Here is a 57,657-nt window from a genome sequence, read left to right on the forward strand (position 1 = left end):
TTATATATTTTTGGGGGATATTTATTATAACAAAACGTAAAAAATAATGTGTTTTTTTCAAAATTGTCGCTCTATTTTTGTTTATAGCGCAAAAAATAAAAACCACAGAGGTGATCAAATACCACCAAAAGAAAGTTCCATTTGTGGGAAAAAAAAGGACGTCAGTTTTGTTTGGGAGCCATGTCGCACGACCGCGCAATTGTCAGTTAAAGCAACGCAGTGCCGAATCGCAAAAAGTGGTCTGGTCTTTGACCAGCAAAATGGTCCGATCTGTAAGTGGTTAAGGATGCCCCACAGATGCTCAATAGGGTTTAGGTCTGGAGACATGCTTGGCCAGGCCATTACCATAACCCTCAGCTTTTTTTTTTAGCAGTGGTCAGCTTGGAGGCGTGTTTTGGGTCGTTATGTTGAAATACTGCCCTGTGGCCCATCCTCTGCCGTAATGCTGGCAGCACTCATATGTCTATTTCCTAAAGACAATCTCTGGATATGACGCTGAGCACGTGCGCTCAACTTCTTTGGTCAGCCATGGCGAGGCCTGTTCTGAGTGGAACCTGTCCTGTTAAATCATTGTATGGTCTTGGCCACCGCGCTGCAGCTCAGTTTCAGGGTCTAGCCAATCTTTTTATAGCCTAGGCCAGTGATGGCGAACCTTGGGACCAGGGCCGCTGATAGGCCAGTACAACTGGCTCTGTTGTACCGGGCCCAGACAGCAGGGGGGCCCGGGCAAGCTGAGCAGAAAATTAATTAATATAATAAGCCACAGCCGATCAGAGCCCGTCCGACTCAACTACCAACTTATTAGCGCCCACCACCACCCACCCCGCCCCCCGTTATTTTTTAAGTTTTTTTTTTTGCAGATAGCTATCTGCAGACTAGGTTGGCGGAAGGGGAGGGACTATTTCCTCTATTTCGGGCGCGGAAGAATGCCTCTTCCGCACCCGCTCCTCATGCTGGCTGTGGCTCAAGTTGCAGCCAGTGCGTCCTCTATCGTGCCCTCCACCTGGCGCCGCGGAGTGATTCCTCCCCCTCCTCATGAGATAAGTGTCAGTGAGGAGAGCGGCGGTGGCAGAAGACAAAAAAAGAAGTAGCTGCAGTCTGAATGGAATCGTTTGTGGACACTCCAGTCCAGGCAGCAGCAAGATCAGGGAAGAAGTGGCTCGTGGGGCTCGGCTAGAAGTTACACAGGTGTGTGCTTGCTTGAGGGGGGGGGGGTCATACTACTACTACTGATGCAGCAGCATATATACATTATGGTATTGGCAACATGGATGGTATTGTCTGCAGCAGAATATGGCATTGGCGGCATGGGTGGCACTGTCTACAGGTAGCACATGCGTTATGGCCCATTACCCATGTGCTGCCTGCAGACAGTGCCACCCATGCCACCAGTGCCATATTCTGCTGCAGACAGTGCCACCCATGCCGCCAATGCCATATTCTGCTGCAGACTGTGCCACCCATGCCACCAATGCCATATTCTACTGCAGACAGTGCCACCCATGCCATATTCTGCTGCAGACAGTGCCACCCATGCCATATTCTGCTGCAGACTGTGCCACCCATGCCACCAATGCCATATTCTGCTGCAGACAGTGCCACCCATGCCGCCAATGCCATATTCTGCTGCAGACAGTGCCACCCATGCCACCAATGCCATATTCTGCTGCAGACAGTGCCACCCATGCCATATTCTGCTGCAGACAGTGCCACCCATGCCACCAATGCCATATTCTGCTGCAGACTGTGCCACCCATGCCATATTCTGCTGCAGACAGTGCCACCCATGCCGCCAATGCCATATTCTGCTGCAGACAGTGCCACCCATGCCACCAATGCCATATTCTGCTGCAGACAGTGCCACCCATGCCGCCAATGCCATATTCTGCTGCAGACAGTGCCGCCCATGACACTAATGTCATAACGCATGTGCTGCCTGCAGAGACAGTGCCACAATGCTGCCAATGACATTATGCCATTGGCGGCATGGGTGGAAATATCTGCAGCACAATATGGCATTGGCGGCATGGGTGGCGCTGTCAGCAAGTAGCACATGTTATGCCATAAGTGTCACGGCTGGCACTGTCTGCAGCACATTACGGCATTGGCGGCATGGGTGGCACTGTCTGTCGGTAGCACATGCATTATGGCCCACAATGCATGTGCTGCCTGCAGAGACAGTACCACCCGTGCCGCCAATGCCGTAATGTGCTACAGACAGTGTCACCCATGCCTTAATGTGCTGCAGACAGTGCCACCAGTGCTGCCAATGCCTTGTTTCAAGGTGGGGTCTGGGGAGGGGCCAGGGGTGGGGCTGAAGGAGGGACCAGGGGTGGAGCTGAAGGGGGCCCCCGTCAGGTAGGCTGTACGGGGCCCCATGATTTCTATCAGCAGCCATGCTTGGGACCCCTGATGTTTTGGAACTACATTTCCCATGATGCTCAAGCACTCTGCAGTGCAGTTGAGCATCATGGGAAATGTAGTTCCAAAACATCTGGAGTGCCAAGGTTCGCCATCACTGGCCTAGGCCATTTTTATGTAGAGCAGTGGTTCTCAACTCCTGTCCTCGGGACCCACTAACAGGCCGGGTTTGCAAGATAACAGAAATACATCACAGGTGAGATCAGTTGCTGCTCAATGATTGCAGTATTCCAGTCTGCATCTCTCTCAGAGAGTTCTTTGCCATGGGGTGCCATGTTGAACTTCCAGTGACCAGTATGAGAGAGTGAGAGTGATAACACCAAATTTAACACACCTGCTCCCCATTTCTGACCGAGACCTTGTAACACAAACAAGTCACATGACACCGGGGAGGGAAAATGGCTAATTGGGTCCAATTTGGACATTTTCACTTAGGGATGTACTCACTTTTGTTGCCAGCAGTTTAGACATTAATGGCTGTGTGTTGAGTTATTTTGAGGGGACAGCAAATTTACACTGTTATACAAGCTGTACACTCACTACTTTACATTGTAGCAAAGTGTCATTTCTTCAGTGTTGTCACATGTAAAAATAATAAAATGTTTACAAAAATCACTTGCGAGATACTGTATATACGCAAGCTTCCACCCAGCCCTTTATGTACAATGGCTGGATAGGAACCGGTTAAAGCTTTTAAAAAAAAATCTGAAACCCCCCCCAAAAAACACAGACAAATCTATTATCCCTAAAGTTTTATTTTTTGTTTCCAGAGTAATTAACAGAAAACTCTTGCCCTCCCCATCCCCCTTTTTGTACAAAACAAAAATAATGAGAACGCACTTCATTATCTTTAAACTGTCTACACTAAACCAATGAATCTGTTACAAAACACATTTTTTTTTTTGTTTTCAAATTTAACCTACAAAAAACATTTTTTTCCGTGTTTTTAAATATCGTCAATATAGGAAAAAAAAAAAAAAAAAAAAAGATTTTTTTATTTTTTTTATTTATTGTAACGTAGCTCACATCCTATTTTTTTTTCCATAGTGCTAAAAATGCACTAAAAGTGTCGCATCTCACCGTGCCTACATCGGACACAGAAAGAATCTAAATTTCCCTCAAAAAGAGAAAAACTATTTTAAAGGAAAAAAAATACAAAGTAACTCAGGGCTTTTTTTTTCGGTTTCTTAAAACGGACGCAAGAAAAAAAAAAACTTGATGTACATACTAAAACGAGTGGCTAAAATACAACTTTGATACATGTAACAAACAGAAAAAAAAAAAAAAACTCTCCTTTTCAACCACTGGGCCAACTGAGAATAACCGGAGCTGCTTCCCCACGCAACCACAGTTTAGAAACATGGAGGTTAGTTGCTATGGGCAACAACTGTTTTTCTCGCCAATGTTTTTGGAGATCAAAGACGTTGTTTTTTTTGTTTGTTATCTGCGATCTGATGTGCAACTGTTGTTCACTACCCCCCAGTCCTATTGCAGCAGAAGGGAGGGGCCTGTGTTGCCCATAGCAACAAGATTCCAGTTTCAAATTTGCAAACAGTATGTAAAATAAAAGGAAAATGTCGCTGAGTTGCTATGGCAACACACTGATTTTTACACTTAAAGCCCAATTGAAGTCCTACGCTCCGGTTTTCTTCATCGACCTGCACTGCCAGTTGTTATGATTTAGAATGCCTTAAAGCGTATTTCCGATTTTGCAGACAAATTAGGAATAGAATAAAATAAAATTGCTATTTACCTTTTTACTTGCTCTTTTCTGAAAAAAAAAAAACTTCAATATTTCTTCAGCTATAGAATATTAAAGAGGGGGGGGGGGGGTCGGGGTGTTAATGTTTACCATAATGAACCGTCTGTACTGTGCTGGCAGATCTAATTTTCAGTTGTAAACTAAATTTTACCACTGTTCTACTAAAGGGTTAAAAGGCCTGAATTCTGCATTGCATGGCAATGAGTCTGCCCCTATGTTGTTGCTCCACTTTGACTCCAAAGGTGTTCAGAGTAGCTTGTGCTCTGCCCAAAAGGCTTTAAAGAAACAACTAGAAAGGGAAGAATACATTTTTTTTTTTTAAATAATAGTTTTAGGTATACTGTGTGAATGATAAACATATAGTGGAGTTTTCTGAAATTTGTCTGCAAAAGTGGAACTACACTTGAAATAATTTTTGCTGCTTTTTTGCCCTCCTGGTCCAATGAGTTATGCTGAAATAGAGCAGCACTATGCAGTAAAAAAAAGCTGCTTCCTGCGTTCACGCTGCAGTGCTTTATGCAAGCAGAGCTGAGTAGCAGCCACACCCCTCAGGATAAGTATCCTCCGAGGAAGAGAGGGGGGCGTGTCTGACCAGGTCTGTTAGATTAGAGATTGCACTGGGCAAGGATGTCAAACCCTTGCACCAACTGAACTATATAGTGATATTTAGACAATGCATAACTGATGTCAAAGGGTAGTGGAGGAAAGACAATATGAACTGAGGTTGCTAGGACGAGGACGAGCTGGCTGAATGTCTTTTTTAGCGATTTCAATTAGGCTTTAAGACCCAAAGTGCTTCTGTTATCTGTACAGTAAAGGAACTGGAAGCCATTTTGTGACATGGCCCAATATCGAAAAAGGCGAAGTTCATCTTTTCCAGAAAAAAAAAAAAAAAAAACCTAGGCAGTAAATGGACTCCAGTAGATATTAAAAAACTGCAGCTTTGTAAAATGTCCAATTTCATTTGGAGCCCCCTGGAAAGCCTGACTGAAAAACTCCCAGCTAGCGATTGCCACGTCCTGCCTGGTTGCTAGGACGTCAAAACATTGGACGCTCACTCCCAGCATTACAGGAGCGAAATCCAAAAAAGCAGGACATGGGGATTGCCAACTGGGAGTTTTTTTTGGCCAGGCACCAGGGGGCCCAACTTGCCTACTGGTACGACAAATCAAAGCTGCACAGACTGGGGCCCCTTCACTGCATTGGTTATTTTCTGAAAAAGGTGAACTTAGCTTTAAAATGAAGCTGAGAGAGCCCACAATGTGCCTAGGCTAACATTACTCAAGTGTAGATACCTTTCCTGCAAGTGTTAAGCTGGCCATACGCATGACAATTTTCATTTAATTTCAACCACTTTTGATCGACTGGGATCTGCTTTAAGCGATCAAAAGTAAATAAAAAAACGACAGAAAATAAGAAATCTACTTTGACTGACCACCAGAAATTGGTCCATTGTCATGTCAAAAGTAAGCAAAGAAGCAAACCAACTATTAGGTCTTCCAATCCTTTTGCAATTTTGACCAAAAAAAATGAAATCCAAAGTTCTATCGCTCAATCTAATTACCATGTGCATGACCAGTTTTAATCTTCTAATCCATCCCTGGTCCCTTGTGGTGCTCCTTCCATGGCTCCTAAGCTCAGGCTGAGCACATGGCCACCTCAACTTCTCTCCATGTTGAGAATAAGCCAAAGATCCAGTTAAATGTCTACTGCTCACTGAAGCTCTAGTATTTGAATTTAGTGATGCTGGTGGGGGTTTAATCTTAGGCAGGCTATAGACCAGTGATGGAGAACCTTGGCACCCCAGATGTTTTGGAACTACATTTCCCATGATGCTCAACTACACTGCAGAGTGCATGAGCATCATGGGAAATGTAGTTCCAAAACATCTGGGGTGCCAAGGTTTGCCATCACTGCTATAGACTGTGCAAATTTCCACAGGTTGCAGGAAGGAAATTAGCATGATTCCCCCATTAACACAGTGTCCTCCTGCTGAGCCATTGTCTGCTCCCGGCAGGGGAAGCTGTAGCGGGAGAAGACAATGATTATTGCTAGTGGCTACAGCAGACATCAGCGATAATCGCAAGTGAATCACAAGTGCTGTCCCAAAGCTGAGCAATCGATCAACTTGGTACATTCAGCCTGCCCACAGGCGGTTCGAATCTCGGCCAGTCATGCTGATAAGGCCGAGTATTGAACCATCTTTGGCTACCCTTAGTGTGGAGAGAAGTTGAGACCCTACATGCAACCTGGGCACCAAGGAGCTCCACAGGGACCCCAGCATTGCTATGAAGAATAGTTACCCTAGACAGGTCAACTTCAAGCTACGGCTACCTCAAACATCCTTCTCTCTTATGCAACAGATTGACATTAACTCAAAACTCTATGATATCCGTGATTGCAAACAAGCAGAGTGGATCCAGTCTTATTAAGTCTCATGATTTAAAGTTCTGGAGAGCTGTTTTGCCCTAAGCAGCCAACTTGACCATCCTTTATATTGATAAGGATGCCCCTTTTAGACAATTTCAGCCAAAATGCCCAATGATCCAAAATCCCTGCCGCACCCTCGGCTCTGAACCAAAAGGTGCCATGGGTAGCTGAAAGGACACAGGACGACAGGATAGGAAAGGAGAGCCAAGTACAGCAAGTCTGAATGGGCAATGAATACAAAAAAACAGAAGGGGGAAAAAAAAAAAAAAAAAAAAATAGTACGGCAAAGCAGATTGGGTGTGACGGGGCCCTTCTCAAATCGAGGTGCGTTTTGCCTTAAATTAACTTTATACATAGCAGAAAAAGCAATGAGACAAATGAGCAGGTTTGGTACACTGACAAGATCATATGGTGGTTCTGGTCTTAAGCAAAACGTACATATATGGAGAAGGACACTACTACACTAGCAAAATGCAAAACTGGTTCATGCAAGAGGGGGTTTATGGGGAAGTAGTAAAATGTGTAGGTCGACTTAAAGCCCAAATGAAGTCTCGTAGCTCTCTAGGCTACGATTCCTGACTGGCTAGAAAAATGCCTTAAAATACTTCACACTGCAGTGCTTTATCCTGGCAGAGCTGAGTAACAGCCACACCCCCCCCCCCCCCCAGACTTGTTTTGCAGAGAGAGGAGGGGGCGTGTTTAACCAGTTCTGCTACAGAATGCTGATCACGGAGTTCATCTCTGTTGCCTACTAGACTACAGACACCCTCTGCATAACTGCTGTAATAAAAAATAGAAGAGAGACCACTAAAATGAGGGTTGCTAGCACAATGTCTTAAATTAAACATCTAGCTCTGCGACTTCATCTGTGGTTTAAGCAGCGCCGGAGAAAAATAAAATGCATGGGGTGGTAGGGAAAAAAAAATTAAAGGGAAGAAGAAACCTCATAAAAGAAAAGCTGTTGCCCATGACCACCAATCAGCATCTCTCTTAGCATCACAGTTTAGAAAATAAAAGAGCAGCTGCCTAGTTGCTATGGAAACTTGTTCTTTCAGACATTTTAAGGCCCATCATTTACAGGGATTTTAAGGAGGGTTGCACAAAAAAAGTCAGTTAAGGAAGGAAAAACTGAAAAGCGCATCAACTTCCTTCCAAGGTAGAAAAGTAGGAGAGGCTCAAGGTTCACGGTGCCACAACTGTGATACAGATTTTTTTTTTTTTTGTTTTTTTTACATGGAGGCTAATCATGCTCCAAGATACCCTATCAGACTGCTACAGCCCTGAAACAATCTAAAGTGTACCAGTCGCTGACACTCTTGAGGCCGTTTTGTGTAAGACTCAGTATAAAGCAGCCTATCGGATCACTGATTATTGATGACATCACTGGTTGCATCCAAATTGTTGATTAGGTGATAATTCCTCACTCCTAGATGGAAACAGGCTGCGCTCTGATCAAGAATGGGCTAGTAGAAAAAAAATGGCTGCTTCCAGTGTAGCGGAGACAGGTACACTTTAAACACATCAGTCCCGCTCAATCTCCTCTTAAAAAAAATGTCAGTTTCCCTCAGTTGGAGTCGGAGTCTGAGGAGTCTCCTGAGGACGAAGACGAGGAACTGGAACCAGATTCATTGTCATCATCATCCTCCTCTTCGTCATCCTCCTCTTCATCTTCATTCTGTTGGTAGGAAACACAATGGTCAGTACTACATATCGGTACTTTTCAGATACCTTTAGAAAAACAAGCTTGACCCCATCTGCTCACCTCCTCCCCATCCTCGCTGTCTTCACTACTAGAGTCAGAGGAGTCTCCTTCAGAGGAGTCCTTATCCTCGTCGTCGTCGTCATCATCATCGTCATCGTCGTCATCATCATCATCATCGTCGTCGTCATCATCGTCGTCGTCCTGAAATGATGGTGGTATGTCAGTCATACCAAACAATCTCCAGAGAAACACTCTTAATCGAATCCATGGCCTGCTAAGGTAAAGGTGCTCAACCAGTTGTGACAAACCACCCTCAGGTGCTCGTGAGAAATTGCACCAATCTATGAACCCAAGTAATAAAACTCCAGGACTCCCAAGTTGGGCAACTCAAATGTTGTGCAGAGCAGGACAGACATCCTTCCCTTTACCTCCATTAAGATATGTACACCTGGTGGGAGTGAAGAATATAACTGGTACTTTGCAGCAGGGCCGGGGCAAGGGGTGGGCAGGAGGGCAAGCTGCCCTGGGCACTGTGGTATCATGTGAGGTGGTGGGGGGGGGGGGGGGCGCGGGAGGTACCACAACAAGGAGGTTGGGAAAGGGGGGGGGGTGCATTTGTGTTGGGATAGGGAATTTGGTGGGTGGTGATTTGGGGGGGATTAGTGCTAGAAGGGGGGATTTTGGAGGTTTGTGCTAGAAGAGGCGATATGGTAGAGGGGGGTGTTTGTGCTAGAAAAGGAAATTTGTAGGAGATGTGTGCTAGGATGGGGAAATATTAAGGGTATAGGATTTGTGCTAGGAGGGGTGATTTTATTCATTTTTGGGGGCAGTTAGAGGATTTGAGCTTGGAGGGGGGATTTTAGCAGGGGCCAAGATTTGCACTGGGAGGGATTTTTGCTGACGCTTAATGCTCATACATCTTGGGGGGGGGGGGGCAAGGCCACAGTTTGGTATGTTTGCCCTGGGTTTTAGATGACCTTGTTCCAACACTGCTTTGGAATATGAAGGAGCATATGACTTGCCATGTGATTGGGCTAGGCCAATCACCAGTGCTGTCACGGGGAGAGAGTCCAGAGTTTTGTGTAGACTACGATTTGAATGACTCATAGCTTACACAAGGTGGCTTCTCCTTTTTCCAGCATCTGAACATGGCAGCAAGGGAGGAAAGAGAAGTTGAGAACGTGCTGCTGGGCATAGGTGAATGTACAGATTTGCCATGTTCATTGACTTTACTGGCAAAAACTATAAATTGTGCTCCTAAAAATGATCAGAGTAAGCCTTGGGTAGAGTTCAAGCCCTATTAGGTGCAGAAGGGGAGAGCCAAACAGTCAAAATGTCTGAGTTTAGGGCTTCAAGGGCTAGCTCACATGAGAACCTTTAATTACAGGGAGACCTTTAACTAGTTAAAAAAACTCTCACTAAGCAGATTACCTAGTGGGGGGGGGGGGGGGAGAAGGTTTAGGTTGCTTTGTGCACTGGTCCAAATCATTTGGTGGAGGGGGGATTATGGTGTTGGGTTGTTTTGCAGGGGTTGGGCTTGGCCCCTTAGTGAAGGGAATCCGTATGGCCTCAGCGTACCAAGATATTTTGGACAATTTCATGCTCCCAACTTTGTGGGAACAGTTTGGGGATGGCCCCTGTTCCAAAATGACTGCGCACTAGTGCACAAAGCAAGGTCCATAAAGACATGGATGAGTGAGTTTGGGGTGGAGGAACTTGACTGGCTTGTACAGAGTCCTGACCTCAACTCGATAGAACACCTTTGGGATGAATTAGAGCAGAGACTGCGAGTCAGGCCTTCTCATCCAACATCAGTACCTGACTTCACAAATGCTCTTCTGGAAGAATGGTCAAACAGTCCCATAGACACACTCCTAAACTTTGTGGACAGCCTTCCTAGAAGAGTTGAAGCTGTTAAAGCTGCAAAGGGTGGGCCAACTCAATATCTATATCTCTATCGCTTATCAGGGGCGTATGTACAGAGGTTGCAATTGCGACACGGTCCCCTGTACACCTGGCTAGGGCTGCAGGGCAGCATGTAGAGGAACCCAATTCCCTCCATTTTCCTTCTGCAAGATTACAGAGGTGGGGATCGGTTACTCTACATGTCAAGCCTCCTATCCAACTCCTGCTGTGATCAGGCCCCTGTACTACTGACGGCAGTGGTGGAACTACCAGGGTTGCAAAAGTCGCACTTGCCTGGCCGTGGTATTCCACCACATGGGGGGGGGGGGTGGCTGGGGGTCAGGGGGCTCTTTATGGTTTCTTTCACAGGGGCCCTGAGGGTTCTACTTACACCTCTGTCACTTACGGATTTGTTCTGAGAGGTTGGCTTGGATTTGGGGGCAGGTCCCTTCAGCTTCGTAGTACTCTTACGCTTCTGTAAAAACAAGATAAATATGGGAGATAAGCTTAGATGATCTTCCCTAACAGACCAAAGTCGGTTTCTTGCCAAGTTGGCATACTCACACTAGAATTTGCCTCTTTGTAGGCGGCACGTTCTTGAGATGACAGACTCTGCAAGAAAAAAGTGAAAAAGGTTATCATAAGTTAGTAGGACAAGTAAGAAGCAGCAGCCGGCCTAGAGAAAGTCAAAGAAGGCTCACCTTCATCCAGTTTTCGAGCTGCATGCGGTAGATTCTTTGTTGATCTTCAGCCTGCTTTTTGTAAAAATCTTTCTGGCTGGGTGAAATCCGTTGCCAGCGACTTCCGATTTCCACCATCCGCTCCTTCAAGGGAAGGTGATTTAGCTCTCCATTTGACAACAGCTCCTGGGAGAACTTCTGGTAGCCATTCCTAGTGGGAAAAAAAAAGATTGTTATATGGAGGAAAGTGGGGGTCATGAAAAATGTCCACACAAAAAGGGACATGAATAACAAGGAGATCTGTTTAGGCTCTGGGTAGTGCTGCTTTGTTTGTAGGACTAAAAAGAATATGCTAACTCTAATTACAGATTAAAAGGAGTGTGAAGAAGTGTTCAATATGGTGGCTTCTAGTTGCCAATTTAGACAGAGTAGTGATTAGAAACTTGTTGGTCGTCTTCAGAAAAAGGTCATGACGGAGAGTCATTATAAGTCTAGTAAACACTAGTTTACGCAAAATATTCCTAAAATTCTATTGGATAAACAAATAAGAAAAAATGGGCAAGCGTAAGGATTTGAGCGATTTTGACAAGGGCCAAATTGTAATGTCTAGATGACTGGGTGAGAGCAACTCCAAAACTGCAGTTCTTGTAGGATGTTCACAGTCTGCAGTGGTCCAGATCTGTCAAAACTAGTCCAAGGAAAGAAAACTGGTGAACTGGCGACAGGGTCATGGGTGGCCAGGGCCATCTAATGCATGTGTAGTCTGATCAAATACAAGAGCTACTGGAGCTCTTGTCACTGTGGGAAGAAGACAAGCTGGTGGAGACAGACCTTCAGAGGTCTAGTGGAGTCCATGCCTCAACTGGTCAGGGTTGTTTTGGCAGCAAAAGGGAGACCTACTTAATATTAGGTGGGTGGTCATGTTATGGCTGATTGGTGTAAATCTTTACAGAACTGGGGTCCTGGGTTTAGTCATCACAATGGCATAATACTTGGAGCTGCATTCATATAGTATCGGGATCCTGTTCTACAGGTGAGGGGTAAGTGCCACGATTCCTCATAGGAGAGAGAGTCTGGTAAGGTTCTAGCACCGGTGGTCTACCACGATGTCAGGAGGCAAAGGCTAATAGGAGGACAGATGAAGGTAAAGTTGTGGCTTTATTGGTGAAGTCAAGAGAAATAAAAGGTGGGGATTGGTGTTGAAAGATAAGTGTTTTATCTGCCAACATGATGGCTCTGGCAATGGGTGACAGAGGGCAGGATCTCTGTGATAGGGTGCTTATTATATCCAGCTGTTCTATAACTTTATTAATTTCCAATAACTGTCATCAATATATCTGACCTCAACTCAAAAAGAGCAAAGGCCCTTTATAGGGAAATTGGGCCTTCTATAGACAAGCTCACATGATCCACTGCTACTCAAGGCCCATCCTGACCATCTACCTCCCCATTGCACCACCATTTTAGCCTATTAACCTCAGGGCCCCTGTGCAGCAGTACACACAGTATATATCTCCCTGGCTCATGCCTAGGATTTTTGTTCATCCAACAAAAACAATAAAACAGGTTAGGAGTATTGTACAAACATACATTGGGGCTTTCTTGGGTTCTCCCTGGAATTTCACCTTCTTGCCACTGGCTGTCGTTGTTGGAGGTGACCTCATGTCACTTAATTCTCTCTGAAAGGAAGAAGGAAGAACAACCAATGATGGAGCCCTTTTCAACTCTTATAGATTTTTATACAGCGTGCCATGTCATGTCATCTCTGAATACCTCATATCGTTTCTGGTCTTCAGCTGCCTTTTTAATCCACATGATCTTTTCTTTCTTCTCCATGTTCATCCAGGTGGCCTCCATACTCTTCAGGGCTTTGGCTCGGTCATTCTAGAATTACATAATAAGGAAGAATTTCCTTAGAAGGATTTTCACTCTAGTTCTAGTTGCTGTGAACAGCTAAAACTTATGTAGGAGGATTTGTTTCATCTCTTGTATCACCTGAGGCCAGTCACTTCACTGGGTATACTGCATATGTAAGGGTTTACAACTGCTTTAAAAAGGAAGAACTCCAGGAATAATTTTACATGACAGATGCACAGTGGCCAAGCCTGGTTAAAAGCAATGAAACATGCCACAACGTCATGGCTGGTGGGGCCATTGCAATTCACTGTATTAGTGCTGTTCTCTTCTGAAGGGGCAGCTATTCTCTTCCAGAAACAGAAGAGCTTTGCGCTTCTGTCCCTCTGCCACTCATGAACCAATCTTTATTTTTGTCGATGAATATTAGGCAGGCGTTCATTGGCTGAAGTGGAGAGGATTGGAAGTTGCCGACATGATCTCCACCTAGGCCAATCAGAGCCTGCCTAGTATTCATTGACAAAAATACAAGGTTGTTCGTAAATTGGGGAGGGATTGCAGTGTTCTTTTGTTTCCAAAAGTAGGGGGAAGTTGCTCCTACTCCTTCTGGAGGAAGAGATTGATTTTGGTCCACAGAAAGAAAACTATCACCCTACTAGGTCGTGGCCATTATTAAAAAAAAATAAAAAAATACAGAAAGCAGATTTTAGGACATGTGACGTGTCTTTTAGGTGTGCACAACACTGATTTAGTTCCAATTTACCTTAAACCGGGCAAGGTAGTCCCCAATCACGCTCTGTTGCCAAATTTCTTCAGCCGTCTTTGGTGGTTCTGGAAGTTTTCCCCTCTCATCTGCGCCTTTCTTTTTATCTGGCTGTCCAGATTTGTTCTTTGCCTGAACCAGGGGGGAGAATACAATTATGACATTTATCAGAACATCTAGAACTTGAAATAAAAATGTTGTAAAGGAGTCAGCATTTCACATTGGTCGCTCACCTTTGCTGCTTCCTGGGCTCCCGCCTTCGAGGTGGCATTGCTCAATACCCTCTTGTTCAGGCTGACCATTTTTTCCTCTGCCAGCACCCTCTGTTGTTCCTCTTCTGGGAGAGTCTACATAAAAAAAAAAAAAATAAATAAAAAAAAAGAGCGTGTTGGTAAACCAAAACAGTTACAGCACTACTCTGTATATAGGATGGATTGTAGTAGAAGAGCACATTTTTAGACCAAAACAAGACTCACCTCAAGAAAACGCATTAATTCCACTTCATATTCTTTCTTTTTCTGCACAGGGGAGAAAATCAATGGATTAACACATTTGCTTTGATGTAATGGTACAACTGACACAGAGCCTTCTGCTCCCCTTTTGGAAAATTCTCATAAGATGTACAGCAGTGCTTCACTTAGCATCTGACTGCATGTTGATCTAGCCTCTCCCACCTAGCAAGACATGATCACGTTTCTGGTCGATTTGCTTCTAGTACTCTAAAAACAGGTGCAAGTCCTCCCCGATTCTAAACTCAGACACAGACTAATATAGCCTGTACTCATTAATAAATCTGTAAATATATATTTGTGCAAGCAGTTTAACCACTTCAATAAAGGGCACTTTCCCACCTTCCTGCCTAGGCCAATTTTCAGCGCTGTCGCATTATGAATGTAAATTGCGCGGTCATGCAATACTGCACACAAATTACATTTTTATAATTTTTTTTTTTTTAGACAGATAGGGATTTTTTTGGTTGTATTTAACTACCACTGGGGTTTTTTTTTTCCAACTGAAAAAAGGCTACACTGATAGGCGGCATTGATGGGCACTGATAGGTGGTACCTATATGCTGCACGGATGGACACTCATATGCAGTATTTATGGTTGTGACAGCAACAAATGCCGATTATCGGCTTTCCTTTCCTCAGACACCGACATCGCTAAGGAAAGGAAATGCAGATAATCTGCATTTGTTTTACACGTGATCAGCAGCAATTGGACACAGCTGATCACATGGTAAAGAGCCCACGTCATTGGCTCTTTACCAAGATCAGTAAAACGCTGTGTCTGAGGGACATAGTGCACCATTGATCACCGTGCTGCATTCCTGCAGGGCAAGAATGGGAGGGCGACACATGACGTCCTCCCAGAACGAGAGTGATCCCGTCCAACCATCAATTTACAATATGGTGGGCGGAAACCAGTTAAGTACCTACATTTGCCAACGTCAGCCCATTCCAGCCCCCTGTACAGCAAAGCTCAGACTGGAGGTAAGAGAAGCAGCACAAAGAGCCAGTACTGCAGTGCCAGGAGCATGAAAAAGAAGAGTGACTGAGAGATGAGCTCATTGGTCTTCTGCTTCTCATTTACTGTCCAGTTACAAGTTGGGGGAGGGATAAGACCTGTAAGTCCTAGGGCTCATGTCAGTGGGTGTTATATACTATATACGTGTGTTTGAAATGCATGTCAAACATGTGCTAGCAAAATCCCTTTGACTTTAATGGAGTAGTATGCCTGGCAGTTCATGGCAGGTAAAAACAGCTCCCACATATACATTTCATATGTGTATTTAACTCCCTGTCTGAAATTTTGCTTTAATACCTATAAAGTCCACTTCATTTATTGTTACTGCACATTTTATATAATCCCCGACAGCAGATTTAGCGGGCTGCTCACACTGCTTTAGCTGGAGCCTCCAATCACAATGAGGCAAGACCACAAATGCTATCAGATCATGATGAGTTTACCTGCTCACACTTCTTGTGATAAGCATCTTTTTCCCTCTGGTTGAGCAGTTTCCATTGCTGACTGCACAGCACCATACGCTCTGTACTGGGCACATCCTTCATATTGGCCATCAGCTCTGCACAGTACATCGAATAGCTATTTCTGTAAGGGGGAAAAAAAAAAAGGCCATAGCATTAAACATACCAGTCACAACTTGTGTATTGAGAGTCCGTAGCTGGGAGCTGTGCAATTCCCAGATCCCAACTGCAGCAAATCATAAATTGTGCCATTCGGTATAAGTATGCCCAGGAACACCACAAAGTGAATGCATGAAAATACCTACCCTTTCTGAAAATATCAGATTTCTGGCAGAATTCCCATACCATATTTTTAGATCTTAAAGCGATTGTAAAGGGTCCATTTTTTTAAATTTAACAAAAATGTTATACTTACCTGCTCTGTGCAGTAGTTTTGCACAGAGCACCCCTGAACCTACTGTTCCCAGGTTCTCTGCTGCCACTCCTGCCCCTCCCCCATGGCTAGTATTCCCATAGATAGCTACTTTTTATGAGGGCTTCCGACTATCCCGTCTGTGTCTATTGACACAGACAGTGCGGCTCAGAATCGTCATAGGATGCCAATGGTTCCTGCTGCTTTTGATCTGCCCAGTGAGGAGGGAGAGAGGCACGGATCTCGTGCACATCTCTGGATCGATATTGGGCTCAGGTAAGTTCAATGGGGGGGCTAGGTGGACCCTCTTCAACAGAAGATTTTATACCCTTAAACTAATTTAAATTAGATTTCAAAACTAACACCATTTTCAAAAATGTTCCCTCCCCCTTCCTCCTACCTATCCTGTCTACACTGTAAACTCACATTTTTTAAATTCAGTCACGTGATCCTGCAGCTCTGGCTCCCGTGTGTCAGGGAGCATGCAACAATGGCTGTGAATTCTGGGAGCCATGATATCTCGATCCCTCCTCTCCCCTGCAGCGAACGCTCACTAACAGGGGAGCTGGAGCTGCAGGATTATGTGACTTGACCAAAGCAAAAGGTGGGGGGGGGGGGGGGGTATGTCTGTTTCCGTTTTAAATCATAAATCTGCTCTGCAGGAAAACTCCAACTCCAAGCTAACAACTTACGGAGGGGGTTTAGTTGGCCGACCGTCAAACTTGTCTTTAAGCTGGCGCTCTGCCTTGGTCAGCGTAGAGCGGGTGATGCCCTCTTCAGAAATATTCATCTCTGGGTGCTTCTGCATGTACTCTCTCATTACGTTCTGCAAAAGAAAGATAACAAATGAAATGTACAGAAATCAGTTAAGAAACTACTTGCGATCACAATCATATCCCTCTGAAATTTGAACTATCTGCCTTGTCCCAACATAACCAATCAGATTAGGCCTTGTGTTCTCTGCAGCCGGAGGTCTTTTTGGCATGTGCAGTTATACCTTCCACCAAGAGAAAGCAGCATTGAAGGTTTTGTGGCTTTTCATCTTTCTTCTGATTCTATTTATAAAAGCCTGGATTCATCTGTAACCTATTTTTATTCAAAGCTAAACTCTGGAGAAAACAAAAAAGCTTCATTGCAGTGGGGCTGCTCCCACACTGCAAGGGTAAAAAGCATGTTTATGTCCAGGGAACCAAAAAACATTTTACCCACCCAATCCTCCTCCTTTTGTACAGTCCCTTCTTCTCCAACAGTCAGGTGCCCTCTGGTGCCATCATGACCAAGGCAGAGCCCACAGCCCAGCATTTGATGTGAAGACGCCGAGGGACACTGTCCACTTCCGGAACGTAGGGGAACAATGGAGAGTGCTGGCCATAAGGGGTGTGGATGCATGCAAAACTTTTTTTGGCAGCCCCCTAGACAAACATTTAACTCTTCCTCAGCTGCTGTATGTATTTAAATTCTTCCCCAGTTTGGATACCTCGCAAATGGTTTATTTGCATAGATTCCCTAGTTAGGGAGCTAATGTGGCATAAAAGCACTGCCTGCATTAGCTTTCTGACCCTACAATTTTGTATCTGGGAGGTCTAGCTGTTCCTCATTCTAGGGCTTATTATCGCACCTCCCAATTTCAGCAGATGGGAGGTTTGGGCTACATGGATCCCTTGGATCCTATTTGTAACCTTTCTATTCCCAGAGGCTCTGATAGTCCCGTCCTTACCTATCTGGAGGCAGGGTTTACGCACCTGGTGCCTACAGCTCTAACGATTGGGAATGAAGGGCTTTTTAATCCCATACCCTATTGCGCAATTATAAAGAAGTGTTTAAATTAGAGGGCTTTCAGGACTGGGAGGGAGTGGGGATTCGGGAACATGTCCCAGCTATATAATAGTATAATTCTTATATCCTTCTCAAACCTACAGATAGAGTTTGCTGTTCCCTGAAGTCAGTTTTACAGATATTTGCAATTGAGGCATGCTCTCCATTTACAATCTCGTTTTTGTAGACTACACTTAACTGACCATCCCATAGATCAGGATGTTTTCCTGGCGAAAGATAAAAAAGGAACAATTTCAGAAAGTTTCTCCATTCTCCTTAATGCCCTCCAGTGCTGCCATGTAGAAAGGGACGGGAGAAAGACTTAGGTGCTATTGATGGTGAGACCTGGGAACTGTGACTGTCCTCTGCCCCTCTTGTTTTGGTGTCGGCAGAGGTGATAAAATACCACCAAAAGAAAGCTCTATCAAAAACGCTCTCATTTCTAGTTATTACACAGGGCATATCGAACACCAGTACTGTTACACAGATGAGAGCGTAGGAGTACCCCATGTGCCCGAAATGTGAATGACATCATGGGGATCTCATTCACATGCTTTGGAGATATCCCAAGTGTTTATCTTCAAGCTCTTGAGGAATCAAATCGTTACCCTTACCCAACATGCACATGGTTGTGGTTTAATGTTTACTCTATTCCACTCCTAAATTGATTGCCTTGTATTGGATTGTTCCTCATGTGCCTACCAGGGAGCAGTGGGTGAAACAAGGAAATAACATGCTTATTCATGAAAAATTGGATGCATCAACAGAGAAATGCCCCTTGCAAATTGTATTCTATGTGGCAACCGTGGCTAGATGTCCCAGGACTAGCACCACACCAGTTTGTGACGGACAGACTTCTTCAGGCGCCCCTAATAGGGATTGTGTGGACTTTATGCTGGTATCATTCTGTTGTTGGAGTTCCATAAGTATTTCCTGTATTGGAGGTCATATATGTCCTTTTTCTTTGTTCCCAAAGTTCTGGGTTTTTGTTTTTTATGTTTGTTGCAATTTGGGTATGTTTTCCTCTTATACATTCATAAAATACGTATCACTTTGTTGAGTTATTTCTTTGCATGTCTCTGCGTTGTACCAATATATCATGCCTTACTTGATGTTTGTACAATTATTGATATGTATTGATTGGTTTACACAATAAACATCATTTAACCCTTGCAGGGTGGGGGCAAGCCCAGAGATCCACTTTATTTATTTTCATAGAGTGGTTGAGAATTAGAGAGCCTCGACTGAATTGTCTGCTGTCCGTGTCCCCATTAGAAAGGTGTCACCTAACTTCCTGTCCCAGTGACACATGTATCAAACAGGGCCCGTGGGCCAAATCCGACCCTCCAGGCCATCTCATGTGGCCCTCGCACCTATCTTGCAGCTCTGGCATTTCCATTGTTTCTGCCCCCCACCTTGTCGCAGTCCGAAGCAGAAAGGAGGACAGAACTCCTCCTCCAGGTCTTGCGCTTCTCCGTTCAGGTGTGGAGAGGCTTTTCTATTTCCCCCCCTCCCCATCTCAGCAGTCGGCAACAGAGAGGAGGACAGAACTCCCCCTACAGATCCTCCACCTCTGTGCAGTCACAGCACCCCCTCGACTCCATCGTCCCTGGTCTCAGCATTCAGCTGCCTCCAGTCCTTCTCCAGACCCCGCACTTTCAGCTTCCCAGCTCCACCCCTAACTTCTTCCCCACAGCAACACAAGATAAGGGGGGGGGGGGTGCACTGTGATGTAAGGGAGGGTGGGGGGACTCTTGAATTCTCTATGGTGGTGGGGCTCGGGGGGTGCCCTGGACATCTAGTCTTACAAATACAACCGGCCCTTGGAGGGCAATCATAATGCTGATGTGGCCCGCAATGAAATGGAGTTTGACACCCCACTAGGACAACAAATCAGAATGCAGATGTTACCGGGACAGGAAGACAGAGACAGGAATACAAATCTAACAGATTTTCTAACTCTTTCCCACTCTACTGACGTCTATCCCCATCAGAGAGATATGCCTTCTCTCCCTGTCCCGGTGGTATCCCATCAATGAAATTTGAGTTAAACCCAACAATAAAAACCTGCAAAAGGTCTCAACTCTTTCTCACGCTATACAGCAGGTTTTGGCTGGAGTCAGCACCATTACCTCATATAGCTTGCGCTGTTCAAGTGCCTTGTGAATCCACTTTAGACGCTTCTTATCTGTAAGTTGTGACCACTGTTTTCCTAACGCATCCTTCACATCTTTAGTGCTGGCCTGGAATCAAACACAAAGCTTTACTTTTCAACACACAATTCAGCAAAGCCCTTGGGCAACATGACTGGGTAAAATTGGAAATATGATTGTGGGGGGAGGGGGTTAGCTTAGAAAGGGATTCAACTTGGTTCTAAAGACTATGGACAATAATTCACACTTACATCAGGTTTCAGCTTAAGGTAGACCTTCCTCTCGTGGTTGTACCACAGCTGCTGAGGGGTCTTAGGCTTTTCAGGGACGTCCGATTTTTTTGTGTTCTGCATGAGGTCTGGATGCTCTTCCCTGTACACACACACGCAAAGGAAAATTAGGCAAAACAAACCAACTCTGTAGTCCTAGTTGCCAAGTTGTAAATGAACCTTAATCACCTGAATCTTGCCAGGTTCCTTTCAAAGTCCTGCTTCTCTCTCTGGAAATCTTGGATGTATTTCATCTGCAAAGACAAGATCCTGGGTCATGCAAATTTTAAAACCAGCTTCAATCAAAGCTAAAGGTTGGTATACTAGTTGACGCACAGCTATCATGTCAATATGGACCAAAATCCCTGAGAAATGTTTCCAACACCTTGTTGAATCTATGCCACGAAGCATGAAGGCAGTTCTGAAGGCAAAAGGGGGTACAACCCGGTACTAGACTCCTTGAAAGACAAAAATCTCCATCTAATATCAGGTGCTTAAAGTGGAACTTTATCCATAACAACTTGATAAAAAAATAAATAAAAAAAAATTCTTTAGCAAGGAACATAAAATTCCACATTAATAAGTATGATACCAAAATGAGTGTGTGCTGTAAATTGTCTATAGCATGGCTCCTATTTCTTCTTGCTGGAGGCTACCATTTTGCTGAAGTCCACAAAAAAAAAAATATTATATTCCTGCTAACTGTCACATTTGATTGTGTCCTCAACCAAATTTTCAAACCATCAAATGGCTGGGGTAATAACTGATCTGTGCAGCACCATAGCAGCTGCAGATCAAACAGAAGCAGATTCCTTGGCTGTAAAGGATGAGAGGTTTTAATTCTGCTCTAAGGTTGTCAGCAGATCAGCCTCTACAAACTCAGCAGTGCCTACAATAGAAAACAACTGAGCATGTGCAGAGCAGGGTGAGACAGTACATTACTGTATTTTAAAGAGAAACTTTAGTTAAGATTGATACATTTAAGAAAAAAAAAAATACATGCAAAAATTGCGATTATCTGATTTGCCCATTACATTTAGCAAAATCTGTCTTTTTTCAATAAAAAAAGAATCCTGGAACGGACATTTCAACTGAGGGGAGCTGAAGCCAGTGCCATTTTGCTTCCTGGTAATCCAGCCGCTTCTCTGCCCCACATTGCTAAATCCGCACTAAAGGCACAGTGGTTCAAGACCACCCCCATCTCTGTCCACCTTTGCGCTTATCTGGCGCTCCTCCAGCACACCTCCGCTCGCTCTCACGAGATGATAAAAGGCCTGATGGCTCCTAAGATTTACGACAATGATATCCCAGGAGCCAATGGGAATAAACCTGGCTATGTCACTCGCCTAGACGAATGACATGGATGGAAACCAGGACAGCAAGAAATAAGGGATTTAGAGGTAGATAAATGCCTAGAAGATTTTACCCCTTTCCTGACCAGAGCACTTTCTGCGATTCGTCACTGCGTCGCTTTAACTGACAATTGCGCAGTCGTGCGACGTTGTACCCAAACAAAACTGACAGACTTTTTTTCCCCACAAATAGAGCTTTCTGTTGGTGGTATTTGATCACCTCTACAGTTTTTATTTTTTGCGCTATAAACAAAATAAAAGTGACAATTTTGGAGAAAAAAAAAATGCATTATTTTTTGCTATAATAAATAATCCCCAAAAATATATATAAAATATTTTTTTCCCTCAGTTTAGGCCAATATGTATTCTTCTACATATTTTTGGTAAAAAAAAAAAAAAAAAAAAAAAAATCGCAATAAGCATGTTGATTGGTTTGCGCAAAAGTTATAGCGTCTACAAAATAGGGCATAATTTATGACAATTTTATTATTCATTTTTTTTTTTTTTTTATTAGTAATGGCAGTGATCTGCAATTTTTATCGTGACTGCGTAATTTTGGCGGACACGCTGGACAATTTTGACACATTTTTGAGACCATTGGAATTTTTACAGTGATCCGTGCTATAAAAATGCATTGATTACTGTACAAATGTCACTGGCAGTGAAGGTGTTAACCACTAGGGGGCAATCAAGGGGTTAATGTGTTCCCTATTGTGTATTCTAACTGAAGGGGGGAGGGAACTGTGTAGGGAAAGAGATAGATCGCTGTTCATACTCTGTATGAACAGACAATCTGTCACTTCTCCCCTCAGAGAATCGGAAACTGTGTGTTCTCTGTGTGCCCCGAGTGATCGTGGGAGCCAGTCGGTGACCGCGACCGCTGGGCACTTGCATCGGCTCCGTGGGCAGGCAGGGGGCGCGCGCGTACACGCCCTCTAGTGGCTGCAGGGCGAAGCAACATTACATAACGTTGTTCGCCCAACTGTGCCATTTTGCCGCAGTACAACTGCGGCGGATGGTTGGCAAGTGGTTAAAGGAGGGGGAAGACAAGCCAAATAGAAGAAAAAAAATAACTTTAAAAATAAGTGTCTGTACTGTTTAAAGTGGACCTTCAGTCAGTTTATAATGTTTTACATAGCTATACCTGCAAAAGGGGCCAACCTGAAGTCATCTAATAGGAGTCAGTTTTCGGACTAAAGTTCCACTTTAAAAGTATAACCCTCCATATGTGTTTAGGTCTGCCATATATCTCACTTTCAAGGGTCATCCCATTCAAACCGGATCTTGTGTTACGTTACCTTTTTCTTCTCTGGTAACTCTTTGTATTTTTTAGATAGGATCTTGGTGAGGTCCAAGTTGCTCATCTCTGGATGCAGCTTGGCATATTTTGCTCTCTTCTCCATAAAGAAGCGGAAGTAGGGGGTCAGGGGCTTCTTGGGAAACTCGGGATGTTTCTGGAAGACAAGGATTGAGCTGCTTAGTGCGGTCTGGCTGATCCGAGGCAAGATTCAAAAGAAAGTCTCAAAAGGTCAACAATGGAGCTTATTGTAAACTATTTGCTCACCTTCAGCTTCTTTCCCTTGTACGGGTTCTTCACATGTTCTTCTGCGTCCTGAATCAATTCTGACAGTGTCCGAAACTTCCTGACCTGCAAGTGATATTACATGAGTTCATATTATTTTATTTAAGAGTCCCTGTAGTCTTAGATCAGATTGCTGTGACGCACAGTACCTATCATCAGGCATCTTATAAAAAAACTATAATAGGTTTGGGTGAACTGTATTGTATAAATACCTGTAATAAACAAACTTATAAAAAAAAAAAAATACACACAACCATTGTTTTACAAATACATAAAATTCATGACAAAGGGAACCCAAGAGCACTACAGGTTATCCAAAGAGACAGAATAGCAGACCCTGTCAAACTATGGACTGATCCATCCTGCAAGGGTTAACTCTTCCCTATGACTCATTTAGATTGAGTGACAGGGGACAGGCCTTTTTACTTAGGCTGCTGCTGCTTTCTGGAAAATACCAGACCCTTATCTGAGCAAGCAGCCTGGCAGGCCCCTGAACTATACCAGGCCACATGCCCTCAACATATGGGGGCGGTGTGCTTTGGGGCAGGGGACAAGGGTTGCAGGGGGCTTATCAGAATCTTGAAGCCCCCTTTAACAAGATCCCACCTCTGCTATGTGAATGAGTAAGGGTACATTGTACCCCTACTCTTTACCAAATAAAAAACACAGACACAGTTTGTGACAATTCCTTTATTAAAAATAAAAAAAGCATTGTCCCAGGTGTAGCTCAGTTAGGATGCCCACCGCAATGTACACCACTCATTCACATGGGGGGGGGGGGGGGGGGCAGGATCAAGTTCAAAACACATCCAATTTGCATATATGTGAACAGAGTCTTAAAAGTTCAGCTACAACAATGTAGGCACCATAGGATGCAGGCATCTAAAATCTTCTTTACAACAAAGCGCCTGGAGCTCTCCATATCTGTCACGCAGCACAGTTCCAGGTCCTAGGGAACAACCCCAGATGGATTGGTCACTTGTTATTCTACACCAGCCTCTCTCAACCTTTTAAACATGGAGGAACCCTGGAAATGACTTTTTGGTCTCAAGCAACCACTGACAATTCACAGTACATTAGTGTAGTATCAGTGGAAAGCCTGCTTCTTACATTGGTGGTCAGTGGGAAGAATGACCCTTACGTGGGTGGTCAGGCAACCCCAGTCAATATTTACCCCATCTATATATCAGTACATTAGCATGGTGGTCAGTGGGAAGTGTGGTGGTCAGTGTAAAGAAGGCTTCTTACATTGGAGGTCAATAGGAAGAATGTCCCTTACATTGGAGGTTAGTGGGAAGAATGCTCCTTACATTGCTGGTCGATGGGAACAATTCTCCTTACATTGGCGGTCAGTGGGACTAATGCTCCTTACATTGGTGGTCAATGGGTAGAATCCCCCACTTACAGATAGCTACAAAGATTATTTGTGGCAGTGATTATATAGAGAGTAAGAAACTGTTCATTTTTCAAGGAATCACTTTTAACCTCTGAAGGAACCCAGGTTGAGAAGGGCTGTTCTGTCATCCTAGACATAAATCTGGACACTTATGTGGCACTGGCAGGAACACTCTCACTCCCCCACCCTACCTCATTTGAAATCTCAGTCCACTTCTGGCGACACATGGAACCGTTGTAATGCTTAAAGGCTAGCTTGTTCCAATCCAGGTGGGACTCAGTGGTCTTGAACTTCGTGTTGTCCTGGCCTGGTAAGAGAGACTTCATTGTCTCCAGGAGAGTAAGCATGTCATCTTGGGACCATTGGTCTGGGAGAAAGAAGGAAGAAAAAAGGAACATGTGAATTAACATCTACATAGGTAAGACTCACGACTATGTGTAGATCTGTGATGTATTTTGATTTTACACGTAAGCCCGTGCAAAATGGATGAAGAATAGGCAAGTTGGGTAACTAGGGTTAAATCCCTAAGAGCTGTGGTTGGTTGCTAAACAGATGAAACAATGTCTCCCTATGGATTAAGGTACGTAGGGAGTGAATTTTTTTCTTAAACACTGGCACTTCTATAATCTGATAACAGCAGGTCAGCCTTCTGGCTGAACACTCCCTTTCAGCCAGTTCACAGGTATGGCATCATCTAAAGATAATAGAAACAGTTGGGAATACACAAGGAAGTTTAAAATATCTTGGTATACTTGGCCTGGAGAGGACAGTTTATTCTTTCTCAACTAAATTGGAGTTTTGCTTTAATTAGTACTCAGAACTTCAGAGTCCTACCACTAGAGTGAGCCAGATCCCTTGTAATTCACTGACTTCCCTACATTAGCGTACAATTTTCAGAGCTGGTGTTGAACATCAAGCAGTACAAAGCAACCCCTGGTTTCCTTACCCTGATCGTTTGGGGCGGTCATGGTGGTAATAGTTTGCCCACCAGCTGCTCCGTTCATCCTTTGCCGGGCGAAACCTTAGCACCAATTTAGGCTAGTCTGTAAAATAAGATAAGCAAAGTCAATATGACCGGTCGCTAACATGAATCCAAGGAACAAACTCACACAATATAGACCAGTCCACAACAAATGCAGAAATTCGATTGGCTTTTAGACTTCTTTGAGCTGGGATGCCACTTTAAAATTCTTGTGCAGCAACCCAGAACTACTTTCTGGTCATCATTATTGGAGATGTGCTCTGATCTTTGGGCTGCACCTTACAGGGATGTGGTAGAACAGCTTGCTTCAAATCAGGTAAAGTCAAAGAATTTGCGCCATGATGGCCAACAATCTGTAGCCCCTGAAACCATTTCCAAGGCACAAAAGGCCTATACAAGTCATCTGGACTAGGCAGAAAAGGCTTTAATGGCTGATATGTCATCCTGGGGGAAGACTACTAGTTGACTGTCAGGCAGCAGAGTCCTTAATGACCAACCTGATTTAAGAAGCATACGGCAACCCCTGGGTCATCCCAGTGGTCCATATCACTGCTGCGTAGTAGTGAGATATAAACATGGCAGCAGTGCCAACGCAGAATCAGAATGACCCCAGTCTTCAGAATTTCTGAAGGCCCGAGGTCATTCTGCACCATCGCTGCTGATTACACATTGTTGATGTTGATATCTCCCACTGAATGAGTCATTCACACAGCAATGGTAGAGAGTGATCCTGGCCTTATGCGTTTTCAAAATCTGTAATTTATGTGGCAGTGGTGGTGGTGCCGAAGGTCCATGTAATTTAGTCATTTTGAATAAGTGGTTCATGTTGTGGTCACGCAGAAGTAGAATGAGCCCGGCCTTCGGTTATTATGAATAAATGATGGCTGGGATCATTCTATCCCTGTGCCGCCATGTAAATTGCTCATTCTGAATCAAAGTCGGGGTCATTCTGCACTGCCACCACCTATGCTGATTACTTATTGTTGATGTTTACATTCCCCCCCGAATCAGGGTTCAGGCGCAGAATGACCTTGGCCTTCAACTGTTCAGAATAACTGAAGGCTGGGTTCATTCTACGCCTGCATTGCCGCCACATGAATGACTGAAAGCCGAGGTCATTTTACGCCAGCAATGCTGCCACATGAATGGCTGAAGGTCCATGGTCATTTTACGCCTGCAATGCCGCCACATGAAGGACTGAAGATCTGTGGTCATTCTGCACTGCCACCACCACAAATATATTTAATTTTGAATGACTAAAAGCTGGTGTTATACTGTGTCACCACTGCCTCCGCTGATTAGTGTGTTGAGGTTTCCTCCTCTGAATGAGGGCACAGGTACAGTATGACCCCAGCCTTCAGTCATTTTGAATGAATCATTCATGTGGTAGTCATTCAGGGGTAGATGTAAACATTAACTGTGTATTATCAGCTTAGGCGGCAACAGCGCAAATGCCCTTGGTCATTTAAAATGAGCTATTTATGTGGCAGCCCAGGTGCAGAATGACTCAGGCCTTCAATTATTCTGAATGACTACCTGAAGGTCATTCTGTGCCTGCGCCGCCAAATAAATAGCTAATTTTGAATGATTGAGGGCCATGGGCATTTGCACTGTTGCCTCCTAAGCTGATAATACACAGTTAATGTTTACATTTTCCCCTGACTGAGACCATAGGCGTAGAAAGCTTCCCTTCAGAATAAATGAAAGCGGAGGTCATTCCGTATCTGTGCTGCTGCCACATGAATGCCTTATTCAAGATGACTGAAGGGGCATTTTGCACCGTTGCAATGACACAACTCATTCAGACCTGAAGGTCGGGATCATTCAGCACCACCGCTGCCTCAGACTGTTACACGTTGTTGTTTACATCACCCTCTAAATGAAGGCACAAGCACAAAACACCCCCGTTTTCAGTCACCCTGAATGGGTCATCCACATGGTGGTGCTGGTGGCCCAGGGGGCAGCATTACCTTGACCTTTAGTTATTCTGTATGGTGGAAGGCCGAGGTAATTCTGAGCCACCACTGCCTCGACCGATTTTACATTGTTGGTGTTTACATCTCACTCTGAATGAACTGCAGGCACAGCTGAGGTCACCCTGCACTTCTGCCACATGAATATCTCATTCTGAGTGACTGAACGCCGGTGACATTATGCACCGCTGCTGCCTCAGCTGACCACACATAGTTGATGTTTACATCTCTCTTTAGATGAATGGGCAAGCACAGAATGAGTCCTTCATGTGACAGAGCCGCACAGGTGGAGAATGACCCTCCGGTCTTCAGTTATTCTAAATAGTTGAAGGCCGAGGTAATTCTGTGTGTGCATTGCCATGTACAGTGGGTATAGAAAAAGAATCACCCCCCCCTTTAAAATAATCACATTTTGTTGCCTTGCCGCCTGAAATCAAGACAGACACCATTTTTGTTTTATCCAGCTGTATTTACTAGTGCAACTTATAACATCCAAGTGAAACATATAACACTAACATGTCAGAAAAAAAACTTTCAGCATAGGTTTATACTTGTGCGATGCGGGAACTAGCCTTATTACTACGCCGGTTCCCGCATCTCTCCCACAGTCAGTTCACACAGCCCTCTGCGTACCGCTGCAGGTGCCAATACAATGTTAATGACGCCCCCAGATTGGTTCACAGATTGCAGTGCGAACTGTGAACTCGCACAGGAATGAGATTGCATAGGTGAGAACACCCATGCGATCCAATTTCAGTGAGGATAGGCGAGACTAAAACTGAATTAATTGGCCTCAACACCAAACAATATGTCTGGCGGAAAATCCAATACAACTCACCATCCAAATAATACCATTCCTACAGTAAAGCATGGTGGGGGTACTATCCTGTTATGGGGGAGTTTCTTTGCAGCAGGGACTGGAGCACTTGTCAGGATAGAAAGAAAAATGGATGTGGCAAAATAGCATTAAATTCTTGAGGAAGATCTGCTGCACTCTGCCAGAAAGTTGTCAATGGGAAGAAGGTTTACCTTACAACATGGCAATAACCCAAAGCACACACCAAATGACCATATAGTAGTTGAAGGAGAAAGGGGTGAATGTCCTTGCATGGCTTAGTCAGAGCCCAGACTTAAACCCCATTGAAAAATTGTGGAAAGGCTGCAGTCCACCAATGGCGACCATTAAATTTAACTGAACTTGAGCAGTTTTGCAAAGAAGAGTGGGCAAAGAGTGCAAAGGCTAGATGCGCAAAGTTAAGTTAGACATAGCCAACAAACTAAAGGCTGTAAATAAAGCAAAATGTGGTTAAAAAAACTGACATAAGGGGGTGTTCCTTTTTCCAACTCAGTGATTCTGTTTTTGAATTTTGTAGATTTTTTCTGACATGTTGACATCTTTCACTTGGATGTTATAAGTTGCACTAGTAAATACAGTTGGATAAAACAAAAACTGGCTTCGTTTCAGGCTGCAAAGCACAAAAATGTGATTATTTAAAAAAAAAAAAAAAAAAAAAAAAAAAAAAAGGGGGGGTGATTCTTTTCTATACCCACTGTAAATGACTTATTCTGAATGACTGAAGACCTGGGACTATTCTGCACCACTGTCACCTCAGCTGATTACACATCTCCCCCTGAATGAGGTGCAGGCGTAGAATGACTCAAGGCCGAGGTTTTTTAATGCATGTGCCACCACCTCACAAATGACTGAAGGCCTGTACATTGTACATCTCCCCCTGAATGACTGAAGGCTGAGGTCATTCTATCCTATGCCACCACCACACGAATAACTGAAGGACTGGGGCCAGGTCAACTGCCACCTCAGCCGATTCTACAGTATACATATCCCGTGCGCCTCCATCACACGGATAACGGAAGGCTGGGGCCATTCTGTGCCACTGCTACCTCAGCTGACCACACATTGTTGATGTTTACATTTCTCTTTAAAGTGGTTGTACACCATGTACAACCACTTTTACCTACAGGTAGGCTTACCTGTAGGTGCCACGATTTAGGAGATATTTACTAAAAAGGCAAGCACCAATGTCTATGGTGCATGTGCACTTTAGAAAGGGCACATCATGCCATTTCTAATAGGGGTCATGCCGTGACTGGCTGCTCGTGCGCGCATGTATGAGAGTGACGTCATGCGACTACGGCCAGAGCTGGAGTTTGCGTTCCCAGAAGGAAGAGGGGTGAAGATGGACGCTCACTGCTTGTGGGACAGCGGTGACATCGCAGGCATTGGTTTCAGGTAAGTGACACATAATGGGCTAGTATGCGGTGCAGAATGACCCCCGGCCTTTAGTTAGTTTGAATGGTTGAAGGCTGAGGAGGTTTTGTGTGCGCGCTGCCATGTAAATAACTCATTCTGAATGGCTGAAGACCTGGGACTATTCTGTACCACCGCCACCTCAGCTGATTATACTTAAGGCTGGGTTCACACAGCGGAGCGGCTCACAGCAGGGGTCCGGTGCATCCCTGTTCACCGTTTCAGGTCTGATTTCAGACCTGAAATAAACCAAAAGACGCACAAGGCTCCTGTGCAATTGGCTCCGCAGCTGTCCCAGAGTTGTGTGAACAGGCTCCATTGAGAGTCGGTCACAGTCTCCTGAGGATCCAATTCACAATAGTGTGAACCCAGCCTTATACATCTCCCCATGAATCAGGTGCAGGCGCAGAATGACTGAAGGCCGAGGTTATTTTATGCCTGTTCCGCCACCACACAAATGACTGAAGGCCTGGGGCCATTCTGCACCACCGCCACCTCAGCTGATTTTACAGTATATATATTCCCTGGAATGAGGTGTAGGCGGGAATGACTGAAGGCCTGGGGCCAATCTGCACACCGCCACCTCAGCTGATAATACACTGTACAACTCCCCTTAAATGACTTAAGGTGAGGTTATTCTATGCCTGCGTTGACACCACATGAATGACTGAAGGTCAGGGGTCATTCTATGCTATGCCACCACATGAATGACTGAATGTTGGGTCGCTCTATGCTATACCACCACATGAATGACTGTTGGTCAGGGGTCATTCTATGCTATGCCCCCACATGAATGACTGAATGTCGGATCACTCTATGCTATGCCACAACATGAATGACTGAACGTCAGGGTCATTCTATGCTATGCCACCACATGCATGACTGAAGGCTGAGGTCAGTCTATGCTATGCCACCACATGAATGACTGAAGGTCGGGGGTCATTCTATGCCATCACATGAATGACTGAAGGTCGGGGTCATTCTATGCTATGCCACCACCATACAAATGACTGAAACCCAGGGGCCATTCTGTGCCCTGCCACCTCAGCTGATTCTACAGTATATGTATCTCCCGGAATGAGGCGCGGAATGACTGAAGGCCATGGTCATTCCATGCCTGCGCCTCCACCACACAAATGCCTGAAGGCTGAGGCAATTCTGTGCTACCTCAGCAGATTATACATTGTTGATGTTCTTTATCTCTCTCTAAATGAGGTGCAGGCACAGAATAACTAAAGGCCGATGTCACCGTATGCCTTCCCCACCGCCATGCGAATGGCTGGAGGCCGGGGCCATTGTATGCCTGCCCCACTGTCATGCGAATGGCTGGAGGCCATTTTATGCCTGCCCCACCGCCAATGCGAATGGCTGGAGGCTGGGGTCATTTTATGACTGCCCCACCGCCATGCGAATGGCTGAGGCCGGGGGTCATTTTATGCCTGCCCCACCGCCATGCGAATGGCTGAGGCCGGGGGTCATTTTATGCCTGCCCCACCGCCATGCGAATGGCTGAGGCCGGGGGTCATTTTATGCCTGCCCCACCGCCATGCGAATGGCTGAGGCCGGGGGTCATTTTATGCCTGCCCCACCGCCATGCGAATGGCTGAGGCCGGGGGTCATTTTATGCCTGCCCCACCGTCATGCGAATGGCTGAGGCCGGGGGTCATTTTATGCCTGCCCCACCGTCATGCGAATGGCTGAGGCCGGGGGTCATTTTATGCCTGCCCCACCACCATGCGAATGGCTGAGGCCGGGGGTCATTTTATGTCTGCCCCACCACCATGCGAATGGCTGTGGCCGGGGGTCATTTTATGTCTGCCCCACCGCCATGCGAATGGCTGAGGCCAATGGTTCTTTTATGCCTGCCCCACCACCACACAAATGGCTGCTGGTCGCGTCATTCTGCACGGCTGCTTGTGGCTGGTTACACATTTTTGCTATTTATATCTCCCACCAGTTGAGTCGTTTAGCGGCACGGGCATAAAATGGCACCTGGCTTTACAAATTCAGAATAACTGAAGGTTTGGGTCACCCTGCGCCCCCACTGGGGAAAGATATAATAAGCCCCAATATTATAATCATCAGCGGCAGCGCGGTGTATATGCCCCTCACCTCATACAGACATAAGTGCGTTTACATTTGTGTAAGTTGAGACGCAGTACACAGACGCGTATCTTTATCAGACGTAAATCTTATACAGGAGTTTGAGGCCTTTATCATGTTATATGACTACTAATATCAGATCACTAATAAAATACGACAGAAATAATAATCACCACCCTCTCTACACTGATCTACAGCAAACACAATCATTCTGTGCAACACAAACAGTTCAGCTTTCAGACACAGATTTTTTGCAGATATTGAATTTCAATGAACGTTTTCCATAATTGATTCATTTTGTGAACACGGGCGATGCCAAAACAACTGATCCTGATATAAAATGTAGAAGAGATCGATTGTAAAGGGCGGCCTGCGCCCCCCCAGCAGCACAATGAGAGTCGTAGCGATTCTCAGAGATCAGTCTGATGATGTGATTCTAGGATCGGTGACATCGATCGTCCAGTTTATGATTGGCAGGGGACGCCATGTTAGAGATGACGGTAGGGGTGTGCAGTGCCGGGATTGGTCGGCGGGAGATTTGGGGTAATCTCTATGGCGATGGGTGGAATCGCTGGAAGCGGGCGGTGATTGGCAGCGCCCGGTGCGGGTGGCTCCGGGCGGTGACATCACCCTCCCCCATGGAAGGGCAGGCGGAGGTCGGTGATCTCCGCGGATTAGCCTGCAGGGGGCCCCCGCCGCCTCCCAGCACAGGGGCCGCCCAGTACCGGGAGGTGGGGGGGACGGGATCCGGAATGCAGCAGTGCAGGGAGGATCTGCAGCCTCACCGGGCACCGATCGCTGGGCCGACAAGTAGCAGCGGCCATCACACCCGATCCCGGGAGATCGGCGGGCACTGCAGAAACCCGATCCTTAACATCTGGCACCGTGTTCCTAGTGCCTGGCAGGGAGTGATCGGAGCCCGGGCTGTATATGGCATTCGATCCAGCCACCCCGGTCATGGCCGATCAGCCCCCCTCCACATGGCCGATCAGCCCCCCTCCACGTGTGCGGGCTCCCCCTCCAATTCGCCACGGCTTCCCCGCATCCGATCCCGGCAATCCCCGGCCGATCCTCCCCCCATCCCCGGCCCCGATCGTTACCCGTGGAAGATGGCAGCGCTCCTCCGTCCTCCAGCCCGATCTCCTTGTTCTCCTCCCCGAGGGGCACACAAGCGGCTGCCCGGCCTCACCTTCCGGCCGCAGGGAGGAGGAGGAGCCGGAGGAGAGCGACCTCACCAGACCCAGCGCGGAACTAGCAGGCTGTCCGAGAAAAACAAGAGCAGCCGCCGGGGTAGGGAGGAGGGGAGAGCACCCCACGATCCGTCTCTGATCAGCCCCGAGAAATTCTCCGGGGTGGCCGGTGCTGGGACTCTCCCCGCCTCCCCGGAGGTGACCCCCCCGGAGCAGACGGGCATGTGATCGGTAATGCTGCCAGGATCCCCCCTACCTACCCGGCTGGCTGGACTGACTCACCCCGATCCGCCTTCCCGAAGACAAAGGGCTCCGATCTCCGAGACAAAGCCGCTGCGGCAGCCCCTGGGTAATGGCGAGCTCCGGGGGAGGGGGGGCGCTGCCTGCTCCTTCTCCCCGCCCAGCGACTCTGCAGCAGCAGCCGGCCAGACGGAGCCGCGGGAGCCGCCTCCTCCTCCTCCCGCTACACTCCGCACCGCGCCGGCCACCGCCCGCCAGGGGGGACCCCAACTGACCGAGCGACCCCCCCGGGGGGGACCCCGATCTGTCCCCTACCGTGGGGAACCGACTGATCCTCCGGGGGGGACACCGATATACCCACCTCCCGATATCCCTGCACAACGGGGAACCTCGACTGACCGAGCGATCCTCCCCCGGGGGGACCCCGATCAGTCCTCTAACAGGGGGAACCGATTGATCCTCCGGGGGGGACACCGATATACCTCCCTACCGATAACACTGCACAACGGGGAACCTCGACTAACCGAGCGATCCTCCCCCCCCCGGGGGGACCCGGATCTGTCCTCTACCGAGGGGGGGGGGCACACCGATCTGTCCTCTACCGAGGGAGGGGGAACCGACTGATCCACCCCCTCCCGATATCACTGCACCGCCTGGCAGGGGGGATCTAACAACCTCCACCGTCTTCAGCTCGGCAGGGGGGATCTCATCAGTCCTCCGGGGAGACCGATCTCCCGCCACTATTGCACCGCCTAGCAGGGGCGACCCAACACCGGGGGGACCGATCTACCTAAATTGGGGGGACCGATCTCCCCTTCTCCCGATACCCCTGCACCGGGAAAACCCCGATCTACGGGGGACACCGAAATAAACACCTCCGATGTGCCCACCCCGGTTTGTCCTCCGGGGGAACACCGATCTACAGTCCCCCCATCCAAGGGTTGCTCAGATCCACCGTCCTCCGATCTACCCACCTCCGGTCAGGCTCGGTGTGGTCCCGGGTGTGGACTCTTCCCCGTCCCCGCAGAGATCTCCTCTTCCCCGCCTCCGCCGTGCCTGAGCCGCCTTCCAATCAGCCGGACCCCCTCCATCCTCCTCTCCCTGCAACACGCTCCAGCCTTCCAGCCAACCAACCCAGCCCAGCCTTCCACCCATCCCGTCCAACCACAGGGCTCTCCCTTCCAGCCACAGACACGGCGGCCCTCCTCCCTTCCAGACACCCAACACTCCCTCCCTTCCAACAAGCCGCCTCTTCACCCATTTCCAGCCACCAGCATCCCCTTCCACCCGGGCATACATCACCCTCCCTTCCACCCGGGCATACATCACCCTCCCTTCATCCCAGGCATACATCACCCTCCCTTTCCACCCACAGATCCCTTCCACCCGGGCATATATCACCCTAACTTCCACCCACAGATCCCTCCCTTCCACCCGGGCACACATCACCCTCCCTTCCACCCGGGCATACATCACCCTCCCTTCCACCCACAGATCCCTTCCACCCGGGCATACATCACCCTCCCTTCCACCCACAGATCCCTTCCACCCGGGCATATATCACCCTCCCTTCCACCCACAGATCCCTTCCACCCGGGCATATATCACCCTAACTTCCACCCACAGATCCCTCCCTTCCACCCGGGCACACATCACCCTCCCTTCCACCCGGGCATACATCACCCTCCCTTCCACCCACAGATCCCTTCCACCCGGGCATACATCACCCTCCCTTCCACCCACAGATCCCTTCCACCCGGGCACACATCACCCTGCCTTCCACCCACAGATCCCTTCCACCTGGGCACACATCACCCTCCCTTCCACCTGGGCACACATCACCCTCCTTTCCACCCAGATATCCCTTCCACCTGGGCACACATCCAGAGATCTCCCCCATCCGGGCACACATCACCCTCCCTCCCTTCCGAGCATACATCACCCAGACATCTCTCCCAACCGGGCACACATCACCCTCCCTTCCAACCGGGCAAACATCACCCAGAGATCTCCCCCACCCGGGCACACATCACACTCCCTTCCACCCACATATCCTTTCCAACCGGGCACACATCACCCTCCCTTCCACCCACAGATCCCTTCCAACCGGGCACACATCACCCAGAAATCTCCCCACCCGAGCACATATCACCCTCCGGGCAAACATCACCCAGAGATCTCCCCCAACCGGGCACGCATCACCCTCCCTTCCACAAGAATTCTCTTCCATGATTTTCAGCCAGAGACCCCCCCCCCTACAAACAGGTGATCAGTGTTTAATAAAGGATGTCGGGGTGTAGTATTGGGGGATCACACAATGGGGTTCCCCATACCGGAGATCTCTCTCTATGTATTCTCTTCTCACTCTATATATCATCTCATTCTTCTCCTCCGTGCTCCGCCTCCCGTCACACCGTCATATGAAAGGCAGCCAATCCGGGAGGAGATCGGTGTGGGATGAACGGTGACAATAATCTGTGATGGGCGGGACAGGGGCGGGCTCTACTCTAACAGCTCAGTCTGTACACATACAGGACTGGGCAATCACCAACACTGTCACAACCTGCACTGATCAGACGGCACTACTTCAACCTGCACTGCTACTACGTGCACTGCTATAACCTGCACTGATCAGCCTGCACTGCTACTACCTGCATTGCTATAACATGCACTGATCAGCCTGCACTGCTACTACCTGCACTGCTATAACCTGCACTGATCAGCCTGCGCTGCTATAACCTGCACTACTACTACCTGCACTGATCAACCTGCACTGCTATAACCTGCACTGATCAACCTGCACTGCTATAACTTGCACTGATCATCCTGCACTGCTATAACCTGCACTACTACAACCTGCACTGATCAGGCTGCACTGCTGCTACCTGCACTGATCAGGCTGCACTGCTGCTACCTGCACTGATCAGGCTGCACTGATCAGCCTGCACTACTACAACCTACACTGATCAGCTGTGTGCTGGGAAATACACTATATTAGCAAAAATATTGGGACACTGCCTTCACATGAAAATCTATATGGTAATATCTAGCTTGCAGTCTCTGCTCTAATTCATTCCAAAGGTGTTCTATCGGGTTGAGGCCAGTCAAGTTCCTCCACCTAAAACTCGCTCATCCATGTCTTTATGGACCTTGCTTTGTGCACTGGTGCACAGTCATGTTGGAACAGGAAGGGGACATCCCCAAACTGTTCCCACAAAGTTGAGAGCATGAAATTGTGCAAAATATCTTGGAATGCTGATGTCTTAAAGCTGGGTACACACTATACAATTTTCTGAAGATTTTTTCCTTCAGACTTACCAAAACCATATAGTATGAGGTCTAACTTTAAAGAGGAGCTGCACAAAAAAAAAAATATTAAAAGCCAGCAGCTACTAATATTGCAGCTGCTGACTTTTAATAATATCACACTTACCTGTCCCAGGTTCCAGCGATGTCGGCGGCAGATGACGAGCTATCGATCGTCTCGCTGCAGCCACCGCCGCCATCCTCTGTCAGGGAATCGGGAAGTGAAGCAAGAGGGCTTCACTGCCCGGTTCCCTACTGCGCATGCGCGAGTCGCGCTGCGCTGGTTCCCCGCTGTGTCTCTGGGAACTGTGTGTTTCCCAGAACACAACGGGGGGGGCGGAGCCATGCGGCGGTGGGCGGAGCCATGCGGCGGTGGGCGGAGCCATGCGGCGGTCTGGCCGGAAGTGGGTGCAGTTACCTGGATTATCCAGGTAACTGCACCCCCCTCCCCCCCGAAAGGTGCCGATTGTGGCACCGGAGGGGGGAGGGATAATACTAGCGGAACTTCCCCTTTAGGGTGAAGAACCGCTTTAAGAGTTTCAATTTGTATGCAATCAGGCAGGCCCTTGCACTAAATGGTTTTGGTAAATCTAAAGGAAATCAGACAGAAAAGGTATAGTGTGTATGGGATCTAAGAGTTCCCTTTACTGGAACTAAGGGGCCAAGCCCAACCCCTGAAAAACAACCTCAAACCATAATTCCCCCTCGCCAAACGATTTGGACCAATGCACAAAGCATTGTCCATACAGGCATGGATGAGCAAGTTTGGGGTGGAGGCACTTTACTGGCCTGCACAGAGTCCTGACTTCAACCTGACAGAACAATTTTGGGATGAATTAGAGTGGAGACTGCAAGCCAGGCCTTCTCATCCAACATCAGTGCACGACCTTACAAATGCGCTTCTGGAATGGTCAAACATTCCCATAGACACACTCCTAAACCTTGTGGACAGCCTTACCGGAAGAGTTGAAGCTGTTATAGCTGCAAAGGGTGGGCCAACTCAATATTGAGCTATGCGGACTAAGAATGGGATGCCCTTAATGATGGAGGGGTGGTGCTGGGTTGGTCTAGAGAGTAGGATTAACCCACACCCGCAATAGTCTATACATAGGGAAATTTGTTCCTTTAAAGTCCCATAAAAGGAATACATTTCCCTATGGGATGCCATTAAAGCGGAGGTCCACCCTAAAGTGGACCTCCGCTCATCGGAACCCTCCCCCCCTCCGGTGCCACAATTGGCACCTTTCAGGGGGGAGGGGGGGTGCAGATACCTGTACAGTACAGGTATTCTGCACCCACTTCCGGGATAGCTCTCTGCGGAAAGGGGCGTAGATTACGCCCCTTTCCGCAAGTGCCCCGCTGCCTGCTGGGAAACACACGGATCCCAGAGGCAGCGGGGACCGTCCTTATTGCGCAGCGCGATTCGCACATGCGCAGTAGGGAACCGGGAAATGAAGCCGAAAGGCTCCATTTCCTGATTCCCATACCCAAGATGGCGGCGGCAGCACCTTACAGACGATCTAGAGATCGGCTTTGGGTGCCGACATCGCGGGCGCGCTGGACAGGTAAGTGTCACTATTTTAAAAGTCAGCAGCTGCAGTATTTGTAGCTGCTGGCTTTTAAAAAAAAAAAAAAAAAAACGCGGAGTCCCGGCGGACTCCCGCTTTAATGTTCATGTGCCTGTAAAGGCAGGTGTCCCAATACTTTTGACAATATAGTGTACATTGCACTGGTATACTGACAGCTACCTGCAGATAGAACACTCAGATATATAACTGCTAGGACATGCACACAACCAGATACTGTACATAAACACAATATCAGATACATAAATGTTAGGAAATAGATAAGTCTTGGATGATAGCTCCCTGCAGATGGATTATTCATTATAGATGAGCAGGGCCGTGGATAAGGGGTACCACTGGCCCTCTTGTACGGGGCCCAGACAGCAGAGTGATTTGGATGTGGGAGGGAGGGTGATCAGTGTGGCGGGGGGGGGCAATTACTGTATGGCTCTCTCTGCAGCAGCTGAAAGCCGGCTTCTTGTCTCCCTCCCGTTGTATCATCGTATTTTACATGGGCAATGTGCTCTCATCTTGCCTTTTATACTGTTAGCTATATTAACAGTAAAATGGCAAGATCAGAGCACATTGCCCACTAGAGCTGCACGATTCTGGCTAAAATGAGAATCACAATTTTTTTGCTTAGAAGATAGATTACGATTCTCTCACGATTCTCGCGGCGTAACATCATCTTTCACATTAAAACAAAAAAAATTGTGCTAACTTTACGGTTTCCTTTTTTTTGATTTATTGAAGTATATTTTTTCCCAAAAAATGCATTTGAAAGACTGCTGGGCAAATATAGTGTGACATAAAATATTGTAGCAATTGCCATTTTATTCCCTAGGGTCCCTGCTAAATAAAATAAAAATTATATATATATATTTATATATATATATATATATATATATATATATATAATGTTTGGGGGTTCCAAGTAATTTTCTAGTAAAAAATATTGATTTTAACTTAAGAAGGAAGTGTCAGAAAAAGATGTAGACTTTAAGTGGTTAAACTTCCTGCATTTACAGGTGGTTGAAAGCTTGGCAGACTGCCCAGATTATTTGTTTACACAGGAAGTTCTATCCCTTTGATATAAAAGTAAGCCTTATGCCCCGTACACACGAGCGGACTTATGTCCGACAGACTTCCAAAGGAGTTCCGTCGGAGTTCTGCTGGAATTCCGACGGAGTTCTGACAGACTTTTCGGCCGAACGGACTTGGCCACACACAATCACACTAAACTCCGACGGATTCGAACGTGATGACGTACGACCCGACTCGAATAAGGAAGTTCATAGCCAGTAGCCAATAGCTGCCCTAGCGTCGGTTTTAGTCCGTCGGAGTAGCATACACGCGAGCGGAGTTTTCGAAGGGGACCGGGTCCGGCGGAGTTCCTTCGGGAAAATTTGAAGCATGTTCCATATTCTAAAGTCCGTCAGACTTTGGTGAATCAAAAGTCCGTTGCAGCCCACACACGATCGGATAGTCTGACGGACTCGGTCCTTCGGACTTTGGATGTTGAAAAGTCCGCTCGTGTGTACGCGGCATTAGTTACAATGTTTCAAATTCTACACTTGACAGATTGGATGCTTTCTTTTGACAGCTGAGTGAGCAGATAATCTCTCCACCTGCTTATATGAAAGCATCTACTCTCAGCAGGAGAGATCGTCAGGGGGGGTGAATCGAGATTGTGATTTTTTTAACGATTAATCGTGCAGCTCTATTGCCCACATTAAAGACGAGGATAAGAGGATAGTTACAGATGACACAGAGAAGGCAACTGTAAATGCTTTCTTCTCCTCAGGAGGGGTATACTGACCACAGCTGTATTGTTACTAACACATCACAGGACGTACCCTTGTGGCTAACAGAGGCCGGAGTCAAGGAAAGACTAGATAAGCTTAACACAAATCACCAGGAGCGGATGGCTTACACCCGAGAGTCCTCAGAGAACTGAGTCAAGTTTATAGCTAGACCATTATTTCTAATCTTTGCGGACAGCCTACTGACAGGAATTGTACCAGTTGATTGGAGAAAAGCCTATGTGGTACCAAAATTCGAAAAAGGACTGAGACAAATCCCTGGAAATTACAGGCAAGTCAGCCTAACATCAATAGTAGGTCAATTATTGGAGGGGATAAGGGGCTGTATCCCAAAATTTACTGAAGAAACAAGTATCATTAGTAGTAATCAGCATGGGTTTATGAAGGGTCGTTCTTGCCAGACCACCAATCTGTTAACATTCTATGAGGAAGTGAGCCGTCATCTACATAAGGGGAGGCCGGTGGATGTGGTGTATCTGAATTTTGCAAAAGAATTCCATACAGTTCCCCATAAACGCTTAATCTACAAGCTGAGGTCAGCAGGCCTGGACCATAAGGTTTGTTCTTGGGTAAAAACTGGTTAAAGGGACGCGTCCAAAGGGTGGTGATAAATATCATGTACTCAGTCTGGTCTGGGATGGTAATTGGGGTACCCCAAGGTTCTGTTTTGGGACCAATTCTGTTTAATTTATTCATAAATGACAAAGAGGAAGGGATAAATAGCTCAATCTCAGTTTTTGTGGACAATACAAAAATAAGCAGGGCAATACAGTCACATCAGGATATAGAAATTTTACAAAGAACTGAACAAAAAAATAGGGGTGGGCAACTACATGGCAAATGAGCTTTAATGTCTAGAAATGTAAAGTAATGCACTTGGGAGCAAAAAACACAAAGAAAGCTACTCGCTACAGGGGGAACCTCTGGGGGAATCTGATGGAGAAAGATCTGGGGGTCCTAGTAGATAACAGATTGAGCAATAACGTGCAATGTCAAGCTGCAGCTACCAAAGCCGGCAGAATTTGAACATACATAAAAAAGGGGATATACTCCAGAAATAAAGCTATAACCCTACCACTTTATAAAACTCTGGTTAGACCACATCTGGAGTATTCTGTCCAGTTCTGTTTACCAGTCCTCAGAAGGGACTTGCTGGAGCTGGAGAAGGGCAACTAAATTAATAATGGCACAGGAGGACTTCAATCTGGGATAGACACGGACCAAGGCTGTGGCAGGCATTTTCCAAAGTACAGATCTTAGTGAAGGACACCAAGGTACATTGCAAATGAAAACCATAAAAAAAAAAAATACACTCCCTCTACTCTCTGGCCTATCTGTGCTCATCAGTGCCCGTAAGTGCAGACTCATCTTTGCTCAGCTGTGGCAATCAGTGCAGCCTATCTGTTCCCATCAGTGCAGCATGTGCCCATAGGTGCAATCTCATCAGTGCCTACCAGTGCAGTCTCACCAGTGCACCCTATCTGTGCCCATCAGTGCAGTTTCACCCTGCCCATCAATGCAGCATATGCCCATCATTGCCCATCAGTGCAGCCTATCTGTGCCCATCAATGCAGCCCACCAGTGCAGCCTGTCTGTTCCCACCAGTGCAGCTTATCAGTGCCCACCAGTCCTGCCTGTCTGTGCCCATTAGTGCCAATAGATGCGGTCTCATCAGTGCAGCTTATCAGTGCCCATAAGTTCTGTCTCATCTGTGCCCATCAGTGCAGCATGTGCCCATAGGTGCAGTCTCCTCTGTGCCCATCAGTGCAGTCTCATCCTTCCCATCAATGCAGCATGCGCCCATCAGTGCCCATAGATGCAGCCTCATCTGTGCCATTCAGTGCAGCCTATCTGTGCCGAATGCCCATAGGTACAGTATCATCAGTGCCCACCAGTGCAGCATATCTGTCCCCATAGATGCAGTCTCATCTGTACCCACAAATTCAGCTTATCAGTGCCCACCAGTGGCGCCTGTCTGTGCCCATCAGTGATGCCTATCTGTGCCTGTCAGTGGCACCTACCAGTGCCCATAGGTGCAGTCTCATCTGTGCCCACCAGTGCAGCCTATCTGTGCCCATCAGTACAGCATGTGCCCATTAGTGCCAATAGGTGCTGTCTCATCTGTGCCCACCAGTGTAACCTATCCGTGCCCACCAGTGCAGCCTATCTGTGCCCATCAGTGCCCACCAGTACAGTCTCATATGTGCCCATCAGGGCAGTCTCATCAATGCCCATCAGTGTAGACTTATCTGTGTCCACCAGTGCAGCCTATCTGTGCCCATCAGTGCCTGTAAGTGCAGTCTCATCTGCGCCCACCAGTGCAGCCCATCAGTGCACCCTATCTGTGCCCATCAGTGTAGTCTCATCTGTACCCATTAGTGCCCATAGGTGCAGTCTCATCTGTGCCCACCAGTGCAGACTGTCTGTGCCCATCGGTGCAGTCCCATCAGTGAAGTCTTATCTGTGCCCATCAGTGCAGTCTTATCTGTGTCCACCAGTGCAGCCTATCTGTGCCCATCAGTGCCTTTAAGTGCAGTCTCATCAGTTCCCACCAGTGCAACCCATCAGTGCCCACCAGTGCAGCCTACCGGAGTCCCAGTCCCTCCCTCCTGTGACTGCCCTGGCCTGCTTCGGCTTCTTGGGCTTGAGCTGCCTTCCTCCTGTTCTATTCCTCCAGTTCTCCCACGACCCATGTCTGCTGCCTGGGCAGCCACTGCACAGAATCCCAGTCCCTCCCTCACAGATCACTTTTCAGCAGGTGACAGGACTCCGCTAGAGTAGGTGACGCCACACCTTGGCTGGATCTACAACAAAGTACACAGACACATACAAGAGGAGAAAGAAGAACAGTGAGTCAAAGTCAGGTATTATTAAAAAAAAAGTCATCCGCAGACACTGCAAGGACTGCTCACGGATCCCTGACCTCAGGAACGACTGCAAGCACAAAATGTATTCTTGCTGGAGAAGCGACACTTGAGAGGGGACATGATAGCGATTTACAAATACCTTAATGGTGATCCCAGCATAGGAAAAAGCGATTCAGTCTAAGGGAGTGTAAGAGGACACGGGGCCACACAATGAGATTGGAGGAGAAGAGGTTTAACCTTAAGCTGCACAGGTGGTTTTTCACTGTTGGGGCAATAAGGATGTGGAACTCTCATCCACAATTGGTGGTGACTGCAGGGACTATGGATACTTTTGAGAGACTCTTGGATGTGCATCTTAAAGAAAACAACATACAGGGATATGGGAAATAATTATAGACAGTGACACATGCACACCTACACAGGTTGAAGTGGATGGACTATTGTCTTTATTCAACCTTACCAACTATGTAACTATGTAGGCTTTCAGTTGCTGCAGAGAGAGCCATACATGGGATTGGATTGCCCCTCCATGCCACACTGATCACTCTCCCTGTGCACTATACATTTCCGCCGTGCCGCAGAGCCCACCCCTCAGGTTAATGCTGCTGTTAGAAATCACGGGACCCCATACAGCCTACCACAGCCCCCCCCCCCCCAGCTGCAAATGACTGGGGACATTCAGATTTAGCTAGCAGCTCTGCAGAGTAAAGGAGCACACGGGGTGCCCAGAAAGCAGATGGAAGTGGCACATGTGCTTGGACCAATCCCCCTGCAGTGCAGCTGGAGGGAGAAAGAGGAGGAGAAGCTGTCAGCACTGCAGGGGGAGGCAGAAGGGGATGTCTGCAATAAGACTTACAGCGTGCCCTCCTGCTTAGCCGTGCCCTCTTTTGAACTGATATGGTTTAGGACAGGAAGGCTGGCTGTACTGCCTTATCAGCGGCCCTGCCTGCAGTGCTGCCCCCTTCCCTCCTTTCCCCGTCACCAGCTGCAAGCACACAATAGGATTCTTCAAGATAGAGAGTGGGAGAAGGGCTCGGTAAATATGTTAGATTTACCAGACCCTTCCTTTCCTGAATGAACACAGTGAGTACTGATCACACACTGTATTCATTCATTACTGAAGCATTGTCTGTGTGGAGCCCCATGGTTTCTAACAGCAGCCCTGTACATGAGTGCTAGGACAGGCATTGATCAGCCTTAAAGTGATTGTAAACCCTCACCTTGTAAAACAACACATTCAGTTTAAGGGAAAACATTTTTGTATGTGTATATATATATATTTATGGTCGTGGCCCTAAGACCGAGACAGATGTGGCTCACATAAACACGCGACAAGACTTACAACATATATAGTCCTGAGGTGTGGCTTTTGTTCATCTGGTAGGTAAGCCAAGAAAAGAGGACAAACACAAGATAAGTAATGAACAATTGTGGAGGAAAGTGTGCTGAGAAATGTTGTAAAAAAGGGGAATGGGAGGGAGGGTATCACGCACTGGAAGGGAGAAAGGGCGAGTGGCCAGCTTAAATACCCAACGGGCTCCTCCCATAAATTCAGGCCACCATACTGGCCTTCTAATTTATGGTCGTGGCCCTAAGACCGAGACATATGTGAACATAAACACATGACAAGACTTACAACATAAATAGACCTGAGATGTGGCTTTTGGTTGTCTTGTAGGTAAGCCAAGAAAAGGGGTAAAAAATAAGCAGGTAGGGGATATATCTTTATTGGTTCTAAGCTCATTGAGCAAGCTTGGAAAAGGCTAGGGCCATCTCCACTTGAGGGTTTGGAATATATCTGGCGAAGCAGGTGGACTTCCATCTGCCGAGCTTCTTAATCACATGGTCTGGCACTCCGTGCTGAGATGCGGCTGAGCCGATCCGGAAGAAATGTCCAGAATACCGCCCGGAGTCTAGGCCTAAGTTGAGCAGTAGGACCCTAACATGTTTGGTTATCTGACTGCCAGTCAGGGGGTTGACCAGAAAAGGCAGTAACAGGCTGGAGACTGGCTGGCTGGGTAGGTGAGAGAGCAGACAGTCAAGGATGATTACTGGGCACAAGGCGTTGCTGGTCCTGAATAAGTTGATATCTACTCCGGGTCCAGTTTGTTGCATTTTGGAGACTGTAAGGTGAAGGACATAATGGTTTGGGAACCGAGTCAGCAGGTGTCTGTACAGTACCTGACTACTGGTACTACTTGAGGTGAACTCGCTAGGTCTTAGGAAGCTGCAGAAAGCCAGGTAGATGGTCGCCTGGATGACCAGGGGGAACATGTGAGGATTTAGGACATGCTCCTGAAGATAGCGCTTGTGATGGGTAAGATTTCGCTGTTGGTAGCGGGCTGCTGCTTCTGAATTCCATGCAGCAGGGCTTTCACTGTATGGGCTGTGAACACAGATGGCTGTCTGGGATTCTGTAAGGACAGTAAATTCTGAATACCATGTAGGTATAGCCTGATAGTGTTATGAGCGAGAGCCAGCTGTGTATGGCAATAAGATATAAAGGCTAGGATGTGAGTGACCTTGTCTGCTGTGGTTCCGGGACAAGCGGCTAGGAGCCTGCAGTAGGTGTTCCAGGTCATACGGTAAGACTTAAGTGTGTTGCTAGACAGCGAGTGGTTGATGAGTCATGTTGCATTGGCAAGATGTGGCTTCAATCCATTGTTAGTTAAGACCAAGGTGGTATAGGAGTGGAGGATAGGTCAGATCCAGATACCTGCAGGAAGAATGAGACAAAATTGAAGCAAGACAGTACATCTGCTGCTGCATTGTACTTACCAGGGATATGCTGACAGTAAATATTAAATTGGTGATGTAATGATAATTGCACCAGCCTGTGCAGAAAGGACATGACAGGGAGCGACTTGGATCTACCCTTATTAATGATGTCGGCCGTAGCCTGGTTGTCTGTGGTGAAGAGTACTGTCTGACATGTCCACATATGGCCCCAGACTTGGGCTGCTGCCACGATGGGGTACAGTTTGAACAAAGACAAGGATTGAGCAAAACCAGGAATCAAGCAGATTTCTGGAGGCCTGGGACTGGCGAACCATTGGTGGCCAAAAATAACAGCAAAGCCTATGGAGGCTGCAGCGTCTGTGACTACGTGTGGCGACTGGGCTGATACTGAGGGAATAAACATGGATATGCCATTCCAGTTGGTGAGGAACTCGCCCCACATAGTTAAGTCCACTATGGCTGCTGGGTCTAGTCTGAGGACTTGGTCGGGGTCCTGTACTTGGCCGAGAAAGACCAAAAGCCATGAGACCAAGAGCGGAATAATCCTCATCACAAAATTGAGCATGCCTACCAAGAACTGCAGCTGTCTTTTAGTACAGCCCTGTGACTGGGTAAAATCGCAAATGACCGACCTAACATGGGCTAGTTTGTCAACAGGCAGGCTAGCCTATGTGTCCAGGATGATGCCCTAGAAGATGATGGAAGGTGCTGGGTAGGGATGAGCCGAACACCCCCCGGTTCGGTTCGCACCAGAACTTTTCGAATGGACCCCAAATTCATACGAACGTTAGACCCCCTTCGAAGTCTGTGGGACTCGAACGTTCGAAATTAAAAGTGCTAATTTTAACGGCTAATATACTGTCCTAAAAAGGGTTTGGGGACCTGGCTCCTGCCCCAGGGGACATGGGTCAATGCAAAAAAAAGTTTTAAAAACGGCCGTTTTGGCGGGAGCACTGATTTTAATGACGATTAAAGTGGAAAAAAAAGTGAAATATTCCTTTAAATATGGTGCCTGGGGGGTGTCTGTAGTATGCCTGTGAAGTGCCACGTGTTTCCCGTGTTTAGAACAGTCCCTGCACAAAGTGACATTAACCACTTGAGGACCGCCGTATTGCCATTGTACGTCAGCACAATGGCACAGGCAGGCATAATCACGTACATCTACGTGATTGCCTTCCAGCGGGTGGGGGGTCCGATCGGACCCCCTCCCGCTGGTTACGGCGGTCCGATTCGGTCCAGGAGCGCTCCGTGATGAGGGGATGGCCGTTGGTTTTCGGCCACCCCCTCTGGATCGCTCCTGGCCAATGAGAAGCTTCCTCCCCTGTGTATTGTTTACACAGGAAGGAGGAAGTGATGTCATTCTCCTCGGGGCGGTCTTTTTGACCGGACTACGAGGAGAACAGTAAAAGTAAGTGTGCACCAACACTACACTGACATGTAGGTACACACAGGCACACAAACCCCCCCCGATCCCCCCCCCGATCGCCCCCCGATCCCCCCCCCGCCCCCCCTCCCCCCCCAGTCACAGTGTCACTGATTGCATTGATCATTTCTTTACTGATCAATGCATTCAGTGTCAGTTGTGACAGTAAAAACTGTCAGGACAGTTAGTGTTAGGTCCAGGGTAGCCCCCTATCACCCCCCAATAAAGATTTAACCCCCTGATTGCCCCTAGAGTTAACCCTTTCACCCCCTTTTGCCAGTGTCACTAAGCGATCATTTCTCTGATCGCTGCATGTGTCGCTAGTGTCGCTAGGTAGCTAGTTATTTTTTTAGGTTCACCGCCAGGTTTTTATATCGCTAGGTACCCCGATATACTACCCAATAATGTTTTTAACCCCCTGATTGCCGCTAGTTAACCCTTTCACCCCCTTTTGCCAGTGTCACTAAGCGATCGTTTTTCTGATCGCTGCATTAGTGTCGCTACAGTCGCTAGGTAGCTAGTTATTTTTTTAGGTTCACCGCCAGGTTTTTATAGCGCTAGGTACCCCGATATACTACCCAATAATGTTTTTAACCCCCTGATTGCCGCTAGTTAACCCTTTCACCCCCTTTTGCCAGTGTCACTAAGCGATCATTTTTCTGATCGCTGCATGTGTCGCTAGGTAGCTAGTTATTTTTTTAGGTTCACCGCCAGGTTTTTATATCGCTAGGTACCCCGATATACTACCCAATAATGTTTTTAACCCCCTGATTGCCGCTAGTTAACCCTTTCACCCCCTTTTGCCAGTGTCACTAAGCGATCGTTTTTCTGATCGCTGCATTAGTGTCGCTACAGTCGCTAGGTAGCTAGTTATTTTTTTAGGTTCACCGCCAGGTTTTTATAGCGCTAGGTACCCCGATATACTACCCAATAATGGTTTTAACCCCCTGATTTCCGCTAGTTAACCCTTTCACCCCCTTTTGCCAGTGTCACTAAGCGATAATTTTTCTGAACGCTGCATCAGTGTCGCTAGTGTCGCTAGGTAGCTAGTTATTTTTTTAGGTTCACCGCCAGGTTTTTATAGCGCTAGGTACCCCGATATACTACCCAATAATGGTTTTAACCCCCTGATTGCTGCTAGTTAACCCTTTCACCCCCTTTCACCAGCGATCACAGTATAAGTGTCACTGGTGACGCTGGTTAGCCAGTTAGTTATTTAGGTTCCCCGTCAGGTTTTTATATAGCGCCAGGGACCCCCATATACTACCTAATAAAAATTTGAACCCCCTGATTGCCCCTAGTTAACCCTTTCACCACTGATCACCGTATAAGTGTTACGGGTGACTCTGGTTAGTTTGTTTTTTATAGCATTTTATATTCAAATCCGGAAGGCAGTGCTTGGTTTTCGGGGTCCCGTACATGGCTAGGCTCCCAAAAAGTCCCCCACATGTGGTATCCCCGTACTCGGGAGAAGCAGCAGAATTTATTTTGGGGTGTAATTTGACTTCTGCCCATAGCATGTGTGAGCAATATATCATTTAGTGACAACTTTGTGCAAAAAAAAAAAAGTTTGTAATATTCCCGCAACTTTTGGCAAAATATAAAATATTCCATGGACTCAACATGCCTCTCAGTAAATAGCTTGGGGTGTCTACTTTCCAAAATGGGGTCATTTGGGGGGGTTTTGTGCTATTTTGGCATTTTATGGCCTTCGAAACTGTGATAGGTAGTGAGGAGTTAAATCAAAAATTTGCACCCTTAGAAATCCTGAAGGTGGTGATTGGTTTTCGGGGTGCCGTGCGCGACTAGACTCCCAAAAAGTCCCACACATGTGGTATCCCCGTACTCGGGAGAAGCAGCAGAATGTATTTTGGGGTGCAATTCCACATATAACCATGGCATGTGTGAGCAATATATCATTTAGTGACAACTTTTTGTAAAAAAATTTTTTTTTTTTTTTTTTTGTCATTATTCAATCCCTTAGGACAAAAAAAATAAATATTCAATGGGCTCAACATACCCATCAGCAATTTCCTTGGGGTGTCTACTTTCCAAAATGGGGTCATTTGGGGGGGATTTGTACTGCCCTGCCATTTTAGCACCTCAAGAAATGAGATCGGCAGTCATAAATTAAAAGCTGTGTAAATTCCAGAAAATGTACTCTAGTTTGTAGACGCTATAACTTTTGCGCAAACCAAAAAATATTCGCTTATTGACATTTTTTTTACTAAAGACATGTGGCTGAATAAATTTTGCCCTCAATGTATGACTAAAATTTAGTTTATTCGATTTTTCTTATAACAAAAAGAAGAAAATATCTTTTTTTTTCAAAATTTTCGCTCTTTTTCCATTTATATCGCAAAAAAAAAAAATCGCAGAGGCAATCAAATACCATCAAAAGAAAGCTCTATTTGTGGGAAGAAAAGGACGCAAATTTCGTTTGGGTGCAATATTGCATGACCGCGCAATTACCAGTTAAAGCAGCGCAGTGCGAAATTGCAAAAAGACCTCTGGTCCTTAAGGTATTTATTGGTCCGAGGCTGAAGTGGTTAAACGGAAATAACATCATTTAAAACTGCTTGCGGTTTTAATGTTATATCTGGTTCCTGCAATATGGTTGAAAATCATTGAGAAAAATGGCGTGGGGTAGCCCTCCCTGCCCATTACCAGCCCCTTTGGGTCTTGTACGCATATTAAGGGGAACCCCGTACCCATATTAAAAAAAGGAAATGCGTGTGGCCCCCAGGCCCTATATACTCAGAACAGCAGTATACAGGCGGTGCAAAAAAGACAGGGACTGTGTAGGTTTGTTGTGTTAAGTTGAATCTGTTTGTAATTTTCAACTGGTACATTTTTAAAGTGTAGCTCCAGACAAAAAAATTTTTTTTAAGCTTTTTGGAAAGCATAGGGAAGGGTTATCACCCCTGTATAATTTGTTTTGTCGTCCATCTTTTTTCATCTCACTTGCTGTTGTCTCCTTCCATTTGCAAGTAGGAGATGTTTGTAAGTTGGATGTTTGAAAGTAGGGGCCTGCCCTATATGCTCTGCAGAAATGGCGGAACAAGGTGTTGGTTTTGCCACAACATTGTAAGCCCTCAAAGTGACTCTTGGTGGGCGCTGGAGCGCCCTGCTGTGAACGATTATATCAAGAATTGTAATTACATGCCATTGTTGAACAGTGGTAGAAAAATTGACCTTTGGTGGTTGTGGTGCTGGTGCCACAACACTATAAGTCCTCACCGTTACTCTGGGTGGGCACAGGAAGGGGCCCTCCTGTGAAATATTATATCAAGAATTGTAATTACATGTCCCTGTTAAACAGGGGCAGAAAAATTGGGCCTTAGGCACTGGTGCTGGTGCCACGACACTGCAACCTCTCCCATATACTCTAGTTTTATTGCAGGAATTAGCCCTGCTGCAAAGCATTGCATCAAAAATTGTAATTAAACGCCCCTGTTAAACAGGGGCAGAGAAATTGGGCTTTAGGCACTGGTGCTGGTGCCACGACACTGCAACCTCTCCCATATACTCTTGTTTTATTGCAGGAATTAGCCCTGCTGCAAAGCATTGCATCAAAAATTGTAATTAAACGCCCCTGTTAAACAGGGGCAGAAAAATTGGGCTTTGGGCACTGGTGCTGGTGCCACGACACTGCAACCTCTCCCATATACTCTAGTTTTATTGCAGGAATTAGCCCTGCTGCAAAGCATTGCATCAAAAATTGTAATTAAACGCCCCTGTTAAACAGGGGCAGAAAAATTGGGCCTTAGGCACTGGTGCCACGACACTGCAACCTCTCCCATATACTCTTGTTTTATTGCAGGAATTAGCCCTGCTGCAAAGCATTGCATCAAAAATTGTACTTAAACGCTCCTGTTAAACAGGGGCAGAAAAATTGGGCCTTAGGCACTGGTGCTAGTGCCACGACACTGCAACCTCTCCCATATACTCTTGTTTTATTGCAGGAATTAGCCCTGCTGCAAAGCATTGCATCAAAAATTGTACTTAAACGCCCCTGTTAAACAGGGGCAGAAAAATTGGGCTGATGGCATCACCCAGAAACAGAAATGTTCTTCCAACATATCATCGGAGGAGAAAGAGGATAGACAATCAACATAACAGGACAGTCACTCAGCATCAGCATAGGCAGTCTTGAAGGGATGTGATATTTCAAAAAAAATTATTCGGTTACATCAGCTTCAGGTGCTTGGTAGCTGTGGGTGATCCAAGACTGATTCATCTTGATGAAGGTCAGTCGATCAACTGATTCGGTAGACAGCCGCACCCTGTGATCGGTAACAAAGCTACCAGCAGCACTGAAGGTGCGTTCCGAAAGAACGCTGGATGCAGAACAGGCCAGTAGCTCAATTGCATACTGTGCAAGCTCTGGCCAGTGATCCATCCTCAAGACCCAGTAAGCCAGAGGATTTTCGGTGGGAAAGGTGTCCAAGTCTGACCTTGTCCCTAGGTATTCCTGCACCATGTAAATCAGACGCTGGCGATGGTTGCTGGAACCGATCATACCTTGGGGCTGCGGACTAAAAAATTGTCTGAAAGCATCAGTCAGACGGCCACCTTCTCCACTGCTCCTTCTGACCGATGCCTCAGCAACACGTTGTCCAGGACCAGGAGTTTGTAACATCCCAGTCTCTGGGAACGCGTTGCACAGACCTTTCTGCAAGGCCTCCCGGAGATGTCTCATCCTCTGCTCCCTCTGCGATGGCAAGATAAGGTCGGCAACCTTACCCTTGTACCGTGGATCAAGGAGAGTGGCCAGCCTCCTTGATCCGAAGAATACGAGGATCCTTCCGCAGGCTTTGCAGGATCAGGGAGGCCATGCAGCGTAGGTTAGCTGAGGCATTCGGTCCGGAGTCCTCTGGGTCACTAAGGACAACATGATCCGCAGCTACCTCCACCCAGCCACGTACAAGTCCACGTGTTTCTTGGGACTGTAAATCATCCCTACAAGACTGCTGCTGCTGATGCTGAGTGCCAGCCTCCACCTCCATGCTGACACAATCATCCTCCTCCTCCTCTTCCTCCTCCTCATCCTCTTCCTGTGTGATGGGTGGCACAGCAGGAACACTGTCTGGATAAAGGGGGCCTTGAGAGGCAAGGAAGTCCTTCTCTTCCTGCCTCTGTTCTGCCTCAAGTGCCCTGTCCATTATTCCACGCAGCGTATGCTCCAAGAGGTGGACAAGAGGTACAGTGTCACTGATGCATGCACTGTCACTGCTCACCATCCTTGTGGCCTCCTCAAACGGAGACAGGACAGTGCATGCATCCCTGATCATGCCCCACTATCGTGGTGAGAAATAACCAAGCTCCCCTGACCCTGTCCTGGTGCCGTAGTCGCACAGGTACTCATTGATGGCCCTCTGCTGCGTGTGCAGCCGCTGCAGCATGGCCAACGTTGAGTTCCACCTGGTGGGCATGTCACATATAAGTCGGTTCTTGGGCAGGTTCAACTCCTTTTGGAGCTCAGCCAGCCGAGCACTGGCATTAAATGATCGGCGGAAATGCACACAGACTTTCCTGGCTTGCTTCAGGACATCCTGTAAGCCGGTGGTACCTGCCCAAGAACCGCTGCACCACCAGGTTAAGGACGTGAGCTACACAGGGCACATGGGTCAGTTGTCCCTGTCGAAGGGCGGAGAGGAGGTTGGTGCCATTGTCGCAAACCACCATTCCTGGCTTAAGCTGGCGTGGCGTCAACCACCTCTCGGCCTGCCCCTGCAGAGCTGACAAAACATCCGCCCCAGTGTGGCTCCTGTCCCCCAAACAAATCAGCGCAAGCACGGCATGGCATCGTTTTGCCTGTGTACTTGCGTAGCCCCTGGAACGCCTACGGAGCACCGCTGGTTCTGAAGACAGAGCACTGGAAGAGGCCATGGAGGAAGAAGAAGAGGAGGGGGTGGAGGAGAGAGGTGTGTCACAACCAATAGTAGCATTTTGGAGGCGTGGTGGCGGAACAACCTCCAACACTACTGCACCTTGTCCTGCATCCTTCCCAGCTGCCAGAAGAGTGACCCAATGGGCCGTGAAAGACAGGTAACGTCCCTGTCCATGCCTGCTGGACCATGAGTCAGCGGTAATATGCACCTTACCGCTGACCACCCTGTCCAGCGAGGCAAGGACATTGCCTTCCACATGCCGGTAGAGAGCCGGAATCGCCTTCCGTGAGAAAAAGTGGCGTTTGGGGACCTGCACATTGTACAAACTCACGGAAGGGGGCCGAGTCTACCAACTGAAAAGGCAGCAGTTGAAGTGCTAGCAATTTAGCCAAGCTAGCATTCAACCACTGGGCATGTGGATGGCTGGGAGTGAACTTCTTTCGCCGGTCCAGCAGCTGGGGCAGGGACATTTGCCTGCTATAATCGGACGTGGGTGTACTGCTAGCAGAGTGCCCGCAAGCACTTGGCTGTGACACACCTAATTCTACACCTTCATTCCTCTCAGAGCAGGTTTCAGAGAGGACTGAAGGTCTAGGGGGGTTGGAGATGCCAGCTGATGAGGAGCAAGGAGAGGGCCGCTTTGTTCTTTGGTGTGGGTCTTTGAGGTACGCTTGCCAACGAGCTGCATGGCAGGTCAACATATGTCTGGTCAAGCATGTGGTGCCCAAGCGGCTGATGTTTTGGCCACGCGAGATACGCTTGAGACATATGTTGCAAATAGCAGCGGTGCGATCTGATGCACTCGTCTCAAAAAAGGCCCACACCAAAGAACTTTTAGAATAACGCGCAGAGGCAGTGCCCTGCACAGGCGGAGCTCTGCGGTGTGATTCAGTCGGTGTGCTGCCCCTAAGCTGGCCCCCGGAGGGCATCCTGCCTCGTTGGACATGTGCCTCCTCCTCCTCCTCCTCCTCTCTCCTACCAGGCACCCACATGGAGTCAGTGCCCTTATCATCCCCTCCCTCTTCATCGCTGTAGCAAACCTGGCAGTATGCTGCAGCTTGTGGAACATGACTGCCAGATTGCTGTCCTTCTTGAGCATCCCCTCTCTCTGCATTCACGCTACTGCCTTCCTCTAGCTGAGTGTCATCATCAGAGGCTACAAAACACTGGGCATCCTCCTGGAGCATGTACCCAACACTGTGCTCAAAGAGTTCAGGAGACTCCTCAGGAGGACGTGGTGGGTCTAGGGAAGGAGTCACTGATGATGACATTGAGAGGAGGGAAGATGATGCGTTGGCAGCTGCTTTGCTAGTACCCTGAGACTGGGTGAGAGAGGATGAGGAGGATGAAGGGGGCTTGGTCATCCACTCTACCAAGTCGTTGGCATGTTGCGGCTCAACATGTCCAGCTGCCGAAAAGAAGGACAAGCGTGTCCCATGGCCACGTGCTGATGACAATGCACCGCATCCACGACCAGCACTGTTGTCTCTAGACACAGAGCCTGCTTGCCCTCTTTTATCGGCTCGCGCCTGTCTGCCTCTCCTTTCTGGCCTTCCAGACATGGTTATGGCCTGAAGGGAGTTGGGTAAAAAAGCAGTTGGGTAGTATATATTGTGCTAGAGGCACACAACACCCACTAACTCCTGCAGATGCCTTTATTATAGAACACCAGAGATAAAGGGGTATATACAGATGTATACTGTGCTGTGCTGGAGGCACACACAACTTCCAATAACTCCTGCAGATGGCAAGTGGGCTCAAATAGAGAAGAGCTATGTAGGTGGATATAGCGGTATGTACTGGGTACAGAGCACGCAGACAGCACGCACAAGCTCCTAACACTACTGACTGCAAGCTCTATTATAAAAGATAGATCACTAGCTATATAGGTGAGGTGAATATAGCGGTGTATACTGCGGTCAGGGCACGCAGACAACAACCACTACACAACAGCAAGATCGAAAATCGTCCGAAAACGATCAGTGTGTACTGTGTTGAAGGTACACAGAACACCCACTAACTCCTGCAGATGCCTTTATTATAGAACACCAGAGATAAAGGGGTATATACAGATGTATACTGTGCTGTGCTGGAGGCACACACATCTTCCAATAACTCCTGCAGATGGCAAGTGCGCTCAAATAGAGAAGAGCTATGTAGGTGGATATAGCGGTATGTACTGTAGGTGAGGTGAATATAGCGGTGTATACTGCGGTCAGGGCACGCAGACAACAACCACTACACAACAGCAAGATCGAAAATCGCCCGAAAACGATCGGTGTGTACTGTGTTGAAGGTACACAGAACACCCACTGCTTCAGACGCCAACACACTACACAAGGCCGCCGCGCTTATATAGTGTGGGGCGTGCACTACACAGCCTGAGCTATGACAGGCATCCTGCCTGTGGCCAATCATGGCTCTCCTCGCTGCTGGCGCTGCGATTGGCCAAGCATGCGGGGTCACAGTGCATGCTTGGCCAATCATGAGCCAGCAATGCACTGCGCCATCGCAGTGCATTGTGGGCCGTGAGCGCCACACGAATTTGGTGCGAACGGACCAAAACGTTCGGACTTCGCCGAACGGGCGAACAGCCGATGTTCGAGTCGAACGTATGTTCGACTCAAACACGAAGCTCATCCCTAGTGCTGGGCCTTCCACTTTGTGTTCGCCTATAGGCACATTGAGATTGTTGAAGACCACTCTTATGCCCCATACATACTATCAGATTTTCTGCAGATTTTTTCCTTCAGGTTTACCAAAACCATGTAGTGCTAGGCCCTGTCTGATTGCATACAAATTGAAACTCCTAAGGTTTGACCTCATATTATATGGTTTTGGCAAATCTGAAGGAAAAATTGATTGTGTGTATGGGGCTGTAGCCTGTCTAGATTTACCGGGGGTATGTCTGGCCGTTCAATGTGCAGAAAGTCGTCAAGATAACCTTGAGGCACTGGGCCTGGTGTGATAGGATCAAAGTGAGGGACTGGGCGAAAACATCAAACAGCCATGGGCTGCTTTTAGAGCCAAAGGTCAGCTTGGTGGCAAAATAGTAAGAATCCCTCCACTTCATGCTGTGCCACCGCCAGAGGGATGGTTCGCTAGGCAGGAGCTTGAAGGCATCTGCAATCTCCGCTATGGATAGCCAGGTGCCAGTGCCTCTCTTAATGATGGCCTGGATGGCCATGTCGACTGACGTATACTTGAGAAAAAATTCCTCGGAAGGGATCAGGGAGTTCAAACTAGGGATATGTGAGAAATGAGGCACAGACAAGTCTTAAACCAAGCAGAGTTTATTTGTAAACTTGCCCTTGACAAGCCCAATAGGGCTGACTCTCCAAATCTGGAAAGGTGACTGTGAGAAGGGACCGATGATGAACCCTTTTATCTAACTACGTCTGTAAGAGGGTGTCTATGGCCTGAGCATCGATGGCTGCTGACTGTAGGTTCTTGCACTCGTGAGTGGAGAGGGGTAAGGTATTGAAGCCTGTGTGGAATCCTGCCGTGAAGCCGTGTAGCAGGAATACTGCCAGTGAAGGTTTTTTTTAATATTAATAACAAACATGTTATATTTACCTGCTCTGTGCAGTGGTTTTGCACAGAGCAGTCTCGATCCTCCTCTTCTCGGGTCCCCAGTGCTCCTGGCCCCTCCTGCCTGCCAAGTGCCCCAAATGCAAGCAGCTTGCTCTGGGGCACTCAAGCAGGCTCACTCTCGAGCCGCAACTCTGCATGTCCATTCACATACAGAGCTGTGACTCAGCCCCGTCCCTCTCTCTTCTCATTGGCTAACTGGCTACATCCAATGAGGAATGAGAGTCGCCGGGGAGCCAAAGCTTTTGTGCACATCTCTGCACAGAGGTTTTTTTTACCTTCATGCATAGAATGCATGAAGGTAAAAAGCCTTGAGCCTTTACATACACTTTAAGCGAGATTTATTTAAAGTGAAACAAAATCGTTCCAAAAACAGCACACAGCAAACCTGAATATATAGGTAAACCAAAAAACCCAATGACAGTATACCTAACTAAGCAATAACAAACAGAAGCCTAACAACTAACTATATACAATATGGGCAGGGCAGGACTTAGGGCGGAGGGGGCCCCTGGGCTTGAGTCACTTTCGGGCCCTACCTTCTATACATTACCGTATTTATCGGCGTATAACACGCACCGGCGTATGACACACACCCCAAGTTTAGGAGGGAATTTTAAGGGAAAAACTTACATTTAAATGCCCATCAATGCAGCCTTATCAGTGTCCATGTGCAGCCTTACCCATCCATCAGCAGCCTTGTCCATTGTCATTGCAGCCTTGTCAGTGTCATTTGCAGCCCTGTCAGTGTAGCCTTGTCATTTGCAGCCTTGTCATTGAAGTCTTGAAGTTTAAAAATGGCGCCGCCGAGATATAGAGTCCTGTGTATCTTGGCGGCTCTCAGGTCCTCTCAGAGCCTCTCGGGTCCTCTCACAGTCCTGAGCGGAGCCGAGAGTAGCCGAGTCACTTGGCTCGGCTCACAGTCACGCCCAGTTCCTGTGTTATGTCCATCATAGGGCGGGACTGGGTGTGACTGTGAGCGGAGCCGAGCGAGTACACTCGGCTATGTATCTCGGCGGGGCCCCCTATTGGGCAGGGCCCATGGGCTTGAGCCCAGTCAAGCCCAATGGTAAGTCCAGCCCTGAATATGGGGAACACTGAAAAGCACATGAAAAGAACATGAAAATGCAATCGTTTTAGTAAATGTAAACTGCTAAATACCTTTTTTCCATCAGGCGTTAGAGCGGTCTTGTGATTTCTATCAGTCT

At 47.3% G+C, this 57,657-nt stretch overlaps 1 protein-coding gene across 4 annotated transcripts; it reads right to left on the reverse strand.

Moving 5' to 3' along the window:
* Positions 1 to 3,160: 3,160 nt before the first annotated feature.
* UBTF (upstream binding transcription factor) lies at positions 3,161 to 34,364 on the reverse strand. Of its 4 annotated transcripts, none has more exons than XM_077460046.1 (20): positions 34,216 to 34,364; positions 25,431 to 25,527; positions 24,676 to 24,851; positions 23,071 to 23,154; positions 22,805 to 22,960; positions 20,344 to 20,408; positions 20,137 to 20,257; positions 19,865 to 19,975; positions 16,610 to 16,743; positions 15,488 to 15,629; positions 13,994 to 14,035; positions 13,751 to 13,864; positions 13,518 to 13,649; positions 12,674 to 12,784; positions 12,491 to 12,579; positions 10,922 to 11,111; positions 10,785 to 10,832; positions 10,627 to 10,695; positions 8,376 to 8,516; positions 3,161 to 8,288 (listed from the first exon to the last, which is right to left on the reverse strand). In XM_077460046.1, exons 2-20 carry the CDS (start codon positions 25,486 to 25,488, stop codon positions 8,178 to 8,180), a joined length of 2,094 nt encoding a protein of 697 aa, XP_077316172.1. In that variant the 5' UTR covers positions 25,489 to 25,527; positions 34,216 to 34,364; the 3' UTR covers positions 3,161 to 8,177. The 4 variants fall into 4 exon arrangements, with proteins under 4 accessions (XP_077316172.1, XP_077316174.1, XP_077316175.1 ...); XM_077460048.1 differs by lacking the exon at positions 34,216 to 34,364 and adding an exon at positions 33,284 to 33,428; XM_077460049.1 differs by lacking the exon at positions 34,216 to 34,364 and adding an exon at positions 33,262 to 33,396.
* Between the last annotated feature and the right edge of the window lie 23,293 nt (positions 34,365 to 57,657).

The sequence above is a fragment of the Lithobates pipiens genome, unplaced genomic scaffold, assembly GCF_037356315.1.
Source record: "Lithobates pipiens isolate NorthernLeopardFrog02 unplaced genomic scaffold, aLitPip1_a1.2 Scaffold_28, whole genome shotgun sequence".
In the NCBI taxonomy this organism is placed as follows: Eukaryota; Metazoa; Chordata; class Amphibia; order Anura; family Ranidae; genus Lithobates; species Lithobates pipiens.

Excerpts from the sequence above, each read along its gene's own strand:
- UBTF (XM_077460046.1), bottom strand. The coding sequence starts at position 25,488 with ATGAACGGAGCAGCTGGTGGGCAAACTATTACCACCATGACCGCCCCA. Across the intron at positions 24,852-25,430 it reads GACCGCCCCAAACGATCAGG|ACCAATGGTCCCAAGATGAC; the intron begins GTAAGGAAACCA and ends TCTTTCTCCCAG. Across the intron at positions 13,865-13,993 it reads AATTAATGCGTTTTCTTGAG|ACTCTCCCAGAAGAGGAACA; the intron begins GTGAGTCTTGTT and ends TTTTTTATGTAG.